This window comes from Herpailurus yagouaroundi, unplaced genomic scaffold (assembly GCF_014898765.1).
Source record: "Herpailurus yagouaroundi ecotype Mexico unplaced genomic scaffold, PumYag 77, whole genome shotgun sequence".
Taxonomy (NCBI): Eukaryota; Metazoa; Chordata; class Mammalia; order Carnivora; family Felidae; genus Herpailurus; species Herpailurus yagouaroundi.
The window spans coordinates 15,074,912-15,144,528 of record NW_024412388.1 but is presented as its reverse complement, the minus strand read 5'-3'; the positions used below and the strand labels follow the sequence as shown (position 1 = coordinate 15,144,528).

Here is a 69,617-nt window from a genome sequence, read left to right as displayed (position 1 = left end):
GGAGGCGCCTTTTCCTGACCCCCATCTCCCTCTGTTGCCGCAGCACACGCTCATTGTGGCCGACCCCGAGAACCTGCTGAAGGCCCCAACCATTGTTGGGAGATCATCTCTGAACCCCATCCTCTTTCGAGGTGTTGGGTGAGTGAGCAGGCCCAGGGCGCTAGAAACCTGGGGAGGATGGGAAACTAACCCACCCTTGATGGTTTAGGGGGTTCTATCCCTGGAGGAGAGGGGAGAGATTAATTTAGGACACTCAGAGTCAGACTTCGTTGTTGCAGCAAGAGGAAAGCTAGTGGCAGAGCAGGCGTGCGACTGCTGAGAAAGCAGGACTCGTCCCTGTGGAGAAGTGACCCTTCGGGACCCAGGTCCTTGAGCTCAGTTCTCAGGGTCCCTGTGGGGTGCTCTCCTTTCCTTCTGTAGGATGGTGGCCGATCCTGACAATCCTTTGGTGTTGGACATCCTGACGGGCTCCTCCACGTCTTACTCCTTCTTCCCGGATAAACCTATCACCCAGGTGAGGGGCCGTTGCAGCCTTGAGGCCTGCGGGCCCCGGGCCCAGCGGCGAGGCCCTTTATGTGAAGACGAGCAGGAGTAAGAGGAGAGCACACGGGGCGGAGGCTGGTGAAGGAGAGGTTGCTGGGAGCAGGAAGGGGCAGAGGCGCCGGGGCCTCTGGTGCCACCCTCAGGTTGACGTCCGGCCTGCTGTCCTCTTGCCCCAGAGGCCCAGCTGCCTGTCCTTTCCCCGGGCTCTCCTGGATGACAGCCCTCTGTTGTTCCCAGTACCCCCACGCGGTGGGGAAGAACACCCTGCTCATTGCTGGGCTCCAGGCCAGGAACAACGCCCGGGTCGTCTTCAGCGGCTCCCTGGACTTCTTCAGCGATGCCTTCTTCAACTCGGCGGTGCAGAAGGCTGCGCCCGGCTCCCAGAGGTGGGTGCTGGTGGGCTCGGGGGCGTGTGGTCTGGTGCTGGGGAGGAAGGAGCCTTCCAGCTGGAAGCGTCGGAGGCCAGGTGTCTTTGGGTTGAAGACTTCGTTGCTGTGTTGGTACCGTAGACTTTTGAGGGTGGCAGCGGCTTACCCGGAGATGTTTCAGCGAGTGTGTTTGTTGTGAAGGTGACCCCACAGCAACACCACCTGACCTCTTTTCCCCGTTCCTTGAAGCAGGATACCTAGATACGTATGGTCTCCAGGCAGAAGCTAGTTTCAGGCAGTTTGTCTCCATGGATCGTGACTGTCAGGCATCGCTGCAAAGAAGTCCGTTCTGGGCCCCTAGCCTCCTGTTTGCCCCTTCTGCAGGTATTCCCAGACGGGCAACTACGAGCTAGCTGTGGCCCTCTCCCGCTGGGTGTTCAAGGAGGAGGGTGTCCTCCGTGTGGGGCCCGTGTCCCACCATCGGGTGGGTGAGACCGCCCCACCCAACGCCTACACCGTCACCGACCTAGTGGTAAGAGCATCTTGGAGCAGGAGGGACCCCTGTGGTTTGGGCCAGGTTGCTTTAGCTCAGAAGCATTTATTGAATATTTAGTGGCCTAAATAAGGACAAATAAATTAATCTTTACTCCTAAGAAAGTGTAGGTGCAGAGGGCCCGGTGCACAAGCCAGTGTCTAAAAAGGCGTGAAGAGGTATGGGTTTGTCGTGGAGGTGTAGAAGCGGGAGGGCTCTGCTGCTCCGTTCTGCTGGTTGGGGGGAGGGGTGGAGACTGCAGCGAAGGTAGCGGCAGGGCTCCCTGACGGTGCCTGGCCCGTCCGCAAGTGGGGCAGTCTGGGTGCAGACGTTGGTGGTCCAGGGCTGAGGTGGAGAGGGGCGTTAGCGGGCTGGGGAGCAGGGGCTCGCCCTGGGGGTTCCTGCCGGGTCCACGAGGGACTCGGTGCTGCTCCAAGGGTGGTGACTCCCCCGGCCGACCAGCCTGTCGTCTCAGGAGTACAGCATCGTGATTGAGCAGCTCTCAAATGGCAGATGGGTCCCCTTTGATGGTGATGACATCCAGCTAGAGTTTGTCCGCATCGATCCTTTCGTGAGGACCTTCTTGAAGAAGAAAGGCAAGTAGTGCTCTCATGGGGGACAGCGGCAGGACGACAGTCCTGTGGTGCTCGCTCTTGTGAGGCTGACGGAGACACCCCTCTGGTGGTCTCGGCTCCCCCCACAGGTGGCAAATACAGCGTCCAGTTCAAGTTGCCCGATGTGTATGGAGTGTTCCAGTTTAAAGTGGATTACAACCGGCTAGGCTACACGCACTTGCACTCTTCCACTCAGGTGAGCCAAAGTCACGGTCCCCTTTTCGGCCGGAGTGGGCCTCGCCTGGGCTGCTGAGTGGCCGGGGCCTGTCCCCTCTGTCGTGTTGCAGGTGTCGGTGAGGCCGCTCCAACACACGCAGTATGAGCGCTTCATCCCCTCGGCCTACCCGTACTACGCCAGCGCCTTCTCCATGATGCTGGGGCTCTTTATCTTCAGCACGGTCTTCTTGCACATGAAGGAGAAGGAGAAGTCTGACTGAGGCGGCCGAGCCCTGGAACTCCTTAAAACATGCAGATGGGGGTTACATAGGGTTGGGTTGTCTTTATGGTGGTGTGTGTGTTTCACTTGTTTGTTTGTTTGTTTTTTTAAGCTGTGGGACAGTGGCAGAGTCTCACCTCAGTGGGAGACGCGGCACTGAGTACCAAGGGGGTGGGGGTTGGGGGATGATTTTTATGTTGAGTTTTTCCACCTAATGCTAAGTGGTATCTTCCATGTGTGGTCACTCTCATTTCTAAGATAAAAAGAAACCTTGCCCTCCAACTTGATGTGGCTCCCGTGTGCTTTGCTGTGGTGGGGATGCTGTTCAGCCATGAGACACAAAATAGTAAGTGGCCTCTAAGTGTCGCCAACCGTATTTTCCTTAAGTGTGAAATCACAACACTTCCTCACTTCTCGGGGGAGAAGAGAAGGTTAATAACACACTGAGGCCGGTGGGGAAATTGGGGTAACAGTGCTTGACTTAATAGAATTACAGAATTGCTTCTTTGAAAGGAACTACAATATACGTTCACCTTGCTTTAGGCAGTAGCTGTAGTCCTAAAAAGCAGGTGTAAAATCACATGAAATCCTTTCCTCATTGTTCTCTTTATTATGGTGTAAAGATCACTCTTAAAGCCACGTATTCAATTCAAAGCAAATAACGTCTTCTGCAGTTGAAAATGTGCATTTAATTCTTCACGATTTCTATAAGAAATACTGGTCAAAAGGCAGATTAGCAATAAAACACTACACGGTTAACTTCCATTTCTTCATTACTTCTAGCTCCACTAGACTCGATTTAGTAGCTGGAGGAGCTGAGTGGAAATGCTTCCGCAGACACACCCCAGAGCTTTCCAGAATGCTTGACTGAAGTGCAGAGGCTTCCTACTTCTCAGGCCTCACTGGATGTTTTCATTCTGACACCCGAATATACCGACCCGGGCAGATGTCTGCCTTAGCTCAGGAAGCACACAGGCTGATTCACGGCTGCCACTTTCAAACAAGCCGCAGTCCCTTCCTGGAGTCATGCTCTGCTACCAACAGGCAGGGCCTTGCTGGGACCTCTGGAAGGTGAGGGGGGAGGCACACGTCTGGGCCTCACTCAGCCTCACCTCCAGACCTAACAGACCAGCTCAGCCACCGGCTTCACAGAGGTCCATGAGGGCTTTTGGTCAGCAGGTAACACCTCACTCCTCATTTGCTGCAGAGAATGCATGCCTCTGGCTGTGTGCTCCGGTCTTCTCACCTTCTATTAGCATTTACACACAAGGGGCCTTGTGATTAATCAGGGTGTCTTTTTAGAATTAGGCCTTTTGAATTCATCTAGACCAGGGGTTGGCAAACTCTGACTTGTGGGCCAGTCTGGCCTGCTGCCTGTTTTTCGGGTTTTCAAATAGTTGGAAAAAATTAAAATATTAGTTACCTGCGAAATTCAAATTTCGGTGTATTTACATATTTAAGACTGCTTCTGCGCTACGAGACAGTCTGTTTGCCAGCCCCTCGACGCTGCCCGTGAGAACGTCAGACCACACAGGTTACGTGAGGCACCTAGGATGGCACGGCTAGGGTGAGTTAGTAGCTACGGACTGAACTTGGACGTGAGCTAGCTGTTCCTTCCATTTGCCAAACCCGAGGCCTTCTCCGGGGCTGACCAGCCCTCCCTACGCCATCTTGTTCTGCTCCCGCCCTCACTCCTGGGAGCTCTGCCCATTCACAGACCATCACCACACGGATGCTGCTAAGTTCTTTTAGTAATTCAGCTACAGCAGGGCCCTTATGGGGCTGCTCTCCAGGAGCAGAGGAGCAGGGCTGCCTGGCACAGCGTTTCATACTCCAGGTTGGCCAGAAATAACATCTTCATCTTTGTCTCCACGCAGCTCTTCTCCGTGAGCCTGTTGGCCAGTAAAGTGGCAGCGGACTGTTGGAGGAGCCAGCCGACCATCTTGTCTAGTTTCAGATTCTTCAGGGCCAGCGTGTGTTCCCCCCAGAGGCTTAAGTGAAGCACATTAGCAGCCACTCGGGCAGACGGTCTCTGCAACAGGCAGGGAAGCGGAAGCTTAGAACATGTGGCTGGCAAAGCATGTGGCCCCAAACCCGATCCGTTAATGAATCCTCATTTCAGGGTCTTCCCTTCTCCGGCCCCAAATTCTTGTCCACCCCTATGTCTCTCCTTCCTACAACACCCTTCGCTCTCCTGACACACGCTGGCTGCTCGCCCTCCATGCTGCAGGCTTTTCCAGGTGCACAAAGGTGCCGCAGGCCACATGTGTCGTGGAAATAGTCTCCCCGTCAAGGAAGGGCCACGAGCCACCTTAGACCTCTCCTCACTTAGTAACTGGTGGCACTGAGCACATGCTGTGCGGTGGCAGGGAGGCGGGAGGACAGGGGTTTGGACCGTGTCTGCCTTTGTGCTCTTCCCTAGGCATGCCGCCTGGCCTGGGCCTGGGCAGGTCCAGATCTGCTCTTGGGCGAGGCCTCACCTCTGTTTCATTAGATGTCGGCTGTTCCTAGAAGCTACAACTCTGTTAAACACTTCTTAAAAATGCATCTTCTTCCCTCTAAGTAACTGAAGCCACTGAAGCCAAGACAAGTTGCGTTGCTGGAACTGTAAGCTGGTGGCTACCTCCCCTACTCCTATTTATACTAAAGTTTGTTCTCCTGTACAAACTTGGTTAGGACAGAGGAGCTATCGGTGACTCTAGTCTTGCCCAAACCTGGTCTTTACTCTGGAACATGAACTTTCACACAACTCCTGCAAGACCTGGGGACAGCCTCACCTTGCTGGCCTCTCGCTGGAGCAGTGACCTCACCAACTGTCTTGCTTCTAGAGGCACCGACTTGGGCAGTGCGGGCAGCTGAGCCTCCTGGTAACTGCGGCTTTCAAGGTGGGCCCTGCCCTGGCCGTAAAAGGGATTAGAGAGCCCGAAGATTTCGTAGGCGAGTGCACCCACTGCCCAGGCATCGGCTTTGCCGTAGTCAATCACTGCTCTGGGGCCCGGGCAGGCTGTGGACACCTGTTAGGAAGCAATGAGTGAGCTTCACGCTGCTGGCACCTAGAACGCATTCACGTTCCGGCACAGCATCTGACTCCTGGGCTGATCGGAACTCTCCCAAGAACCCAGAATTTGAGCTGTGGCTAGGACCCACGAGAATCTACTCAGGTTGCAGGGGACTTGTGCCAAATTAAGGGTCAGAAAAGATGGAGGTGTTGAGTAAATAATGAGGACAAGGACTTTCACACTTGTCCTCTCAGTGGAAGCACGGTGGAGAAGTATGTTTGCTGATGGCACAAGACCTGCTTAGCGGGACTCACCTCAGGAGCCATCAGGCAGCCGTTTCCACCCCGGTCCACATACCAGCTGGTGAAAGGCAGCTGCAGGCCAATGCGCTCATCAGCCAGGCAGCAACCAAAATCTGTGATCACCAACCAGGGGCAGCCATCTGGGGAAGGGACAGGTAGAGGTAAGTGACTGGCCCCTCCGAGAGGCCTTCCTATGATCCCCACCATGGCCACCGTCAAGACATGGGTGAGAGAGGTTTACAAGGACTCCATGTTGGTCCAGGAGCGCAGGATGGCTACCCTGTCCCCAGAGAGCTCAACGGGAGGGCCAGCTAAGTGGGCACGGAAATGCCTCCAGGAAATCAAAGCCCCCAAACAAAGAACTGGATAAAAGCTTGGCTCAATCTAAGCAAGTAATCGGAGCTAGCCCAGGACTGAAGGAGCTGCTCATGGTTTACTCAGCAGATGGTGCTGGGCTCAGATGATCTCTAAGAGCTCTTACCACCCCAAGAATCTGATCTGAACTTGAAACCCCAAATCCAAACCCAAGAAACTGGTCCATTAGGATTTAGTTGTCTGTAAAAGTATTCACACAGACTTTCTTTAAAAACCTAGTTCCTCTAGCAATTTACTTGCCTCTTATTTTCAATCTAGTTCAAAACTTAGCAGACATACAAATCTCCTTTAAAACAGCCCAGGTAAGGGGCCATCTAGCCTCTACTTCAGTGCCTCCAGCGTGGGGAACTCGGGATCCCCAGGGGCACTGGGCTTATCTTTGGACAGCTCTCACTGTCTCAAAATGCTTTTTTCTACTGAGCTACAGTCTACCTCTCTTTTACTTTAAGAGAACTTCTGCCACCGAGTCTTGTGTTCTGTAAGTGGGCCACAGAAAGGAATCATTCCACAAGCCCTACAAAGAGAACAAAGGCCTCCATTTTGAGGAGAGATTGCTCCCCTCTTGTGCATGGAGTGAAATTAAGACAACATGTAACAGAACATACAAAGTCAAAAAGGACCTGAAGGGTCCTTAAATGTTTGCAGACATGAGTCTGGTGCACCCCGGATGGCTGTGAGGTAGGGCAGGGACCCACCTGCGTCCAGCTCCACGAGAATGTTGTCAGATTTCAAGTCTCTGTGCGCAACGCCCTGTTGAACCAGATGATCCACCCCCTCCAGGAGCTGCAGGATCATCACGGTGGCGAGGCGGGGGCTCGGGGTGTTCATACGAAGGTACTGGCGCAGGGTGCAGGGGTAGCTGGTGGAGAGGGTGACAGGGCCTCTGGCTATCACACATCATTGGTCCCCAGCATCTTACTTACGATTAGGATGACGATCCTTCCTCATTGTGGAGTTTCTTAATCTTTTCTCCCTCAAGTATCCTTTCTGTTCCCACCCATTACCCTGAGTTAGGAAGTGAGAGCTTGGGCCCCACGTGATGAAAGTAATGGAGCAGACACTCTTTCCTTAAAATGCCCATTACAGCAATGCCAGTAGGTACAGAGAGCAAGGAGAGAGAACTTTCTGTGTTAAACAAGACACACACAACTGGTAAGGCAAGCCGTAGAGAAGGAGCAAGAATCAAATGTACTAAAAACACTAGGTGAAAACTATGTTCTAAGTGAAGACGAAGTTCTATTTTCATGAAAAATCATCCTAAAGGGACGCTGCTCTCTAGGGCAGTCTGCCCTCACCGTGGCCTTGCCCTACAGAAGGACGAGGTGCCTCCTCCCTGCCACCCCGGGGGCTGCAGGTGCACAGGGCCAGGGGCCGCCTCCTACTTACTTCTTCATAACGAGGAAGAGCGTCCGCCCGTGGCCCAGGCCTTCAGGGTGAAGACGTGGCGGCAGCACATCAGGGTAGTCGACCAGGGCCCCTGGCAGCAGTGGTACAGAAGAGGTGAAGGCACGGAAGACCCGGATGATGTTGGGGTGAGGGGCCAGTTGCTTGGGACTTCCCTTGGACTTTCTAGTTCAGCCAAATGACACCAACGGAAAGATAATTATACCACGATAAATACTGACATTTAATCACCCATTTTAATCAAACAGTACAGATCTGCTTTGTGTCAGGTGCAGAGCCTGGTGTTAGAGTGAAAAAACAAACCCATAAAGATGACTAATCACATTTGAGGACTCCGCTGGCCCATCCATCTGTCCATCCATCCATCCCATGCTGCAGAATACAGTGGTCAAGAGACTCTGGAATCTGACTCTGGTTTGAGTTCCAGGTCGGCCACTGTAAGCCCTTGGTCAGGTTACTTCTCTGCGCTCAGTCTCAACTGCCAAAGGGAATAGGGTAGTAACACACCTTGTAAGGTTGTTAATACTTACAAAGGACCCAGAATCTCTATGATCGCAAGGTGTTTTTTTTTTTTTTTTTTTTCCCAATGTTTATTTCAGAGAGAGAAGGAGACACAGAATCCAAAGCAGGCTCAAGACTCTGAGCTGTCAGCACACAACCCGATGCAGGCCTCCAACTCGTGAACTGCGAGATCATGACCTGAGCCAAAGTCAGATGCTCAACTGACTGAGCCACCCAGACGCCCCTATGATTGCCAAGTTCTAACCCTTAACGTGGAGTATGAGCTCAATAAACCTTGGTTGAATAAATGAATCGGCACAGATGCAGGTTGTAGTACAGCCATCACTTGCCTGCCCAGACCTCCTCCTCAGGGATCCCCACACCCACAGGCCTGCTGGCGCACAGTGGCCATGTTCTGGATGGTGTGAGTCGGCCTGCTATATATCAGCCCCACCCCTCAGGCACTACTGACTGGGTGGGCACCTGACCTAAGGGCAAGGAGCCTGCAGTCACATCGGAGACCCAAACGGTTGGTGGGAAAAGGGAAGGGGGCTGGTTAGATTCTCTCTTGGAGGAACATTAATGAAAAAACATGGCAGTAATCTAGCAGTCAGCAATGGAACTGACGGTGGAAGGTGCCGGCCAAAAGTCACCCATGTGATCAAAGGCACACAGGAACAGAAGAGCTATGGGGGAAGAAAGAAGGACACAGGGTGAGAGAGTTCAGAGTGGAGGAGAAACCCAAAAACACGAAGACAACACTGAGGGAGCAAGATGGCCACCCCCATCCGAAGATCCGCCTCAGTTCCCGAGCTTTGTAGAGCCAGTCCACAGGTGGCCTCCTACTGCTCTCACTCTCCAGTCCATCTGAGTGCACCCCTGCGTGCAATCAAGGGAGTTAAAGTGTTCCTAGCCTTGGGGCACCGGAGCTAGTAATAGAATCAGGAGGATCACAGTTCAGGGTCGTCTGTGCCACAGTGGGAAAGTTCAGCTCGGTTGCCATGGGAGCCTGAGGATGAGCGTGTCCGTGTAAGGTATGTGTGTGTGGAGACCTGGAGTGGGACAGGAGGCTGTGGGGAGGGCAGCCCAAGTACAGCTAACTGCAACGTAGGAAGACAGGTAAGGAGGAGTGCGGTGCATTTGGAGGAGGGCCTTATGGATTCACTATGGTGGAGCACAGAGTGTAAGCGTCGGGGAGAGAAGTGGCAGGAGCAGATCACAAAGGTCTGAGCCTGAGGTCCCTAGATGAGCAGAGGCTAGGTAGAAACAGAAGTGCTCTCAGGGACTGAGACCGTTTCTCCTGAGTCACTGATGCCATATTCATGGAATCATCCAATGGACATTTACTGAGCTGCAAGGGTACACAGCAAACAAAACAGAAAAGCCCTGCCCTCAAGAGCTTCTAGGACAGCGGGAGAGAGAATAGACAGACATCTGTGATTTAAGGTCAAATGGGGATAAATGCCGTGAAGACAAATTAAAGCAGGGTAAGGGACTGGTGAGAGACAAGGACCACTTCAGATGGGAGGTCTGGGCGGCCCCTCCACCACAGAGGCATTGGTGCTCACATGAGCTACCCGACAGCATGTCAGCAGGCTGAGGTGCACACAGAAAGCTGCCTGAAGACAGCTGTACCCCTCAGAAAGCAGCAGACATGCAGACACCCACTTTTCCCTACGAAGGACTAAGGAGAGGAGGACGATACTAAGAACCCCCAGTCACAGGGAGCCTTCCAAACCATAGAAGGGGCTTTCCATGTGTCTTCTCAAGTCCCTGTGTCTACCTTCCTGTTTCTGACGGCACTGGGTCTAGAAACTAACCCTCCAGTAAGTTGCCAAATGCAGCCCCTGCTGGCGGTCCACAATCGTGAAGTGACCACACGTGTCTCTGTCACCCGCTCAGCGTCGATCCTCACCACCGCACACCTGGTGCTTACAAAGCACGAGGAGCATGAGCTGCCGTCCACCCCTTCTTCTCTCTGTGGAGAAGGCCTCTCTGCCTTCCCTCCTGCCCAGGTGGTGCCTCCTCATCCTTCCAAAGGCAGCACTGATGGTCGCTTCAAGAGGCCCATCCGTTTGCGCTCCCCCAGCGCCTGAGCACACACGGCCGTAGGTAGCGCTTACCTCCCCGGCCTCTGCTCCCACCTTGTCCGGCTCCTCTGTCACACACAGAACTCTTGGGGACCAAGCCCCCCACCTTTTAATCTCTTGGCATTGCCGCTGTTAGTGGAATGAGTGCTACCTCTGCTGGGGATGGAGTTCAGCGACAGGGAGGCGGCATTCCACCTGAGCATTGCTTAAGAGCAATCAGATCAACTTTCCAACATTCTGAATTGGGCGTTTTTGGATGGCCTTCTCTGGGAGATCTTCAGTTGGGGTCAGATGATCTGCAATCCTCTCCAAGTGAAATTATCCAGCAACTACAAATCCATCATTCGCCGCATCATTCAGTGAGCATTTATGATCGACATGACGCCACACGGAGGACACAGGGGAGGATTCTGCTCTCGCGGAACTCACAACCAGTCCGGTGGGCAGAGGGGTGCGTACCTGTAAGTGACTGCTCCGTACTCCCCGGCCAAGGCCACTCGACTAGCTGGGACTAGCTCCTGGCTCATTGTGTTCAAGATGGCTTCACTGGAAGAGCCTGCCTGGAACACAATCATGAATTCAGGGTTACGTGCCTAGAGCAAGTTCGAGTCTTCCTTGTAATCTGGACCAGACAGCTACTGCCTAGAATTTTTAAAAAAAAATCTTAAAGTAATCTCTATACCCAACGTGGGGCTTGAACACACAACTCCAAGATCAAGAGTCACATGCTCCACAACTGAGCCAGCCAGGTGCCTCTAGAATTGGTTTTGACATTCAAGATAGGGGCAAGCCAAGCCTAGTCTCTCCTGAGAGGGAAGAGATACTGTCCCCCACCACCTCCCAGGGGGCTGCCACACCCCACCTCAATCTCCGGGCAGCTCAGGTGCCCAGGGCAGGAAGGGATGGCAAGATGGTCACGGTCAGGGATCTTTCTCACTGCCATCAATGCCTCCGGTCCCCACCAGGCTCAAAACTGGCCACTGGAACACAAAGACTCCCCCTGGCAGGCTGCCTTCAGCAGACAGGCAGAGATGGACAAACTCGCCCTGGATAAAGTGGTGCTGAATCACAGGACAGCCCTCCCCAACCCTCCAGTAGAAAGAGCCAAACTCGAGGAAAAACACCCTATTTCCTCGTTTCATTATGAATGGCACTCACGCCCTGTGGAACCTGTTAGGAACCCTACAGGAATTAAGTCTTTTAGCTTTTGTGAGCACAGTAGGTGCCATGCCCATCAGTGGAGGTTTGATGCCAACACTGGATGTTTCCCAGGCCAAGCACTTGGCTACTTGTTAGCTATTAGCCAGCTGGGAAGGGCAATAGTCTAATAACCTTCATCCCCCAGATCAAAACAAGAAACTGCGTTCGTGGGGCACCCGGCTGGCTCAGTCAGTGGAGCGTGCAACTCTGGATCTCGGGGTTGTTGAGTTCAAGCCCCACGTTGGATGTGAAGATTACTTGAAAATAAAATCTTTAAAAAAGAAAGAAAGAAACTGCATTCTTTAATGTCCAGCATGAGCTGTGTCCCATTCTCAGGCTTGGACGGATGCTCTGGGAAGGAGAAAGAACATTAGGTCTTAATTAATTTTCTAAACCCATCTATATAGTGAAAAGGGAAAGAAATTAGACAGAAATCTGTTTTTGTGGAGGGAAAAAACTCAATTTCCCAAAGCTTTGCGTCCTTCCAGAGTTGAGGCCAGGGAGGTGACAAGCAAGCCTGTGATCTGGAGGTGAGGCTAAAGGGGGAGGCTAAAGGGAGGCGTGTGGCCTCTCCTCTCGAGTGAGGCAGGTCAGGGGAAAGAGGGAGGGTAGCGGTAAACTGCGCACCTGAATCCAGCTAATGGACCAGCACTGACAAATGAGAACCCAGGTGCTCAGGCCCTTGCCGCCCGTGTGTGGTGCACAGACCAGAAGCACGGGCATCACCAGGGACCTTGTGAGAAAGGCAGCATCTCAGCCCCGACCCCAGACCAGCTGACCAGAATCTGCCTTTTAACCCGATCCCCAGGCGATTCGCCGACTGTCACAATTTGAGGCGCCTGTACTGTGGAGACTCCGCCCATCTACTTCCCGGTAAAGGGCACTATCGGGTCCACCAAGACTGGCGTTTTGAGAAACGCCCAACCCAAAGGCGAAAGGCCCCCTCCTCACCGAGATGTTCCACATCATCTTGATGGCTAAGGGAAAGCCAGCGGCCCGGGAAGCCGGCTCCTCTTCCTGGGGAGCGGTATCTGGGCCTCTGCCAGGAAGCCCGATGCTCCTTGCCACCTCCAGGCTCTGGGGCAGCACAGGCACGGTGGCTTCGTACACAGCTGCGCTGCAACCCTTGCCAATGGGCTGTCCTATCACATACTCCTCCAGCCGGAAGCCCTGCCAGCATCGGGTGTCCAGTGGGTCCGGGAGCAGCTTGTTTTTCTGGGTGAAAATTGCCTGTGAGGAACAAAACAGGCGCGATGAGCCAAGGTGCCTAATAAAGCTCAAGTAAAGGGAAGTCGGGGGAGTGGGGGAGAGGCAGAGCCAGGCAAGGTCTTCACCGACAGGATCAAGAGCTAATAAAAGCACAACCAAACTGGGTTTTACTGCTCATCCTGGGCTCAGGCCACCTACCTTTCTCTCCCGTTATTCGGAAGAACGTTTTCTCAAACTCTGTACCTTCGCTGGAAACAGAGACGGCCCAACACAGAACACTTGTTAGTTAAGAGGCCAAAACTTCTAAATTCTGCAGCTGGCACACCTTGCCTGTTGAGCTCCCGGCACAATCTCAGAGGCTTCTGATCTCAGAGACCACTCTCTGTCGTGCAAGGACCCTGGCAGGCAGCTGCCACTGGGTGGTTCTCGGGAGCTGTGGACGGGCAGCTCTCCTTCGGTCTTCAGAAGAATCCGAGGGTGGTGTTTGGGCAAGTCTGTGTCTGCTACTAATGCCGTCGCAAAGGGTTTTGGAGGCTTTGTATGGGCTGCCAGCCCGGCGGCCAGATCTGCCCGATTGTTCCCCCTGGGCAATCAAACAGTCTGATTTCTGGTGTCCTGGGCCATGGGCACTGGCTGCCTCCTTGGGTTCCAACACGGCTCTAATAATCCTAAACTGCCTGAAGTCTACCTCAAGTGTGCAGTTTGCAGGGCTTCAGGAGAAAGGGCAGTGTTAGGGAATGGGAATAGGAGAAAATTGGAAACCTTAGTTTGGAGAATCATAACCAGACACTGGAGGAAATCAGAATTCACAATCCAGCCCAGTTTAAGAGGCAAACAACAAACATCCAAACACAGTTAATCTAACGTCCACAAAGGTCTGATTTTTTTTCCTAAAATCACCCCCACTTCCACCAAAGATAACCAAATTAAGACTCCAGCTTTAACAACGTTGGCCTAATTATTTCCATGAGCGCTGCAAGAATGACTAGCCATATAGAGTTTGCCTTTTTTTTTTTTTTTAAATCTGCTTTGCTGGAACTTCTCAAAGAATTTCAGACTGAACTTTTAATAGCCTCTCAGGGCTAAGAAGCCAAGCCAAGTACTTGCCATCAGACTCTGTCTGCAATACCTATAGATTCGGGTAAGTTCCTCTCTTCTTGAGGTCCCTAAAATATCCTGAGGTTCCTGCACCTGCCAGAAAATGACCTCCTGGGAACTCTGTAAGTAAGTACAAAGCTGATTTTTCCAAGGCACTTCATTGGCTCCAAAACGTCAGCTTTAGTTCCTTAAAGCTGTCTGCTCATATCTGAGTCAATGCACGTCTCCCTCAAATATGATAGTCCAGTCAAAGCCCTGATAATATAACCAATGTTTCCAAATGTGTCCTGTCCTAAGAACAGATTCTTACTGAACGTATACAAATACATACATTGCCATGAAAATATAAGAATACTCACTGAGAGTTTCCGAATCTGGAGGGATCAGGTGGGGAGAAAAAGATAAATGTATCATGTTTGTTTACAAAGGGATTATTCTACCAAATTTCTGCAAGTCATAATAGCTTAAGAGAAAAACACTTTCCTTAAATCTGGAAGAGCAAACATTAGAGAACCAGCAGCGTTTCAACAAGAGTAATTATCTTCCTCAATTCATTCAGTCCCATGTTACTAATTCTTGCTCTGTTTGAATGGATTTCCTGTTAGTTCCAGAAGTTCTTACTCAGTTTGGCTTTATCATCTTACTGGTATGAGAGACCCGTATTTGTCAAAAGTCCTTCCCATGAATCTCCTTAAGCTGAAACCCATCTGTAATAGCATCAGAGTAAAACAATAACTATAAATGACAGAAAACTAAAAAAATGGCCATGGTTTTTCTGTGACACACAACACTTTAATAATTGGAATTACAAATGATGACATTACCCCAGGACATATCAAAACCTTAGGAATTTTATACAGTTTCTGGAAGAGTTATAGCATCCACTCATACAATCTAAGGTTTATCCTCATTTATTTGACAGTGCTTCCCATGTAATTTGACATACCAAATAAACAAGCCTAATTAGTAAAAAAAAAAAAAAAAAAAAAAGATTTCATTTAGAAGTTGAATCTTGGGAAGTTGGTCAGAAATATCAGAAGGCTTTACTTACTATTATTTTTTTAAGTTTATTTATTTGATAGAGCGTGAGCACGAGCGGGGGAAGGACAGAGAGAGGGGGGGACAGAGAATCCCAAACAGGCTCTCAATGTGGGGCTTGAACTCTCCAACTGTGAGATCATGACTGAGCTAAAATCCAGAGTCAGACATGTAACTGTAACCACCTGAGCCACCCAGGCACCCCAGTATTTATGTTTGAGAGAGAGGGAGAGAGTGCATGAACTCTTGAGTGGGGGAGGGGCAGAGAGAGAGGGGGACCTGAGACTCTGAAGCAGGTGCTGATCTGTCAGTGCAAAGCCTGACGTGGGGCTCAAACCATGAGATCATGACCTGAGCCCACGTTGGATGCTCAACCGAGCCACCCAGACGCCCCAGAAAACTGTCGTTTGTAACAGGAAAACCAAATTCTAATCTTATATTGATGTACTTCTGATAGCAAAACTCATTCATTCCAACAAGGCGAATTTTTGAAAAATGGTATGTAGTCCCTCCTTTGTCCCTCCCTGTCACTGCCCATGTTGACATACACTTACTGAGACGGGGCCATCCAGGGTGCTGCATGGAGCTGAGTCCTTGTGCTGGGATGTGCTGACCAGAACCCCCATCAGGAATGGAGGACCCTCAGCTGGTGGGCATGCTGCTAATGGTTCTTAGCTCTCAGGGCTCACGAGCGAGGGCGTCGACTGAAGACACCTGCCTTGTCCAGGCCATGCCCTCTTCCCAGGCGGTCTCATCTAATGGCCATTCAGTACAAGTGTATGAAAGTCCAGCCCTCTGCCCCAGTTTAGGCTGGTTCTAAAGAGGAACCCAACTTTTGGAAACTCCTCAGAGAGTCAGCTGAGGCTTCTGTTGAGGTTGTGTCACTGCTCAACCTCTGCCTGATCCTGTTCTCTCAACCAGCCTTCTCTTCCCCAGGTGTCGACCACTCCCTAAAAAACTTCTTTATGCACTCATCTCCGTAATCTTAGTCCCGACCGTGCACAAAATTCCTTTCCAAAGATTTCCTTCTCACAAATCTTCTACAACTTCTTAAAATCAGGTTTTGTCCTAAGTTTTCCTTCTTTAAATAACCAGTCTCAATTCCCTTGTATACAGAGTTGTTTCCCTTAATAGAAGCCAAAAAGAAACCCATGTTAGTTCTCAGTGATTATGTTTAGATTACCAAAACACTTTATAACGTGAACCTATTGACTTGCAGTAAACACAGGCAGAACAAACAACAGTTGTACCTCCTACGTCTACTACTGGAAACTTTAAAAACACGTCCATTTTAATTAAACCAACAACCCTGAATTAGCTTTAATACTGAATATTTTCCCAACTCACATGAACTTAAAAGTGTTTTTCTCAGTTTTGGAATGCCTAATTCTTACAAGCACTTGCCTTTAAACCAACTACATTGACCTCTTTGTCAAATTAATTTTAGTAGCACCATCCACAGGTAGAGAAAAAAATCTCACATTTACAACACACATGGACACACATACAGATACACAAGCAGGATGCAAACAAAATCTGGGCCGCCTGGGTGGCTCAGTCAGTTGAGTGTCCGACTCTTGATTTTGGCTCAGGTCATGATCTCACGGTTGAGCTCTGAGCTGAGCATGGAGCCTGCTTGGGATATTTTGTCTGTCTGTCTGTCTGTCTGTCTGTCTGTCTCTTTCTCTCTCTCTCCTCCCACCCCCTTAAAATAAATAAGTAAACATTAAAAAAAAGATGCAAACAAAATCTTAAAGGCCCAGTTTCCAAATATATCATAATTTATGGATCCACTGATCGGTCATTTTTCTCCAGTCTAATGAATACTGTGGGAAAGCAGTGTTGCAAAGCAAGAACTGCCCAATTTTGGAGAATACAGACCAAAGGGCTGCATTCGGGGATCAAATTCACTTTCCATTTTCCGATCAGAATACGGCTGGTTTTGTCCAAAGATACCAAAAGCTGCAGCAACAAACAAACCAAATGAAGCACTGAGTGCCTCTGGGAGCACTGGTTCCTGCCCCAAAGCCAAGGCTTCGTTGTCTGACCCAAACAGCTTCCTAGTCAACTTTCAGACAAGGGGGCGCAGAGATCCACACCAAAGCCCCCTGTTTGGAGGCACCCAATGGGAAGAGGAAATGCGCTCACCTGCCCTTGCACGTCAAGTACTCATCAAGAGGCGTGTCCACCCGAAGCCAAAAACCATTTCCTCGCTGCAAAAGTTAAATTGGGTCCCCAAGGCTGGCAGTGCCCAGCTGGGGTTGGGCTCTGGGGACAGTCCCTAGGACAAAGAGCCTAGGCAGTCGCTTGGACTGGTCACCACACTCCCAGAACTGGCTGGGGGCTGAGGAACCACAGGCAGAGAGCTCCCGTTGGCTCACAGCAAAATCAGTCACTGAGACAGTCAATGTGCAGCAAGGAAAGGGTTTTTTCAAGAGGCCACCTGAGTCTGAGACGAGAACCCAAGCCTCAAATCCAGCTATCCAGAGGAAGAGAGTCAGGGATATTTAAAGACCAGAGGAGGGGCGCCTGGGTGGCTCAGTCGGGTGAGCATCCAACTCTTGATTTTGGCTCAGGTCATGATCTCACAGTTCGTGGGATCGAGCCCCATGTCAGGCTCTGTGGTGACAGCACAGAGCCTGCTTGGGATTCTCTCTCTCCCTCTGTCCCTCCCCTGTAAGCGTGCTCTCACTCAAAGCAAATAAACATTTAAAAATAATAAAGGCAAGTGGAAAAGTTCTGGGTAAAAGGTTGCTGTTGTGTTTATTAGTCCCATTAACCCTCTGGTTACCAGTTTCACATTCACACATCACTCTTCTGTTCAAACACCTAACAGCTTACTCAGCACCTTGGCTGGGTGCTTCCTATTTGTGAAAACTTTCACAGGACTCATCTGCCCACAGGCGCCTTTCATATGCCTCTCTCTGGACCTGATTCCATTGTGTTGTTCCACTTTGTTTATTTAGCCCGACTCATCCATCAAGTCCCAACTGGAGCTCCTCCCTCTTCGATAACCAGCCTGGACATCTAGCCTGCAGCAACCTGTCCTTCTGGAGGATTCCTACAACGCTTCGTATCTATAAGCTAATTCATGATAACTTTTAACTTAAGGAAGAAAGGAAGGAAGGAAAGAAGGGAAGAAGAAACATAGAAAAGAAAGACGATCTCACTGTGCCAACTGGTTTCTAAACTCCATAGAGCAGAACCGATGTTCTGTAATCTTTATCAACCATGGCTTTAAGAATGAGACTCACAAGAAGTTACAAAAAAACCCCCAAAAAACTACAAAGTGTCCTCTGTCCCTTCAGTTGCCTCCCATGGTGACATCTTATAAAGCAGCGATACAATATCAAAACTGGGAACGTGAATTGGTGCCGTGCTATCAACTAGACCACAGACCTTACTCAGTTTTTACCATCTTTTAAAGCCTGCGTTCATTCGTGAGTGTGCAGTTCTATGCAAGTTTTTGAACAGGTGAAGTTTAATATAAAGAATTATTGACTTGGGGCACCTGGGTGGCTCAGTCGGTTAAGCGTCTAACTTCAGCTCAGGTCATGATCGCGTAGCTGTGGGTTCGAGCCCCACATCAGGCTCTGTGCTGACAGCTCGGAGCCTGGAGCCTGCTTCCAATTCTGCGTCTCCCTGTGTCTCTCTGCCCCTTCCCCACTCACACACTCTCTCTCTCAAAATAAATAAACATTAAAAAAATTATATAAAAAAAGAATTATTGACTTTAACAGCAAATTGAAATAACAAGGGATTCACTGAGAAGGTGCCTTGGTATTTACTGGAAATCCCCTTTCTGTGGTGGAGCCTCATTCACAGGGAGGTGGCTGAGTGGAGGCACTCCTCTCCAAAACTGCCTGGGGGCTGGGGGCGCCAGGCGAAGCAGCTGAGCGCCTGACACCTCGGGAGTCACCTGCTGGGGTGGCCCCGCGCGCAATGCAGGTAACGAGAGCGAGAGCCGAGAGCCGGCAAAGCAAGCACACCCTCAGGGAACCAGCAAGCCGAAGCCTTTCCTCCCGTAATCCCTCTGGTGCCCTCTACTGACAAGTCATGTCACACACCTAGCAAAGGAAAACAAGTTCAAAGGCCCAGGTCAATTCTCGCAGAGCAACAAGCCGAACCGGAGCTGAGTCAATAAGTCGATAAGTGGGAACACCATGGAACTTGGGGCGTTACCGGCATCCAGTGAATCAGGCTGCTACAGCGTGCGGTGAGCTGAGCAGTCTCACACAGGAAAGAACCATCCCCGTAATGGTGCCAGTAGCACCCCTGTATCAGCCAGGGTCCCGGCAGGAGACAGTAGCACACTCAAACAAGGACGGATACTCTGAGAAGAGTCTCTTGACATGGTTGTGGACAGGTGTGGGGAAACCGGGGGAGAGCACAGATCCCTGGGGCTGCTTACCTCCCCCAGGTCTGGAGAGGCAGGAGGCTCGTGAGACCCAGGAGAGAAGCATGGTGGAAAGAGCTGCCTGACAGGATGACCGGGGCTGTGACCTTTCAGCACAGGGTGCAGCCGGCCAGAGGCCCTGAGATGGGGAATTAATACCCCAAACCCACGCTCTCCCCTCTGGCCTGCTGGTGCCACAACCCACTCCAGCCCCCATGTCGAGTGAGCCCAGATGGAAGCCAGGAGTTTGGAGAGCCATCGGACTCTCCACCGGGCACCGCTGAGGTCCGGCTTGATGGGGAGGGGGTCGAGGGCTGGGCGGGGATGGGGCTGGCTGTGTCCCGACGCTGCTCCTCCAGCCCCAACCTGAGCCCTGTGCCCAGTCAGCCCCCAGAACCTCATATTTGGACAGCACTTCCTCCAACAAGTTCCAACGAGGGCCGGGTTGGACACAGCAGGGAGGTCTGAGACGTCCAGGCCCTGGTAGCTGATGGCACAGCCACTGGCATGGCAGCCTCTACAGGCAACACCTGAAACTCCAAGACCTCAAGAGAGAAATGGCCACGTTCGTTTGACCATATCCACTCCTTGTCCCGAAACGTGGCAGCGCCCCCTGCGTCAGGACGAAATGGGCACCTTCCAAGTATGCTCCTTGATGCAGGTGAAGGGTCCAGTTTTCTGAGGCACCTTCAACACCTGCTGTCGGGACAGGCGTTCTCGCAGAGCCTCCACGTCACACAAGCGGTCAGCCAGGAACTGGAGCAGCGGCCTTTCCTTCTGATTGCCCTCCAGGGCCACCGCCCTGCTCAGGCCACAGATGCCCCCAGGACTCCCATGACAGACCAGGGCCGCCAGGTGCAGGGACTCTTAGAGCCCCCAAACTCTTCCTTCAGTCTCCCTCCAGTCTTCTCTTAGCCTGCTCCGATTCTGCCCTGGGCGCCGCCACCGCGCCGGGCTGAGGTCAGCTCTATGCAGTTTTATTCCACGTACAGATTCGTGTAGTCACCACCACGATCAAGACTCAGAACTGTGCCATCACTGAAGAACCTCTTTGTGCTACCTTTTTGTATCTGCACCTCCCCTCGCCACCCCCGTCCTCTGGCAACCACTGATCTGTTCCCCATCTCTATAGTTTTGTCACTTTAAGAACATTATATAAATGGGAGCGCCTGGGTGGCTCAGTCGGTTGAGTGTCCGACTTCAGCTCAGGTCATGATCTCATGGTCCGGTCCGTGAGTTCAAGCCCCACGATGGACTCTGTGCTGACAGCTTGGAGCCTGGAGCCTGCTTCGGATTCTGTGTCTCCCTCTCTCTCTGCCCCTCCCCTGCTCATGCTCTGTCTCTGTCTCAAAAATAAATAAAAACACTTAAAAAAAAAAAAAAAAGGAATGTTATATAAATGGAGTCACACAGTATATACCCCTTTGGGACCTTTTTCACTAGGCATAATATCCTTGAGGTTGTTAACCTGTATCAATAGTTGATGCCTGGTTATTGCTTAATGTTCACCGTACGGCTGTACCGAAGTTTAACAATTCACCTGCCGAAGGATGTGCGGGTTGTTTTTAATATTTTGCTACTGTGAATAATGCTGCTATGCCTATTTACTATTTAAATCATTTTTAAATGTACAGTTCCATGGCACTAAGCACATTCACCTGGTTGTGCCACCATCACCACCATCCATCACCATGACTCTCTTCATCTGGCAAAACTGAAGCTCTATATACACTCAACATTAACTTCCCATTCCCTCCTCCCTCCAGTCCCTGGTAGCCACCATTCCACTGTCTCTGTGAATTGACTAAGTATTTCATATGAGTGGAATCATACAATATCTGTCCTGTTGTTGTGTGTGTTTTTTGAAGTAGGCTTCATACCCAACCAGGGGCTTGAACTCACGACCCTGAGATCAAGACCTGACATCAAGAGTTGGATCTTGTTGGGGGGTGGGGAGGGGGGAGGGGCGCCTGGGTGCAAGTCGGTTGAGCATGTGACTCTTGATTTCCGCTTACGTCATGATCCGAGGGTCGTGGGATGGAGCCCCACGTCGGGCTCCGTGCTGAGTGTGGAGACTGCTTAAGATTCTTTTTCTTTTCTTTCTTTCCCTTTCTTTCCTTTCTCTTTTGTTTTCTTTCTTTCCTTCTTTTTCTTTCCTTCCTTCCCCTCTCTCTCTCTCTGCTCCTCTCCCCCACAAGCACTCTCTCTCTCTAAGAGAAAAACAAAGGTCGGACTCTTGGGGTATCTGGCTGGCTCCGTCGGTAAAGCATGTGACTCCTGATATCGGGGGTTGTAGGCCTGAGCCCCACATTGGGTGTAGAGATTACTTAAAAAAAAATCTGAAAACGAAGAGTCCAACACCTAAGTGACAGAGACTCCTAGGCATCCCAACACCTATCCTTTTGTAATTGGCTTATTTCACTTAGCATAATGTTCTCAAGTTTCATGCATGTTCTACCACGCGTCAGAATTTCTTTTCAAGGCTGAATAATACTCCATTGTATTTAGATACCACACTTTGTTTATCCATTCATCCATCCATGGATATGTGGGCTGCTTCCGTCTTCCGACTATTGTGAACAACGCTGCTGTGAACATGGGGGTACAAACATCTGCTCAAGTCTCTGCTTTCAGTTCTTTTGGGCACATACCCAGAAGTGGAACTGCTGAATCAAATGAGAAATCTATTTGCAATTGTTTGGGAACTGCCATACTGTTTTCCACATCTACATCTCCTGCTGACAAGGACAGCAGCTGGGGACTAGGCCAGACATCACCTGTCACCCAAACTGGCCAGAGCTCAAACATGAGACACTCTGGTGATGGATGAGTCAGGAGAACTGGAACAAGGGCTGGAAACCAGAAAACACGGCAGACATTGCCCAGTCCTTGCCCAGCTGTGTCCCTGGGCAAGTCACACTATCTTCCCTGACCTCCACCCTAAGCTGTACAATGCAGGCACTGTAGTAACGCAGTGAGTGGTTTCAAATCCCAGGAAGAAGACTGAACCCCCTGGAAGAAATGGGAATTCGGCCAGTGGATGGCCTTCAGACTTGAACCACAACAATGGCTCTTCCTGGGTCTCCCACCTACCTAACTACCCCACAGATTCTGGATTTGCCAGCCTCCGGAATTGCAGAGACAACTCCTTAAAACAAATCTCTCTGTTTATAAACACATGCTATTGGTTCTGTCTCTCTGCAGATGCCTAATACAGATTTTGGTTGAACAGAAACACAGATCTCTGAGCTATTTTAAGCATTTGAAAAGCTCAACTCCCACCCCCACCCCATATTCAGTGGCTCCTGATAAATTTACACAGGTTAACTAAAAACTGTTAGGTCCTGTTTTCTACCGCTGTTCATAGTTTTTACTTTGGCTTCAGCTATGTCACTAACTTGGCTACACTGTGGAGGCTTAGGTTAAAGGCACAGGCCTTGGAGAGTCAGACTTTGGGTACTGGCCTCTATTAGCTGTGTGCCTTTGAGCAAATTACTCCACCTCTCTGAGTACTTTTCCCCATCCATAAACTGAGGATGACAGCTACCTCAGGAACAGAAGTGCTATGATTTAACTGTCATTACATTTTAGAAAATTAAGCACAGAGCCATTAGCCCTGGTGCAGCGGGAGCTATAATTAGCAGCATAACGACGAAAAGGTGCTGTTTGAGGAAGGGAAAATGTGAGGTGCTGGCTCTATATCAGGAGATCAGTATCACCGCAAATGAACCTTCACTGGTCATTTCCAACGAATTTCCAGCTCTGACAGAGGTAGAGCTTGACCCGCCGCGGCCCCAGGCAGCAGGTGATCCCAGCCCCGCCCCTCGCCCCGCCCCCCATTAGCCCCGCCCCCCATTAGCCCCGCCCCCGGCCGGCGCCCACCTGGATCTCCTGACAGGCCGACGCCGCCCGCCGGCCCTCCGCCTGCTTCTCCTCGATGAGGCCCAGGCCCAGACCGAAGGCCAGAAACACGGCCCGGCCGCAAGGGCCCGCGCCACCCCGGGCCCGCACCGCGAACTGCCGCTGGAGCCGCGCCGCCAGCCCGACCACCGACTGGCGGAAGAAGCGGTAGCGGTCGGGCAGCCCGAGCCCGAGCCTGCGCGGCTCCGCGCCGGGTCCCGCGGTCTGACCCCGGCGTTCTCCGCGGCCCCATCCCGCCGCGGGGCCCGGCCGCTCGGGCCGTCCCCAGCCATAGGCCGGGCCAGGCTTGGCTGTGAAACGCAGCAGTAGCGCTCGACCCAGCTGTAGGCCCCGGCCCAGCGCCTGTCGCACCGCCATGGCGGCACCGCGGCCCGGTCCCCCAGCCGCAGGCCTCCGGGACGCCGCGCACCACAACAAACTTCAGGGACGGCGCCTCTACGCAGGCGCAGGCGCCGAGGGGCGGGGCGGGGCGGGGCGGGGCCGCCGCTCTAGCGGTTCCCCGGCTGGGCGCGAGAGGGCGCCGTGTGCGCACCTGCGCGACGGGTAGTTTCTCGCTCATGCACTTTGAACCCGGCGTGGAGGGATTAAGCGTTAGGGAAATTCTGAGTGTGAACATCGCTGGTCCTGGGCCAAATCGAGAAACTGATAAAGGAAACTAATATTTATTGACTATCACCCGCTGCGCCAGACTCTTTACGTCTGTTAATTTATTTAATTTTCGCACAATGATAGGAATGTCATTTTTACAGATAAGGAAACAGGCATTGAAAGGGCAGTGACTGGGACACCTGGGTGGCTCAGTCGTTGAGTGTCCGACGTCAGCTTAGGTCATGATCTCACAGTTTGTGAGGTGGAGCTGGCGTCAGGCTCTGTGCTGGGCGCCTGGAGCCTGCTTCGGATACTGTGCCTCCCTCTCTCTCTCTTCCTCCTCCACTCGTGTTCTGCCTCTCTCTCTCTCTCAAAAGTAAATAAAACATTAAAAAAAAATAAGAAGAAAGGGCAGTGACTGAGGTCCCATTCGTTGTCAGAGCTTAAAGTTCATGTTGCCCTGATTCTTGGGTCCTTGCCCACCCCACCACTCATGCCCTTAGGCTCCTCTCTACAAGCCCACAGTCCTGGTAGCTTCCTAGGACTCTCCAAGAGAATTCCCACCCAAAGGCTACATTTTTCAGATGAGTAAACTGAGGCCCCAAGACATGGAACAACTTGCCCAAAGTCACAGTGGCAGAGTCCTGTTCCCCAAACCCACTGTTAGGAATGGCTGATAAAGGGATTTGTTCTGAGTGACTTTTTTTCTTTCCTTTTCTTGGCTTTTTTTAATGGGAAATTTCAAGCATACACAAAAAATAGAATAATATGGTGAACCCCATATCACCAATTACCAACAAATAGCCATTTTTAAAATCCATTACACCTTCCTACTAACCCTCCTGCCCATTACTTGAAAGTAAATCCCAAATGTTACATTATTTCACTTATAAATACTTTAGTATCTGTCTCTAAGAGATAAGAATTCTTTTTAGGGGTGCCTAGGTGGCCCAGACGGTTGAGCGTCCGACTTCGGCTCAGGTTGTGATCTCACAGCTCGTGATTTTGAGCCCCAAGTCGGGCTCTGTGCTGACAGCTCAGAGCCTGGAGCCTGCTTTGGCTTCTGTCTCTGTCTCTCTCTGCCCCTCCCCTGCTCATGCTCTCTCTCAAAAATAAACATTAAAAAAAAAAAAAGAGGTCCTGGAAGGTATGTAAAATGTTTGGGGGACTGTGGCCATGTATCTCTGTGTGAGGGGGTGAGCTTCCAGGCAGAGACATTTGTCTAGCTTGAGATTCACCTTAACATTGCCCGAGTAAATAGGCACAGCCTAATCCATTTATTTCAGGGCTCCCTTGGGTCCTTCGGGACAGCCCTGGTTCCACGCTGTGGAGTAAGTAGGAATAGCAGGCTAGCGTGTAAAAATAAGGCAACTGCAAAATGCTTCATTTTGAAGCATTTTGAATTGGTGAATTTAAACATGTTGAAACTAATACATACATTGAATGGAGACCCAGTACTTTCACTCCTGGGTATAGACCCACAGGAATGCATATGTATTTCCCCAAGAATGTTTGTAGTGGCGCTATTCCATGACGATGGAAACAACTCAAATGGCCATCTATAGTAAGTGGGCTGGATCAGTTGTATATTCACCCAATGGACTACTAAACAGCCATAAAAGTATGTACAGCTAAATGCAAACCGCAGGGATGTATTTTATAAATATACTGATCAGTAAGGAAAGCGAACATAAAAAGGAGTAAATATTTTGTAATTCCATCTGCACAAAGTTCAAGGGCAGATGAAACTAATCTATAGTGTTAGAGGTCAGGATGGCAGTTGTCCTTGGGAGGTTGTTACCAGAAGCAGATTCAAGAAGGATTTGGGGGGCTAGTGACATCTTCTTGCTCTGGGTATGTTCATTCGATGAAAATTCATCAAGGGGCAGCTGGGTGGCTCAGCAGGTTAAGCGTCCGACTTCGGCTCAGGTCATGATCTTGCAGTTTGTGAGTTGGAGCCCCGCGTCAGGCTCTGTGCTGATAGGTCAGAGCCTGGAGCCTGCTTCAGATTCTGTGTTTCCCTCTCTCTCTGCCCCTCTTCCACTCATACTCTGTCTCTCTCTCTCTCTCAAAAATAAATAAAACATTAAAAAAATTAAAAAAAAATTCATCAAGATGTACACTTTGGTTTGTGCAATTTTCTGGGTGTAATAGTTCAATAAATGTTTTACATAATCTTCTTGACATAATGAAAACTTTTTTGAAAAGTTTGGTCTAACTCATTCATGGTCTCAAAGTTTTAAGAAAATGAACTTATTTTGAATAGTGCATTAAAGTTCACAAAGTTTACTCAACTGTCTTTGAACTTAGTGGTTTCAAACAACACTTCTATTTTAATAATGAACTTTGTTGTATCATAAACCTAGAGTTGAACTTTGCTCTGCCATAGTAGCTCATCTGAGTCAGCCTATTTCTGAAATAGAGGATAGGACTTACCATTGTTTAGGGCCAGCCAACATTAAAGAGCTGCTGTTTTGTTTTTTTTTTTCAAATGAGATTTTATTTTATTTATTTATTTACTTACCTATCTACCTATTTATTTATAATCTGTTTAAAAAATTTTATTCGGGGGTGCCTGTTTAAAAAATTTTATTCAGTCGGTTGAGCGTCTGACTTCAGCTCAGGTCATGATCTCACTGTTCATAGTTCTATACTGACAGCTCACAGCTCGGAGCCTGGAGCCTGCTTCAGATTCTTTCTCCATCTCTCTGCCCCTGCCCCGCTCACACTCTCTCTCTTGCAAATATAAACAAACATGAAAAAAATTTTTTTAAAAATAAAATGCTTATTCATTTTTGAGACAGAGAGAGAGAGAGAGAGACTGAGAGAGGGGAACAGAGGATCTAAAGCGGGCTCTGTGCTGACAGCAGAGAGCCCGATGCGGGGCTCAAACTCACAAACCATGAGATCATGACCTGAACTGAAGTCTGACACTTAATCGACTGAGCCACTCAGGTGCCCCCAAATTTTATTTTTAGGTACTCTCTATACCCAACATGGGGCTTGAACTCACAACCCTGAGATCGAAAGTCTCATGCTCTATCACCTGAGCTAGCCAGGCACCCCGGGAGCATCTTCACTTTGATTCTCCTGATGATGGTAGGGTGGGAAAGGCAGGATACCAAGAGAAAGCAAGCAAAAGATTTCACATCCCTTTGTTCCACCTTAAATATGAAGTCAAGGGATGTGTAGATGCTAGAGGGAGTCTTCAACCTGAAGAGTTCTGGCCACCAGGCTTGCTTGGCCATGGGGTGGGCCCGTGGCTAGGAACAGGTAGTCACCTGTTTCAGCAGTGTGTGTGTGTGTGTGTGTGTGTGTGTGTGTGTGCGCGCGCACGTGTGTGCGTTCTGATCTCTTTTATTGGGAGAAATTGCAGGATGCTGGCGATATCCCATCATATTTATTCGGGAGACACATACATTGATAAATAGATGAGTTTCTTGCCAATTTATTTATAGGTGCACATAGAAATCAGATAGTGTCTTAAATTTTTTTGACGGATCTCAGATAATTTTAAAGTACAATTTTTTTTATTTTTTAATTTTTTCAATGTTTGTTTATTTTTGAGAAAGAGATAGAGTACGAGTTGGGGAGGGGCAGAGAGAGAGAAGGAGACACAGAATCTGAAGCAGGCTCCAGGCTCCGAGCTGTCAGCGCAGAGCCTGTTGTGGGGCTTGAACCCACTAACCATGAGATCATGACTTGAGCCAAAGTCAGATGTTTAATTGACTAAGCTACCCAGGCACCCATAAATTATAATTTTAAATGCTCCATTGAAGTTGTCCTTTGGAGAAAGCTAAGGAAGAGAAGGTTGGAGAAATTTCACACTCCAGTAATCTCAGGCTCATCCACGGAAGCTTAGGTGGGGCAAAGGTCTCATTTAAAGTTCAAATCTAGGAGCACCTGGGTGGGTCAGTCAGTTAAGCATCAGACTTCAGCTCAGGTCATGATCTCACAGTCTGAGAGTTCAAGCCCTGCATCAGACTCTCCACTGACAGTGCAGAGCATGCTTAGGATCCTCTCTCTCCCTCTCTCTCTGCCCCTCCCCTGCTTGCTCTCTCTCAAAAATAAATAAACATTAAAAAAAAAAAAAGTTCAATTCTCAGTTGGTTAAGCATGTGACTCTTGATTTCGGCTCAGGTCATGATCTCATGGTTCAATAGTTTAAGCCCTGCACCAAGCCTGCTTGGGATTCTCTCTCTCCTGTCTCTCTCTGCCACTCCCAGCTTGTACTCTCTCTCTTTCAAAATGAATAAATAAACTTACAAAAATAAATATTAAATCTAGGAGTGCCTGGGTGGCTCAGTCATTTAAGCCTCTGACTATTGATTTTGGCTGGGGTCATGATCTGTCAGTTCATGAGATCAAGCCCCCACATTGGGCTCTGCTTGGGATTCTCTCTCCCTCTCTCTACCTCTCCCTCCCCAACCCATTTCAAAAATAAATAAACATTAACAAAATAAATTTCAAATCTAGCCATCTGCTGTGTGTCATTATCATGACAGCACTTCTCTGTAATGTTTACGGAGAAGGGATAAGAGGTTCTCTGAGAGATTTAACGTTTTAACCACAAGGGTTTTCTTTACTCTCCTAAGAATGTAACCTTTTACCATAAGGTTTGTGATGATTACACAGCTTGTAAGATGTATTCACTACGAGCCATTGTATTGATGTTTTTGAGTTAAAGAGGGCATTTGTTATCAGCCTTTGGTTTTGTTCCCCTACGCTGCAAATAACCTCACCAACCCTCATGCTTAACCCACCCACCTGCAGACACAAAATCTCCAGGATCATGTTAATTAACCCTCCACTGTAGGCTGTACAGTTTCATGTTCAACAGAAAATGGTTCACGTCTCCCGTAAAAAACAAAACAAAACACTAAGTTTCTTCTGACAGGTCTGAACCAAGCACAGCACAAAGCTTGATTCTTCAGCAGACCTCTGTATGGCAAGGGCAAGCAAGTGGATTTTTTTGAGACGCTTCTAGCAGAAATCGTAGGGGTTCTGTGTTTTCCATTCTCAGGGCAGAGATACAGCCTCAGGCGGCGGGACAGCAGCTGTCTTTCTTAGCGTGTGGCCCTGATTCCACTCGTCCCGTCTGTCTTCCTGAGAAGGAAAAGTCTTCCTACAGTGGTACGGAGTCTCAGGTCTCAGGGCATCCTCTGGATGTTCTCCCTTAACACCTTCTGTCTCTCTCTCTCTCTTAAATGTTTATTTTTGAGAGAGTGTGAGCAGAGGAGGGGCAGAGAGCGGGACAGAGGATCCAAAGCAGGCTCTGCACTGCCAGCACAGAGCCTGACGTGGGGCTCGATCCCATGAACCATGAGATCATGGCTTGAGCTGAAGTCGGATGCTCAACTGACTGAGCCACCCAGGCGCCCCAACATCTTCTGTCTCTTTAGTGCTACCCCAAGAAAGTGAAGTCAGGGGTATGGAATGTGGTTTTCTGCCAGGATATCTGTTTATACTGCAGACTTAATGTTCTACACGAGAGTTTCATTCATCCCTAGAACATTTCTTCTTTTATTTATTTTCTAAATTTTTTAACGTTTATTCATTTTTGAGAGAGAGAGACAGAGCGTGAGTAGGGGAAGGTCAGAGACAGAGGGAGACACAGAATCCGAAGCAGGCTCCAGGCTCTGAGCTATCAGCATAGAGCCGGACGTGGGGCTTGAACTCACTGACCGGCGAGATCATGACCTGAGCCGAAGTCGGACGCTTAACTGACTGAGCCAACCAGGCACCCCGCTAGAACAGTTATTAAATATCAACTATGTACCAGGCAGGTTTTGCTATGCTCAGCCATGGGAATTCAAGGAAAATGAAGGGAGTCCTTGGAGAGGTCCCAGGACTCTTCTCTGTTACATGCTCTGCTCTGAGGGCATCCCTCTGTCTTCATTGTACCCTTTTCCTCCAGGCGACAAGACTGTGTAGTTTTGGGAAAGTACATAATATTTCCAAGAAGCAGCATTTAACCTTCCCCCAAAGGACTCGGGGGAGAAAGCTGATGCTGATGGAAAAAGACGGAAAAAGACAAGACTTAAAAAAAAAAAAAAAAAGAACTGTTGAGGGATGTTTGACCTTCCCTGGTGGATGGCGTCTTTTGGCAGTATTTCAGTGCTCTTTTTTCTCCTCCTGGCAGGAGACAAATTTTCCCAGAGCAGCAACATCCTTTATCCACAGACCATGTCACAAATGCTATCTCTAAATTGCCAGCGGAGGTGGAGGAGTTTTGGCCGAAACTGTTGACAGAGCAAAGCTGCTATTAGATCAAAATCCGGCCACGTGAAATCCCTGGGCTGCAGTTTGGGGAGGTTCGAGCCAGGCAGCAGTGGGCAGAGAGAGAGAGAGAGAGAGAGAGTTTTCACTGGGAAGAAGGGTATCTGTTTCACCCGGCCGAGATGGACAAAAGCATAGTGGTGGCCGATTGGGGAGATGTTGTGTTGCTGAGAAATTCAGATCATCTGCGGCTCAGGCCGTCCCATGAATTTGCTGCCCTGCAGTGATTACTCAAAGTAAAAACATGGCCATGTCACTTTCTGTTACCGTCCTTCACGGGCTCTTTGCCCTTGCCATCTGCCCATCCGCAACCCACCCCCCTGCCCCAAAGCCCAAGCTCCTTAGTCTGGCACAAGAGGTTATTCACGACTTGGCCCTGGCATTTTTCTTGCTGTCCCCCTGCCCTGCCCTTTATGGTTACTTGCCGTTGCCCCAAGCATCATGCCGGTTCCTCTGTCTTCATTTACCTCTTTGAAAGAATCCCTATTTATAGTTGAGGTCACCTCGTCCAGGAAGACTTCTTTGACCTCTCCTAGACTGGGCTAGATGCCTCTTCTCTGTCTCCTCTTCTAAATTGTTAGCTCTCTTAGGACAGGGATTGTGATTTTGAAACAGGTCCCTAGCACCCAGCATGGGGCCTGCTGGATCTCTAGCCCTTGCCTGAGAGCCATCGGGGAACACAAGCCCTCTGTGGGCAGCCTCGTACCCAAGGGGGAGGAGAGGGGAAAGGGTTGGGCTAGCCTTTTAAATTCCCAACCACTGGACTCACTCCTGGGAAGGAGGGAGGGGGTGGAGAGGAGCCAGAAGGAAGCCATAGGAGTGACAAATAGCTCCCCCTTCCCCCAACAGGATCGACAGCTGCATCTGCTGTAGCATTTACACTACATGATTGCTGACTGAATTTCTTTCCTGTGGCTTGTTTACATTCTTTCTGTTTTTTTTTTTTTAATATTTATTTTTGAGAGAGAGAGAGAAAGAGAGAAGGAGAGTGAGATCATAAATGGGGGAGGGTCAGAGAGAGAGGGAGATAAAGAATCCCAAGCAGGCTCTGCACTGTCAGCACAGAGCCCGATGTGGGGCTCGATCCCATGAACCGTGAGATCATGACCTGAGCCGAGATCAAGAGTCAGATGCGAAACTGACTGAGCCACCCAGGTGCCCCATCTTTCTATTTTTTTTTTTTTTAAAGTAAAGATTCTTTTAAATAAAAGTAATATGAATATATGGGTTAGAAAATACTAATGGTATATGTGGATAGGCTCATCATGAAAAACAACAATCTTCTGTTCCAACTCCCTGTAAGCCCAGGGGCAATGACACTTTACTCTTTTAGTATTTCTCTTATAGTTTTCTTCAGGTCTCTAAAGTCACCTGCTTCAGAAGACTGAGCTATTTAAAGCACAAAGCTGACCATGTCACTGCCTGAAACTGACAGTTACTTTTCACAATAAGGTCAACCCCTTACCAGGGCCAGGCCTGCTCTCTCTGACCCTCAGCCATTCTTACCTGTGTCTTTCTTTTCTTTTCCTTCTCCTTGGGCAGCTTCAGTGTTTACACCTTTAGCGTGACCATGCCTTTGTGTTGTCCCCTCCTTTTGACTGTGGGCTAGACCTTAGCGGCTTGCTCTGAGGGAATAGAACTTGGCAAAAGTGATGAGATGTCCATCTTCATGGTTGGGTTACAAAAAGACTGGCTTCTGTCTTGCTTGCTCTCTGCTGCTCTCTTGCTCGCTTCTGTGGGAGGCCAGCTGCTGTGTCCTAATCTGCCCTGTGGGGAGGCCCATGTAGCAAGGAACCAAATAGCAACAGCAATGGCCCACAGGAACTGGATCCTGTCAACAACCTTGCAAGCGAGATTTGAAGTGCACCATTTCCCAGTCGAGCCTTCGAGTGAGATCGCAGCCCCGGATGACATATTAAGCACAGTCTGGTATGAGACCTTGTGAGTCAGATGATCCAGCTCTGCCCAGATTCGTGGCCTGAAGAAACTGTGAAATAATAAATTTTTGTTGTCCTAAGCTGAGAATATTTTTGGCATCATTTGTTACACAACAATAGGTAAGTGATGTAATCGTTATGCCATATTATTTTCTGTTCAGTTATTAAGCTTTTAACCCCCTCCTCTTAATTTTCCCTTATCCTACCCCTCAAAAACAATGTTAACAGACTGGATGTTCCTTCCATGCTTGTTTCTGTGCTCCTGTAATCATGCACAAAATATTAAGCGTGTGTGAGAGACTTACTAGGCCATTCCATTATTTATTCTTGAATAGCACTTTGTAGCCTCACTTCTTTAAAAACAATTTTTTTTTAACATTTATTTATTTTTGAGACAAAGAGAGACAGAGCATGAACGGGGGAGGGTCAGAGAGAGGGAGACACAGAATCTGAAACAGGATCCAGGCTCTGAGCTGTCAGCACAGAGCCCGACGCGGGGCTTGAACTCACAGACTGTGAGATCATGACCTGAGCCGAAGTCGGATGCTTAACCGACTGAGCCACCCAGGCACCCCCGTAGCCTCACTTCTTACATAGGCACCCAAAGTACCCCTGGCGCCCATCAATTATAGTCATGCTCTCCTCTACTAAAAGGAAATCCTAAAGAACCTCGTATTTTACATAAGCAATTAGCAACAGCTGGCAAGAGAAGCAGAAATATACATGCTTCTGTTTCTATTTTTTTCCCTGGGAATCTGGGACTCCGCTTCAGAATCCTAAAAAACACAGACAGCTCCGAATAACAGAGCACGTGCTGCTCTGAAATTGCAGGCGCTCAGAACAGGGGACACAAAATTAAAGCCCTTTGATTTTAAACAAACATCCCAGCTTCTCTCTAGCCAAATAAGTGCTGTTTTTCCAAACAGACATCGTTCAAATAATTCTGGAATCTTTCTTTGAGGGTTGCCTTCCCCAGTCTGTTTGCACAAAGTGTAAGGGTACTGGGCTTTAGTGCCTCAGGTGGTCCTCAGTCTTTGCCCCTCCTCAAGCTCCCTAACCGGACGACCCTTCTTGTGATCTGGGTGCAACATCCTTCCTCAGGGGTGCCTTCCCATTCTCGGGCAAGCTCCACTCAGAGCACCACTCAGGGTCTTTCCCTCGGTGATATTCATCATAAAGTACTAATAACCGAGAGCTCCGTGCGGGCAGGGATTTTTTTTTTTTTCTTATTCACTGCTGCGTCCCCAGGGTCTCACCCCAGCCCTAGAACACAGTAGGCATCTGATCAATAACTGTTAAAGGAACGGATTGGCTTGTTGGTACCAATCAAACCCATCTTCAAAGGACCAACATTTGTCACCCTTAATAAAAGTAATGGCTGATTTATTAAAAGAACTTCTTGAGGGTCCACCACTGGGCTCATGATTTCATTCCATCTGCACAGTGACTCCGTTATCCCCATTTTATAGATGAGGAAATCGAGTCTCAGAGTAATGAAATAACTTGCCCAAGGCCACACAGTTTGGAGGCTAACTCCAAAGTTGAAACCCATTGTGCTCTCTCATTTTTTTCTTGTTACATTTTTTTTTAATGCTTTGGAAATTTAAAAAATTCAGATATGTACAAAGGAAAAAAAAATCACAAATCTGGATTCCCATTGACCAGAATTTGAACTGATGTCAACATCTTGGTATATTTTCTTCCAATTTTCTTTTTTTCTTTCTCCATCCCCCTTTGTTGAGAACATTCAGAAGACCGTGCTTAAGACCCCAACAACCATTCCTAAAGAAAGGCAGGGTAGAGTTTTGTGCCGTGCAGCAATGCTGGAATTACCTTCCTGCCTCCCAAGATGGCGGCAGGTAGGTCTGGGTGTGTTGTGAAAAAGCCAGACAGCAACACCTACAGGTGCTCCAGAAATGAGTAGAAAGAACTCATGGGGAAGGGGTGACTGACCTGTCCACTTCCTGTGACCCTGGCAATTTGCTTGCCTAGGAAAGAGGAAATCAATGCTCTATTCTTACCAGCCAGTGAGGCTGGTCCCAAGGCCAACTTCCAGGAAGGATACCCAGAGCCATCAGCCCCCTTTAGAGGGCCAGCCTGGCTCCTTCCCTTATTCAGTCCTCACCTTCCTAACTGCGTGTGTTCATGAGAGAAAGAGACAAAGTTGATAACCAATAGATCCATAAGAGTCCCCTCCTGACCCTCCTCACACCCCAGAAGGCAGCATGGCACCTCCACCGTGCCCACCTTGCACTCGGTATCCGCCTGGATCACAGTTTATATTTCCGTGCCTTTGACCTGTTTACACCTCTCTTCCTGTCAGACTGGGAGTTAGCTCCTCAAGGGCAGAGACTGCTTCTTATATATCTTTCTCTCTGCAGTATTTTCCATATAAAGGGTATAAATAGAGGCAGCCAAATACCAGCCGTGGGAGAACGGAAAAAAACACTTGGAATCAGACAGACCTGATTTCAAATTCCAGCTTTGCCACAAATTAGCTGTGTGACTTTGGGCGAGTGGCTTTACCTCTCTGAGCTCCGATTTGCTCATGGATAAAGTGAGGACATAGACTTTAAGTTCGACGAGTGAGGACTAAATGGGTTCATAGATGCTACAGGACCTGGATTCGGGCCTGAGCTTTGCTACAGCCCTAGGGTAAGTCAGTCAACCTCTCTCAAGTCCAATGCCCTTGTCTATAAGAAGCCGGGGTGGGGGGTACCCACCTCACTGAGCTGCTGAGCACTTTAAATAAAAAAAAGAATCCATGTGATAGTACCAGACACACAGTAGGTCTTCAGAGATACATTTTTACCCTGTCTAGACACACTCATGCCTTTCTCTTTAGACTTTGGAATCTCTCAGCTACAACCATGCAGGTGGATGGCATCCGATGCCCGGAGAGCCCAAAACAAACTCTAGAAATGGCCACTGGCAGTTTGACCCAGCCCAGCGGGGCCTCCCATCTGGGGGAGCAAGAGCCTACAAACTCAGCTCTCCACACCAAAGAGTGCACGGTTCCACGGTGCCCATTTCCTCTCCCAGCAGAAAACATCCAGGCGTTTCTATAAAGACAAATCACACTGTCATCCTAAGAGTTGTGAACAATGGTAGAGACAGAGCAAAACGTGCACTCCCGAATCGGGATGTTCCGTGATGTCTATAATTAGAAAAGTCACTCAGAACAGGATGGGACCTTGGGAAGGCTGACAGGGAAGAGGTCCAGACTTGGCTGGAATTTTAAAGAGGGACCGGAGGAAAGGAAGGAAGGGATGGGTGGTCCTGTCCCGGAGAGGACAAGGTGGGATGGAATGAAACGCTTTATCGGTTCAGGTGAAGACCGTCATGCTTGAGTGTAATTTGGAAAAAGCCTTGTCTGCCCAGACCCCGGAAGGGCTGGGGCCCATTTGGCCGATGTCCCCAGGCCTGTGCGAACATCTTCATCAAGTTCTACGGGCGGCTGTCTCCTCAAGCACACGCGAAAACCCAGGCTCTTCCAGGTGGTGGGTGTTTTCCGACCTTCACTGGATCTTCTGCGGGCCCAAGGACCCGAAGGGGGCAGGTAGCAGCTCCAGGACTGTCCTGACAACATATGTGCCATCCGGCTTGGTCATGTAGACAGCCCAGTTGGTGCCAAACTGGAAAAGAGGCAAAGCCAGCGTGAGGGAGGCAGCGTGACCGAGGGGCTGGGACTGACCTGGATTTGAGTCTGGCTCTACCTCTAACGTTCTTCTCTGTGCCTCAGTTTTCTCATCTGTAAAATGGGGATGGCAATACTTATACCTGGCCCAGTGAGCTTGAGGAAGGAGCCACCAAGAGAATGTCTGTCGAGCAGTTAGAAGTGCTCGGCACCTTGTTGAAGGGCAACGAGTGATCTGTTCTATGATGAGAGACCCACCCAGGGCTTCAGAGGAACAACATCTAACCCCCAGGGCCAGACCTGCACCTGCTGTGACAAACAACAGCTAAGATCTGCTTCCTTAAAGCACCTTCTCTTCACAAGCACGAGCAGATGTCTGCCTGCCTCACCACACACCAGATATTGCCCACGTGTGATTTCGCTCTCTGCCCTTGGAGGTAGGTGTTATTATTTTTTTCCTTGAAGTTTATTTATTTATTTTTGAGAGGGAGAGAAAGTGCAAGTAGGGGAGGGGCAGAGAGAGAGAGAGAGAGGGAAAGACGCGGGGCTCGAATCCACGAACTGTGAGATCATGACCTGAGCAGAAGTCAGAAGCTTAAATGACCGGGTTACCCAGGCGTCCCTGGGTAGGTGCTATTACGATTCCCATTTTAGGCTTAGCAGGGCAAAACCAGTAAAGCAAAGATTTTAACCCAAATCTGTCCCCCCACCCCTGGTCTCTCCCACTCCCAGGAGCTACCACCTGCTTGCTGTTTGATCTTGGGCAAATGATTAAACTCCCCGGGGCTCTGTGTCTTGATCTGTGAAATGACTTTGAGAACCGAGGAACGTATCAGGCAGGAAGACGGCTGTGTGTGATGCAGAGCCCCGAAGTTGGCCTCAACAAACTGGGGCTCAGCCTGGCTGTCGTGTTACCATGGGTGGAAGGCACCTGTACACGGTGCCCGGCACACAGTAGGTGCTCAGTTAATGGAAGCCGTTCTTACTGGTTACTTGGCTGTTCGTGACCACTCAGCTCTGCAGCTCTACTGTGCTTCTGTCCAAACCACTACATCATTTCCAGGCACATCAGTCTTCGGCGTTTTGTTTTTGTATGTTCGTTTATTCATTTTGACAGAGCGAGCGAGCAGGGGAGGGGTGGAGAGAGAGGGAGACAGAGAATCCCAAGCAGGCTCCGCACTGTCAGCACACAGCCTGACGCAGGGCCCAAACCTACAAAATCGCGGCATCACGGGCTGAGTCGAAACCCAGAGTCGGACACTTAACTGACTGAGCCACCCAGGAACCCCTGGATTTTTTTTTTTTTTTTTTAATTAATGCTTTAAAGAAGGCGATTTTTCTGCTTGGCAGGTTCTGCCTGAGGATACAGATGAAAGCCGAGCAGTGCGACTCTAAGCGCCAGGTCCCCGGCCCCCGAGCTTCCTCTCTTGTTACTTGCAATTTGGTTTCAGTTTTGCCTCTCCCTCCTTTCGGCTTTTTCATCCGCCTTCTCTCGTTTGCCAACGTCTACTCTGTCTGGAGAAAACAGCAATGAGCAATTGGACCAAGCTGGGGCCTCGGGAGCCAGGGGGCTGGCATCCTGATGTGGTTTCCTTCCATGGCCTTGGACATGACAAGGTGCTGGGCAGCCATTTCTGCCCCTCTATCCGCCCCCCCCCCCGCCCCCAATATGGCAATGACGTCTATATTGTGAACTCCGTGCCTTTATGGTGGCATTTTCAGCTGAATTTGGGAAGGGAGTTCTGCTAACCGTGTCTGGTTGGCAGGCCTGGCAAGAAGCAGAAAGAAAATGGAGATGTTTGCATTGTTCGACACATGCTCTGAAAGCCCAAGGCACAAAGGCAAATGAAAGGGGTTGTTACCCCTCTCTCCCCACCCCCACCCCCCCGGAATTAAACAACTCCAAAGCAGAAGCCCCCGTGAAACAAGCACCATGACATCTCCTCTGTGGCTGAAAAGAATTTGTCTCGTCATAGAACCATAAAGGCAGGGAGGCGGCTGTGAGGAGCATGGACCTTGCGGTCAGCCAGAACTGGCCGTGTGTCCTTCAGCAGGTCATTCTACTCCTCTCAGAAGTGGGGGTAACCACCCACACTTCTCCCATAGGCTGGGGTGGAGATTAAGTGAGATGCTGTATTTAGAAGGACCGATGATGTCACATGGAAGCTCACAAGCCTGTGGGATTCTCCAAGACGGTGGCTTTAACCTTTTGGGACTCTGGGGGACACAGACCTCTTTGAGAGTGTGTGAAAGCTGACAACCCACCCCTCCCCAAAATGTACACACATAAAAAACTTCCACTGAGTCAAGAATAAGAACTCATTGAATCCATTTTGTTTTGTTCTGTTTTGTTTTGTTTTGAGAGGGAAGGAGGGCATGCAGGGGAGGGTCAGAGGGAGAGAGAGACAGAGGATCTTAAAGCAGCCTCCATGCCCAGCTCGGGGCCAGACGTGGGGCTTGATCTCATGAACTGTGAGATCATGACCTGAGCCCAAATCAAGAGTCAGACGCTTAACCAACTGAGCCAGCCTGGCTCTCATTGAATCTACTTTTCAATGAATCTCATTGAATCTACTTTTAACCATTTTTAAGGGTACAATTCAGTTCCATTTGTTCTTGGAATACAATATCCCCTCTGTCCCGTGGCTTATAAGGCCCTGCCCTGTCACCCCTACCCTTTACTTGCCGCGTTCTAGCCTCTTTAGCCCTCTTCCAACTTAATCAAACTCACCAAATGTATGAGCATTAAACTTGCTGGTTCCTTTGCCTGGAAATCTCCTCCTGTGGACCTTTGTCTGCCTCGTTCTTTATTATTTATATCTCTGCTCAAATGTCATGATCTCATGGTTTGTGAGTTCAAGCCCTGCAGTGGGCTCTCTTCTGTCATTGCAGAGCCTACTTTGGATCCTCTGCCTCCCTCTCTCTCTGCCCCTCCCCTGCTCTCACACACACACACACACACACACACACACACACACACACTCTCTCTCTCTCTCTCTCTCTCAAAAATTAATTAAAAACATTAAAAAAAAATAAAGTACTTGTTGGCAAACTATTTTTTCCGTGAAGGGTCAGACAGGAAACATTTTAGGTTCGGCAGCCCACAGGGTTTTGTCAGAACTGTTGAGCTCTGCTGTTGCAGGGCCAAAGCAGCTATAGACAAAATATGAAGAAATGGGCGTGGCTGTGTGCCAATAAAACTTTATTTACAAAAGTAAGGGGTGGGGGGCTGGATTTGTCCTGGGCCAATGTTTGTTGATCTCTGACTCCTTTTTCTGCATTCTCTTCTCCACAGCCCTCATCATTCTCAGAAACTCTGTTTATTTTGCTCCTTCTTTGTTGTCTGTCTGCCTCCTGCACTAGACTGTGAACTATGACGGCAAGGCCTGGCTTGTATTTTCACTGCTGTCTCCCCAGAGCTCGGTCAGGCCTAGCACACAGTAGATACTGACTCAAGTAGCTCCTGGATGAAAGAATAATTTCCAGTGATTCACGCAGGCTTGGGACAGCTTAGATGTCAGCCAACAGGGCAAACAGGACAGCAGCTGTGTGACCTGGCTGGCAGCCTGGCTTTGCTCCCACGGCCTAGAAAGGCAGGGAGGCACCTAGTTAATATTTCCCAGAAAAGAAAGGTGTTTACCTCTCTCATGACTTGCCTACAGGCTCCACATGGTGAGATAAAATCATCCTGGAGGTCACTGCGGGAAAAAGAGAATCAAACATGGGTCAATCTCTCCTGAGGCATGAGGACAATTACTGAAATGCAGACCCTGAGTTCTGGCCTGATGAAGTCAAACCCCGCCAAGCAGTTTCTGATTCACAGATGCATGGTGTCGCAGAGGCTCAGAAGAAACACCAGGTGGTAAGGGTGCCTGGGTGGCGTAGTCGGTTAAGCGTCCGACTTCAGCCAGGTCACGATCTCACGGTCCGTGAGTTCAAGCCCCGCGTCAGGCTCTGGGCTGATGGCTCAGAGCCTGGAGCCTGTTTCCGATTCTGTGTCTCCCTCTCTCTCTGCCCCTCCCCCGTTCATGCTCTGTCTCTCTCTGTCCCAAAAATAAATAAAAAATGTTGAAAAAAAAGCTTTAAAAAAAAGAAACACCAGGTGGCTTTCCACACCTCCAAGGGGGCAAGGCCACGGGCAGGCCCATTGTTTTCATTAGCGCGTTTGGAAAATGTTTAGTGAGCACTTGCTGTCGCCCACACTCCAGAAACACAAGGGTGAAGAAGAATTGGTCTCTGGCCTTCAGGAGATCGCTCAGCCCAGTGGACAAATAGAAAACTAAATGAGTTACCATTTTAAACAAAATGCAATAAGAATGCACAGTGAGAGGAGACAATCCCTGCCTGAGGAACAACAGAGAATATTGTGGAGGAGATGGCGTTCGGTGCGGTCCTTGGAGGAAATGCAGAGTTCATAAATCACCGTTAGTGAGCACCTACTGTGTGCCAAGATCTGTGCCAGGCACTCGATATCCATTTCTTTGAATTCCCAGGACAACCTGAGTGTCAGAAGGACCATTTTACCTGCAAGAAAACAGGTTCAGTGAAACTAAGTAACTAACTGAGGTGGTACTCTGAAGGCCCGCGTTTTTCTGTACTGCAGGCAAAGGAAATAGTATATGCAAAGGCCCTGTGGCATGAAAAAAACGGTGAGTCAAAAGAGAAAAACGGGTTCCTTCGCCTCTCAGAATCGAGGCACCTACAGGCAGTCCTCCAGCTCTGAGCAGGACGAAGGGTGAACTGAACACTAGGAACCACCAAGCCTGCTGGAGGACCAGAGGTTACGCCAGCAGCCACCATCGTCCCTGCTCTTCTAGACGCACAGCTCTGTGAGATCTCTGCAAGAACACTGGGCTTAAATTTTAGTTTTTGGTCAGCTCCTCCTTTCGCTAACCGTGTGTGACTTGAACCAAGTCGTTTTTACCCATCTAACGTGCATTTCTTGGCTTGTAAAACAAGGGAAATCATGTCACCTACTTCCCAGGAATGCTAGAAGGTAAAATGAAATAAAGGGCAGAAAGCACTCTGTAAACTTTAGAGTGTTCTACACATATTGTTATTTCTTGTACTACTAGGCGCTTATTCCTTTACACATATAAGCTCTGTCTGAATTTCAGTGCCTTATGATATACAGATTTATTATATATAACTTATATACCATAACTTAAAATTACATATATTAACAATGATTATCCTTTTACTTGATATGTGCCTAGAATGTCCCAGGCATCCAGCGAAACACTGAAATGCATGATCTCATTTTATTTTTTTTAAGTTATTATTATTACTTTGTAACTTATTTTGGGAGAAACCAAGACAGCATGAGTGGGGGAGGGTCAGAGAGGGAGAAGAGAGAGAAGACAGAGAATCCCAAGCAGGCTCCGCATCACCAGGGCAGCACCCGATGTGGGGCTTGAACTCATGAAACCACGAGATCGTGACCTGAGCCCAAACCAAGAGTCGGGCACTTAACCCCCTGACCCGCCCAGACGCCCCTATTACCTCGTTTTTGTTTTTTTTTTTTAAATTTTTTTTTCAACGTTTATTTATTTTTGGGACAGAGAGAGACAGAGCATGAACGGGGAGGGGCAGAGAGAGAGGGAGACACAGAATCGGAAACAGGCTCCAGGCTCCGAGCCATCAGCCCAGAGCCTGACGCGGGGCTCGAACTCCCGGACCGCGAGATCGTGACCTGGCTGAAGTCGGACGCTCAACCGACTGCGCCACCCAGGCGCCCCTCTATTACCTCGTTTTAATCGACAAATATTTATTGGCACTTCGTACCAGGCACTATCAGGGCTGGGGATACAGCAATGAACAAAATAGACGAAACTCGTTGCACTCAGGAGATTTTCACTAGTGAGAGGAGCCAGACCACAAACCAACCAACCATGTGTCAAGTGGATATGGCCATAGCTGGCATGAACTGCATAAAGCAGCTGAGGGAGGAGAGAGTGATGGGTTGTTATTTTATCCTCATGATAACTCGCTGTCGTATGTGGGATTCCAGTCAAAGAAAGGTTCTGCTCCATGGAAAGGTGGGTCCTCTCTGAGCATGCTCCCAGCTTCAGAACAAAAGCCCATGGGGACGTGAGAGGGTGGGGACCCCTGCCCAGGATGCACACGCAGCCAAAGTAACCCTTGTGATTACCAGGCTCCGGCTCGGGTTTCCATAGGATCTTTGGAGGCTAGATTCTGTGTTATTTTGTTTTACTTCTTTCCACACAGACTGACCATGCCAGACAGGCACGGGAAAGGAAACAAAGACCAATTGGAGAATCTCTGCCTTCAGGGGTCTAGTACTGTCTGGGAAGGGAGATAAAGTCTGCATGTTAGTACTATGACACAGGCAGGCTGTGGTTACGACCGTGGGAGAGGTGCTCTGAGTGAAATTCAACCTCCCTTCCGTGGCCGCTAAGGCCCTATATAATCTGGCCCCTGCCAAGCTCACCACTTCCTTTCTCAATCTTGTGACATGCGTGGCCAGCTTCCCAAAGAACATTTCCCTGGAAAAAGTGACCTGTATTAGGGTCTTCAAGGGGGTGGGGTGAACATGCATTCCAGTGGGAAGCTGGATTTGGCTTAGGCTTAGGAACCAAGATATGGCTTCCAGGCAGCGTAGCTCTGAGAGCTGAGAGAGAGCCTGACCACGACACTGGCTTACCCTTACCTCACACTGCACTTGTCTGTGCCGGGCACTGTGCTGAGGACCTTAGGTCCATCGACTCATTTAATCCCCTAACAACCCCATAAGGTAGGGACTGTGTAGATACTTTTATTGTCCTCACATTATAGATGGTGAAAGACGACATGACCTGCCCAAGGTCACAGAGCTACTAAGTGGCAGAACCAGGATTTGAACCCAGGATCTGTGGACCCTGCCTTTGGTAGTCTTCAGCTTGCAAAAGTAGTTAAGGATAAGGTTAAAACAATAGTTTTATTTTTATTTATTTATTTTTTGAGAGAGAGAGAGAGAGAGAGAGAGAGAGCGCGCGCGCGCCAGAGCATGAGCGGGGGAGGGGCAGAGAGAGGGAGGCACAGAATCGGAAGCAGGCTCCAGGCTCTGAGCTGTCAGCACAGAGCCGGATGCAGGGCTCGAACCCACAAATGGTGAGATCATGACCTGAGCCGAAGTCAGGCGCTTAACCACCTGAGCCGCCTAGGCGTCCCTAAAACAATAGTTTTAATCTGTTGCCTACTCTGGGCCAAGACCTTTACAGAAATCACTTCCCGCATCCTCACAATAGCCCAGTGGGTCAGCATTCCTCTCCTCCTTTCTACAGATGAAAAGCTGAGCTCAGATCCTCAGCGGAGGATGTGAAACCAGGTCTTACTAACCTTGGAGCCAGGGTTTTTAATCATTACTCAACATTCCCTCCTACAGTAAGAATCAAAAGGCTGAAGGAAGACGCATCCCAGAACGTACTGGGTGCAGCAGGACGCCTACCACCTCTCCTGCCCTGTGCTGTGCTGGGCTTGACAGTTTCCCTGCTTTGTGCTGATTCTGGTCACGCGCTGAGGCCATCCTTATCAGACGCGATGGGCTGGAAACCTCTCGGCTTTGATGGCTATGCTGGGGCCCCCATGGGACAAGCTTAACTCCCCATTAGCAGAAGCCCAGCCTGGGCCCCACACTCTGCATTCTGGAGATCTCGAAGGGGCTCTCTGAAACCGTTCACACCCGTCAGTGTTAACGAGGGAGCTGGCACTTTCCACTCATCTTGTAAACCCCACGCTCTCAATTTAACAAGTCATTAGTTCAATAATGACTACATTTCTGGCTCAGGGATGCTGGTGCAGGCTGAATCCCTGGAGCAGAGCAGCTGGGTGGCTAGAAAAATGCAGGTTGTATGTAAATAAGGAGATTTGCTAATCATCGCGATACCCAGTCCTTTTTAAAAGTAGATAATCACCAGGAGAAGGAGCGTTTCATTTAGAACATTCTAAACAGAGCAAGGCCACCGTGCCATTATCCTTTTGTTGACTTTGGCCTCTTTTTCACCCAGAATATCATTATTTTCTTGGATCAGGTTTGGAATTGAGTTACTCTCCCCTCCCCCCTTTTAAATAAAGCGCAATCCACATCCTGAGCTCTGCTCATCTGCACAAAATGTTCCCAGCATGGCCTCATTTATTCCTCCCAAAGCCGAAGGGAAGCCAGGACAGACCTTGGTGACAGGGAGGGCTCTGGGAAGCCGGGACCGACCTTCTCCCTAAGTGCACCTTGCCTTCAGTTACTCAGGAAAATCACCTTCAATAACCTGGTCCGCCTCGGGACCAGACTGAGACAAAGCTATAAAGAAACGGGAGCTTGTTTCTGTCACACGGCCCCTGCTGGCCTTGCGCTGGGTCCCTGCATTTCTGGAGGCTTGCATTTCTGCCAGCAAGGCCCTCTAGTGCCACCACAATGAAGAGGTGCTTCACTCCTAATTCGTAACCCATGCACCTGGATGTCCTGAAAACCAATACTTGGTCAGTCATGCACCCACTTTCTGGGTGGATGAAACATTTCCCGTGGCATTTTCCCTGCATCGTTAATTTGCTAAGAAAACTCTCTCACAGTGCAAAGGTACACGCAAGAGCACCTCACTATTAAATCGGGAGCGTAACAGGCTCCAAATTAGTAAAAGAGCCCACTCACATGCTCAAATCCTGAAGCCACTGAGTGTGGGTCCAGGGCCAACAAGAACTCAATGAGCATCCTGTGAGGGTCTGCACATGGGAACTTGGATATTTATGTTTGGGGCATGTAGAGAGAGTAGGTTAATGCTATTATTGTTCAGCTAGGACCTGGGTTGGACTCTGATTAGTGTGTGAACTGTAACCCGGGTTTACCTGGCTGTCACCCCACCAGCTTGCGTTGGTAGCCTGGTTCTTGGCACTTAGAGGTGGGCAATGCCAAGGGCAGTAGTCAGCTCTCACAGCGAAGGATCCCGGGGCAGCTCAAAGAGAGCAGGGAAGAGTGTTTGATTTCCTGGCACAGCATGGTGCCGTGGAATGAGCCCAGTGAGACTCCAGAGATGTAGTTTGGTCTCAGCTTTGCCACGAATTCCCAGGAAAGTTGCTCAACCTCTCTGGGCCTCAGTTTCTTCATCTGTAAAATGGGGGTAGTGGCCAGGGGGTCTATACCAGGTGATTTTCAGGTCCCTCTGGCTTTAGGCTTCTATGCTGCCTTTCTGTTGTATCTTGTCGGCGTTCTGTTGTCTGTACTGTCACTAGAGCAAAAACCCCACCTGCCCTTGAGTTAGAGGTGCCTCGGTTGTTTACCTGCTCTGTAGGCTCACTGAGGGCAGAGTCCATTTTTGACTTAACTCTTTATCCTCGGCACTGTGTCAAGCCCAACAGTGCCCGGCACGCAGGAAGTACAGAATAAATGCGTTGGATGAATGAACGGATGAATGACACACGCGTGGTGAGTGATGGCCGAATAGATGGATGAATACAGCAGCAGCCTGCCTTTCCCACCACTTACCTAGAGATAGCAATTGCCCTGAACTCCCTGTGCCCTTCTGAGATAGCCTTCTGGATGGCGGTTCGCTCCGCACAGACGCCCATTGGGTAGCAGACGTTTTCAATGTTGCACCCTGAGAAGAGAGGAGGGAACCAATGACACTTCCAGCAGAACCACTTCCCATGGCAGGGGTTGAGTAAGAGGCTTACCCCATTCCAACGCAGGGAGGGACCTGTTACTCAGAGTGGGCGGTTTGACAGGAAGTGCTGGGACACTGGTGCCATGGCCCTTCCCAGAACACCCACCCTTGTCACTCACCCAATGCCTCCGTCTTGAAGCACAGCCCAGGAGCAGGGGCAGAAGAGCAAAGCAGATGAACCTAGCCCCATCACTCCAGCAAACGTCAAGGCCAAGGGAGATACTGAGCCTTAAGATGAGCAGAGCCCCCAGCCCCAGATCTAAGAGACAGAAGGTTCAACGATTGGGCCTGTGCAAAATTTTCGGTGCTGTTGACCAGCTATCAGAGTTCAACCGAGTTCCCTGTGAATTGTGTTGCAAAACGAACTGTCAAAACCAACAAACTAACAAACAAGGAACTCCCAAGCTTTGCAAAAGGTGTCTGTGATTGCACAAGCCTTAGGGCAATCCCAGCCCTCCAATGGGAGGCATGCTGCTAAGGTAGCAGAGTTCACAGCAAGGGATTTCTCCCCAGTGTCCCTTTCAGGAGCATTCCTGGGGGACAAGGGGCAAAGCCTATTCCCAATGACATAAAACATTGGCATACTCAGATTGGCTGACTAACAAACTCCCCATTTTCAGGGAAGTAAGGCCGTGAACAAATGCCCACAGAAGCTGGGCTTCCCCCTGACTATTGAGATGTGCTCTTTATAGCTTGTCTTTCTCTCTGAGGCAGAGATATTGTTCCCCAGGATGTATTTTCTTCTTCCTTTAAGTAGTACGAGTGACCCCCTATTCCAATATGGCTGCTTCACATGGCCACTCAGCTACAGACCGTATTTCCTAGACTCCTCTGCAGCATGGTATCGCTACGTGACTAAGTTTTGGTCAATGGCATGTGGCCCGCAGTGAGGTGGGAAACTTCTGGATCACATTTTTTGTAAAGAGGTTGATTGATTGCCCTTTACTTCCTTTCTTTTACCCTCTACAGGCTGGGATGAGGTGGGACAGCTCTGACCATGTGGTTTATGATCATAGGGATGGAGAAGCCACAAGAGAGAAGGCACTAGGGACCCTGGTCCAACTCATGGATAGAGCAGAGTTGAGATGCCTATTTGCCCTGGCACAACTGCCTACTCTGAGTTGTTATGTGAGAGAAGAGAATTCTGCCATATTGGACTCACTGTATTTGGGGATTTTTGTTATAGCAGCTTTACCTACATCTAACTGATAGACAAATTTGGACTCAGAGTGAGATGCGGCTTCAATAAAAAAACATCTAAAACACATGGACTTGGGCAATACAGATGTGGCAAGGTGGAGAGCTGTTGGCTTTGTTACTCTGTGGCAGACGATTTGGTAAAGCCCCACCCTGCAATAACCTGGAGGGCAGATTATGTTACTCATTGCCTACCAATGGGATCTTTCTACCTGACAATGGGAACAGCCCTGTGGCAAAGAGCTGATGAAGGGTGTCACCTTCTCAGTCTATTGTTTCAAGGCTTAAGGCAGTCACCATCAAAAGGACCCAGGGATGGGCCAGGCAGGGAAGCCAGTCAGTAAAAAAAAGGGGAGTTGGCAGGTTTAAGAACTATGCCGAGAAAGGATCTTTGGGTGTGGTACTCCAGTTCAGAAATGACTGGAAGCAAACAGACCAGAAGGTTTCTAAGTTTTAGATAGAATTGGCTAGCCAGAGAAGCCAAAAGTCTGCCCTGTTAAACCCTGTGATCGTTCAGTCCCTAAAGAAACTCCTGGGTCCCCCAAACCCTACCATCAGAAGTGAGCTGACAGCTGTGTGCCCCCAAGGAGGTCACTCTCTCCAAAACCCACTTCAGATGTGTGGCCAATGACAGGATAATCAGGGAAGAAGCTCCCAGAGGGCAGAGCCTGGGTCCCCAGTGGACAGGGACAAGGGGTTGCCGCCAGGGCAGAAAGGGAAGGCAGAGTGCATGCCAGGGTGGGGAGTCTTCTCACAAGAACTGCCTGGCAAGTTTGATAACTGCACAGACTGGTGGCTACCGTGTGTGCCCTGTTCTTCTTCTTTTCCCTTTGGGAAAGTTGGTGACTATTACTCTGTCCTACTCTTTCCTGTTCCCACTCCACACTGAATATTGTGGGAATGTGAAGTGAGGTGTGGGTGATTACCTTTTAGTTTTGGGGCCAGTAGGCCAGGGGGGCCACATCTACACCTGAGGAAGGAGACCGCTCCGCCTCGAGATCCTGCTCTTAGTGCTGAATGCAGTGACTGAGTGGGACTTTGGGCTGCCTCCCTTAGGAAGGTGGTAAGTGGGTCCTACGTGTGAAAGGATGTACACAGATACTTACAGGCCACAGCCAGTTCTGTGGCAAAGACTAACTGTTCCCAAGGTTCACTCTCCCACTAGAAGCCACTGGAGTTGACTGGGGCACATGACTACCCAGCCGGCGACCACATTTCCCGGCCTCCCTGGAAACTTCGTGTAGCCTTGTAGTTTTAGCCAACAAGATATGAATGGCAGTAACGGGTACAACTTCCAGATGATATTTTTGTGGGGACAGTGCTTGCTCCCCCGCTTCATCTTTCCCTTTCCCAGGCTCTGGAACATGGATGTGCCAGTTTTGAACATGTGGATGTGGACACCACTCTAACGATGGCAGGACATCAAGACAGAAGGAATTTGATCTCCTGAACAACTGTGTGGAACACAGCAGAGCAGAACAGTCCGTTTGCCCAGCACTGCAGCCCACCCCCTGGTCTGTTAGATGAAAGAAGTAGGCAGCCATCGTGTTCCAGTCACTGTGTATATTTTGTTTCATCACCTGCGACTGTTCCTTACCTATGGCACTCCCTTTTTCTAAGTGATTATGCAGGATTTTGTTTCTCCTGAATTCACCAAATTTGGAAATTGTTTGATCCTTATCTCCTCATATATTTTGCCCACAGAATTTTCTGTCCTTGCATTATTTACATGGATGTTCTTTGGAGGGGTTCGATTAATCATTTGATCCATTAAACATCATCATGGTTCTCAGGATCGCAGGTGTTCATGTCCAACTGATGGCGAAGAATGGATGTCACTAGAGGGCCTGCCCCACCCTGCCATCCCCTGGGCTGGGTACCTCTGCTGCAAGTGTCTTGCTAGGACAGGATAAATGTGTTCACTAACAGTGGCACATGGACTGGCTGTGGGGTGTTAGGTGGGAACAGGTTTGGAATTCCACTTTTGGGAAGAAGGACGGGTGTCCCTACTGGGCACCAGAGGGTAGATGACAGCGAGCATCTATTGTTTCCTCAATGTAGCACCTTTCTCCTTCCCCGCCCCAGGGGAACGACCCTCACCTATGTTCTCAACGCGTCTTACATACGGGAGCCGCCATCTTATTCTCGTGTGACTCTTTCTTATTGGTCTAAGGTGCGTGCCTGACCCGCGCTGGGCCAATCAGAGTTGAGCACCAAACTCACTGGGCCAATCAGAGCCGGGCACCTTACCCACACTGAACCAGTCAGAATTCTCTGTGCCGGAACTTCCGTTTCTCTCGCAGACTGAGAGAGTGGGCTTGAGACCTGCTGGTGGCCTGGTTTCCATTCATTACGGAGGAGACCATTAGGAGACAATGAAATGGACACACTAAAGAATGGATGAAAGATGAGATGAGAGAGACTGGAAAAGGGTCTGGCTTGGCGCAGTTGCCCCCGAAGGCCCGGCTACGCGCCAGCTCTTCCCCAACTTTTAGGAGCCAATACTCCCTCCTTTTGTCTAAACTAGTTAGCGGGCGGGACTGTTGTTTACAACCACACAGATGTCAGTTAATACAGTTGGGAGACGGGACCAAGAGCTATCAGGGAGTTGCAACCCTGAAAGTAATGATTGAGACATTTATTGAACGCCACATGTTTTTGACTTCCACCAAGCTCTGTTCACATTCCTATATGAGTCACTATAGCCGGGATAACCGGCCCTCTCTCAGGGTCAACGGAAGTTAAATGAATAAATGAATACGCCTCTTTTGCTCCCCACCGAGTCTCCCCGGCCAGGTTCCTTGATGCCTGCCTGAAATGACTTCCTTTAAACATGCCCTTGCCTGCCCTGGCCCACTGTTGCTGACTTTGGCCTGGCTGCATTTGACTTCTGCCTCTCCCAGGGTAAGATCCTTGCTAACTTTGTCCCGACACTTCATTACCTGTCTTGGCAACCATCCCAGCCCTGCCTTGTCCCTCAGGGACACTTTCCCTGTTAAGCGGGATTCACATAAATCTTGGGTTTCACAGAAGGCTAGTCCCTCAGGACAATTGTCTGTGGCTGCATTTGAAATTCAGAATGGCCTCATCGAGAGAAATTTCCCTTAACTGTGTCTAAAAATGTCAAAGGGCCAGAGCCCACTCACCCACCCCACTGCCCAAACAGAGTTTTGCAGAAAGAGCCCCTGGGTTCTCTTCCGCCCCTGGGACCCTTTGCCCCACTGGCCCTGAGAATTTGGGCAAGAGACTAAAGCCTCCTCAAGACTCAGTATCCTCATTTGTAAAATGAAAGCGATGGCGCCTTCCTCGGAGAACTCGCGCGAGGAGGAGTTGAGACCACCCACGTAAAGCAATTAGCACAAAGCGTGGCGCAGACTAAGTGCTCGGCAGTGGCCCAGCTGCTGCTACTAACGGCACAAAAGTCCAGCTTTTTGGACTTTCTAGGCCTGTGTGGCTGAGCTTCTACTCCTGCTGGATAAGGTGTGACAGCGGCCCTGCCTCTGTCCTTCAGGCACTTTGAAATCCTTTCCACAACGACAAGGTCCTACCTAATCTGGTGCCAACCTGCCTACCTCCTAGACTTCATCTCCTTTTGCCCTTGAGGCCTGCCGGCCTTCCAACTGTTCTCCAAGGATGCCAAGCGCCCTCCTGGCACATGGCATTTGCTCCGGCTGTTCCCACTGCCTGGAACTCTTTTCCCCTACATGCCTATGGTTCACCCTACTCCTGTCTCTGCTCAAATGTCCCCTCTTCAGAGAGGCCTGCCATGGTCGTCCTGTCTCAGAGTGCCTCCTCCCTTCATGGCCTCCTACCCTCTCGGTCCATTTCTCCCGCTTTAATTTCATCACAGCCCTTGACACTTTCCTGAAATAAACGTCTTTATTGTCTAATTCTGAGGTCACAGTGTAAACCTCCTGACGGCGGGGGCTCCTGGGTGCAGAATGCCCAGGGCCTGGAACAATGAGGCCCGTGAGACTCTCTCCGCACTTCAGTGACTGTGATTTCCCACTGGGGCGCTAGACCTCTAAGGTGCACAGTTATAATTTCACGTGGGTCCTCCAGCAAGTTCAAGTGGAGTTTCCTCCTCTTGTTCAAAAAGAGAACAAGAAAAAATGGGAAGAAAGGCCTCGGCCGTGTACTCTGATCAAGAAAGGCCAGACAGGTTCGTTTTGCTTCCCTCGCGCAGAAAACAGGCTGTCGTCTAGCCAGGCAAAGCAACGCCATTGCCAGCGTGGCCTTCACTTACTCTGAAACACACGTGCGAGACGGGCTGGTATGATGCCAAGTTAGGAATCCACAATTGTAAGATTGGACCAAATAACACCAGGATCTTTTCTTTTCTTTCATTGTTTTTCTTTTATCTGCCTGGCACTCCGTGGAACACTTCAATCTGTATCGTGTCGTTGACCCTTTTAACAACCCTGTAGGGCAGAGGCTGTTATAACCCCATTTTAGAGAAGGTAAAGGCTGAGGCTGCTGGCAGGGAGCCTGGACTCACATCCTGACCTGTCAGATACAAAGGGCTGTCCTTTTTCTCTATGGCAGTTCAGCGAGGACATGTTTTAGAGTGGGTTTGGCGCTTAAGGCAGGGCGAGGGTCAGATGTGATCAAGCCGTTAGCAAGGAAAGAAGTTCCAAAGAGGGGATTTGGGCCTGGCCACCCAGAGAAAAGAGCAGTGCTTTTGAGCACCGTCTCTCTTGAGGGACCTAAATACAGTTAAAACGGTCCTTGTCACACACAGCGGGCATCAGCGTCTTCTGGACAGCTTCTTAAAAGAGGTTTCTCAGAGGCACATGGGTGGCTCAATTGGTTAGGCATCTGACTCGGTTTCTGTTCATGGGATTGAGCCCTGCATCGGGCTCTGAGCTGACAGTGTGGATCCTGCTTGGGATTCTCTCTCTCTCTCTCTCTCTCTCTCTCTCTCTCTCTCTCAAAAGAAAAAATTTTTTTTCAACCTTCCTCTTTCCTCCTGGAGTTTCTGCTTCAGTAGGTCTGGGTCAGATCCCAAGAATTCACGTTTCCAGCAAGGTCCCAGGAGGTGCTGAGGCTACAGGTCTGGGACCGTATTTGAGAATCACCAAACCAGAAAAATGTCACGTCCACGGGCTTGAAGCAATACTACACTCTTTCCACATTCCCACCTCCCAGCCCACTGCACAGGCAACACACAGTGTCACATATGAATTACATTCGAGCTCAACTACAGAGCCCAGGGGTTTTGGTGAAGCTCCTCTTCCTAATGAGCTGTTTTTGAGTGACAGTGGAGAGGACCAATGGATGAGCTGGGAAGACAGGTGTGGTGGGTGTGAGGAGGGCTGTACGGACAGGAAGCCAGTTAGAGACACCTGCTTTGACTTACCAGGAAGTGCTATGAGGGGTCAGGGGTGGGGAGGGTGCTTGGAGAGCAGTCCTGGAGGAGAAGGGAGGCCAGGGGCTGGCCTAAGGGAAGGCGCTGAAGACCAGATTTAAAGGTTAAAGCCCAGACAAGCTGGATTCAGCGATTGACCAGGACAAAGGGGCGTATAGAGTGTGAAGCTCCTCCAGGGAGGAGTGAGGGAGATAGACCAGTGTCCCAAGGACAAACTCACCCATCCCTTGGGGGGTGCCAGGAAAGAGTGGTCTCCATGACTCTCCTCTGCCACCTCCTATCTGGCGTCGTGCAGACACTGGCTGCCCCTGCCAACCCCCTCCTGCCCCATCTCTTCTGTGTCCCCACCCCCCTCTCCCTCTGTAGCTCTGCCTCCCCCCCGTGGGCTCCTCCTCTCCCCACAGCTCTCCCACAGCAATCACAGAAGGTAACTGTTGGGATCCATCACCCTCCCGGTGGCCCAACCCCGGGAGGGCACAAGGCCCTGGTCAGTCAGCATCGAGGGGAAAGGACCATTATTACAAGATCATGACAACAAGGCTGTCGGATTTGTTTTTGAATTGAATGAGACACCGGTGGCCTCTGAGGAGGGAAACTCCACACGGGCTGGGCTTTGGTGCAGCTGGAGAAAGTCACGAGCTGGGCAGACCCGTCCCACGATCAACTACAAACTCACAGCATCTAAATCCAGCTGTACCTTCTCTGCCTCCCAATTGTCTAATCCCCCCCCCCCCCCACCCCATGTGCCCTGTCAGGTTTCCTCTGACTGTTCTAGGTCCCCTCCTCTCCAGGCCCTGCCTTACTACCATCTGCCCTCCCTTTCCATCTACAGAAGGAGATCCAGGGATTCTGGCTAAATGCCCTCCATTTGTCCCCCTCTCTCAGCACACTTTCTCTGTCCCTGTCTGCACGTGCACCCGGTGGCAATGGGGTGGCAGAAAGAGCACGACCTCAGTTGTCTCATTCGTAGAGGGTGCCTTGGGCTTTTGCCCTGGCAGTTCCACAGTCCTTGTGGTAACAGACCCACCCAGCCCCCACTGGGAAGGGATGTGCTGCTGGGCCAATCACACTACTCTATCATGACAACAGTGATTGGCCCAGGGATGTGCATGTGGTTGGAGATGGACCCATCAGAGCTCTTCCCTGGAGTTTTTCCATCTCCAGCTAGTGAAGGAGAGTTCTTTCTTTTTCTTTCTTTCTTTCTTTCCTTTCTTTCTTTCTTTCTTTCTTTCTTTCTTTCTTTCTTTCTTTCTTTTCTTTCTTTCTTTCTTTTCTTTCTTTTCTTTCTTTCTTTCTTTTTTTAAATAGGGAATTTGATTTTTTAAAAAAAATTTAATGTTTGGGCCGCCTGGGTGGCTTGGTCGGTTCGGTTAAGCGTCCAACTTCAGCTCAGGTCATGATCTCACAGTCTGTGAGTTCGAGCCCCGCGTCGGGCTCTGTGCTGACAGCTCAGAGCCTGGAGCCTGTTTCAGATTCTGTGTCTCCCTCTGTCTCTGCCTCTCCCCTGTTCATGCTCTGTCCCTCTCTGTCTCAAAAATAAATAAATGTTAAAAAAATAAATAAATAAAAATTTAATTTTTATTTTTGAGAGAGAGAGAGAGAGAGAGAGAGACAGACAGACAAAGTGGGGGAGGGGCAGAGAGAGAGCCACACACACAGAATCCAAAGAAGGCTCCAGGCTCCGAGCTGTCAGCACAGAGCCCAATGTAGGGCTCGAACTCACGAACTGTGAGATCATGACCTGAGCCAAAGTTGGATGCTTAACTGACTGAGCCACCCAGGCACCCTGAGGAGAGTTCTTTCCTCTCTGCTTTTGAGGCTGTAAAAGAATATGGACCAGAGGCTGCCTGCACTCATGTCCCCTGATGCCTGGAGAAAGCCCACCTACAGGATAAGAGAAAGAAGCAAGCACCCAGGAGGATAAAGAAGGACATGGTGACATCGGAGTTCCTGGATCCAACTGTCCTGGAGATACCATCTACTCTTGCCCATAATGGTTCCGCTTGGTTTCTGTCACTTACAACACGTGACACTCATCGTCTCCCTTCATGTGGTGGCTGTGAGATTACAAGAGATCTTCCATACCAAGTGCTTAGTGAATGATCAGTGCGTTGTAGGTATTACTAGTGCCGTCGGTCCCTGCCCGTGATGTCCTCAGCACCACCCAGCTCTGCCTCCAGCTCCCACCTTGGTCAGTGCCTCCTCATGCCCCTGGTCTACCTGGCTGAAACTCTAGAACCATATTCCTTTCCTTCATTCTACACTGCTCATCCCAAGCCCAGTCCATTTGTCCCAGACGGTTTTCCTCAGGTCTTTCCTTCCTCCTTGTTCCAATGGCCACTGCCCCAGTCTGAGCCATTCATTCGCACACTCAACAAACCTCAACGGAGGACATATTACAGGCTGGGCAATGCGCTGGTCCTGTGGACGATCAGCAAATAAGACAGACATCCTCCCCCTGACACTCTCTCCTCTGTCTTGGCCCTCCTTGAGTACCTGTCAGACAACTGTCCTTGAATTCTACTTTCATGTTACTCTTCTTCTTCTTAACATCCCCGGTTCCCTACTTCCTACCTCATCAAATCTCAGTGGCAATGCTTGGCCTTCACAAGTCATCCAGAAGCTGCCTCCAAATAGTAATGATAGAACAATACCTTTAACAGAAGGAGAAGCAGCCACTGTGGCAGAAACTGGGCTAGTCACTTTACAGGCATCGACTTGCTTAAAGCCTCACAACCTGAGGTTCCAGGGCTGATGATAACAGGCACCAGCCATCAGGGAGGACCCTGGTGCCGTGCTGGGCTAGGCAAAGTAGCTCTGTTCAGAGCCATCCAGAAAGGTGGGCACACCGTCTTCGGCTCAACAAATGCGTAAGGCAGATTTGGGTGAAGGGTGTTGCCCGGCATCCCACAGCTGATAAAGAGCAGCACCAGGATTCAAACCCAGCAGCCCCTAATCCAGGGCCTTCGCCCCATCCCAGGGGGCATCCCTAAATCCCCACTGCACAACCAGGTTCCTTCCCGCAACTTAAATAGGCCACACTCCTGCTCACCTCATTCAACCACTCCTGCAGTCATCGTCGAGGCCTCCCTTTTGAACCATGACCTGTGTAAGAGGAGGGACCTCCATAGGGGGAGAGACGATGTCATTTCTGCTCATGGCGCTATCCCCGGGGCTTGGCCCACACATTACCTAGCACGTCACGGTACACAGCAAATATTTGCTGAATGAATGAATCCATGCAAAGAGGCACTGGAAAGAACCAACGGCTGATTCGACGTTTAAGACCCTGGAGCCACGGGGCAGTGTGGGCTGCAGTGTTGTTTGTGGTGGTGGTTAATGTTTAATACTCATCTGAGCCACTGGGCCAGGCCTGAATTCGCACTAGACACATGGAGAGTCTGGATTCCCTACAGAGTAGCCACCTTGGCGTCAGGGGAACTCCGGATTAGAATCCCAGCTCTGTGATCTCGGGCGTTTAGCTTCTGTGAGCCTCAGTTCCGTTCTCTGCGATTGCCGGGTTGTGTCAACGGAGACCATTCCTCACCACCCTTTCACGTAGGGACTCAAGGTTACTTCTCCTGCTCAAAGATGTTTGAGATTCAGGTAACTCGTGAAACCGGAAAGGACCTCAAAGGTGAGAGATAACTGGAACAACAAGGGAGCCCAGAGGGGGGGACTGTACAAGGGGAGGCGGGGGCTCGCAGCTAGGCTCGCAGCTGAGTGGCGGTGGGGGTGAGTGGCCCACAACTGGCCTCAGGCTGCTGGAGGTTACCCATCAGAGGCACACATGTGAGCTTCTTTTCCTTTAAATAGCCGCCGCTGCCAGGCAGAGGCAGATTCTGGGCAGCAGGGCTGGGTGTCCCTATCTGCCCACTGTGCCAATTCCCATCTGCCCCCAGAGTGGTGGGGAGGGGCATGGCTTCCCTGCCACTTCCTCACCACGGTGCCCCACTCTTTTGAATGAAAATGCCTCCCAGCTTAGCGAAAACAAGTCTGAACTTTTGTTCGAGTGAGCTTTCTCTATAAAACCAACAAACCAAAGAAAAGGAGCTTAGGAACAGATTAGTGCTGACTCCAATTCCCACCCTCCCCAGGCCAGCATTCATTGCTGGTCACCCTTGCTTCCTCCAAGGCCCTCTGCAAGCCCTGAAGTCCACTAACAAGTCACCGGCTGTTGGCCTCGGTTCCTCATTTTCCTTCCTAGCACAGCAGGTGACGTGAAGAAAGCAGGGTCTGGGGGATCTCAGCCCTGGGTTCCACCCCCAGTGCCCCGTGCGACCTTGACCAAGTCGTGTCACCTTTCTGGTCCTCAGTTTCTTTTTTTTCTTTCTTTTTTTTTTTTTTTTTTTAGAGATTGAGTTTCTTTTTTTTTTTTTTTATTTTTTTTTTCAACGTTTATTTACTTTTGGGACAGAGAGAGACAGAGCACGAACGGGGGAGGGTCAGAGAGAGAGGGAGACACAGAATAGGAAACAGGCTCCAGGCTCTGAGCCATCAGCCCAGAGCCTGACGCGGGGCTCGAACTCACGGAGCGCGAGATCGTGACCTGGCTGAAGTCGGACACTTAACCGACTGCGCCACCCAGGCGCCCCTGGTCCTCAGTTTCTTCACTGAAAAGTGGGCATAACACGGAGGTCAGTGGGTGCGAGGGGAGGCCTTGCTGATAAAACCTGTGGAAGCCTTAGGAGGGCGCCACAAAGGCGGCGGGGGGGGGTGGTGTCAGAAAGTATCAACTCTCTCCCCCCTCCCCCCAGCACTGAGTTATGGCCTCCCCTTCCAACTTCCCTCCCCGTCCCACCTCTGGCTTCCCAGTCCTCTCGCTGCATCCGAGCAGCACCTGCGTTCCCCACGGTCCGGGACAGCAGGCAGGGCAGGGGCGAGTGGCAGCGTCACTGGGAGCGGCCAGTGCTGCCCTCTGCTCTGCGGGCTCCCGCCCGTCCTCTTGCGACCACCTGCCCGGGCTGCGGCCGAGGGGGGACCGGGGCGCCGTCCTTACCGGAGAAGATCCTCCCGTCCCGAGTGAGGAGCGCGGCGCCCACGGGGAAGTGACTGTAGGGACAGTAAGCGGACTTCTTGGCCTCCCGGCAGGAGAGCAGCAGCCGCTGGACGAGCTCGGGCTCCAGGGCGCAGGCGGGACGCTCCTGGGCCATGTCTGTGCCCCAGGGCAGCGGAGGCGCAGAAGTCAGTCCCCTGCCAGCCGCCGGGCCCGCGCGACGCTGGCTCCTCCCCCCGCGGCGCGCGTCCCTGCGGGGCGCTGGGCGGGGCCTGGAGAGGGACCTCCCCCCCCCCCCCCCCCCCCCCCCCCCCCCCCCTCCCCCCCCGCAGGTCGGGGTCCCACAGTGTGGTGGGCGGCCCAGCGTGAAGAATGCGACCGTGCCCCCGCGGGCTCCCCCTCTCCCCCTGGGGACCACTCTCACTGCTGACACACTGAGAGGCCAGTGGGACGGGACATGGGTGCCCCTGTGGAGGGGACGACTGTGGACACACGCTCCTCAGGAAAGAGGCTGCTGGGGGTCAAGGTCAGGGTGAGTCCTGGGGAGTCCAAGCTCCAAAGGTTGAAATGCCCCTGTTTGTTGAATGACCCTCTCCTTCACTGGGGGATGTGATGAGGTTGAAAGGGCAGAGCTGGAGCAGCCACTCTGGCTTCCTGAGGCAGAGCGTGAGCTAAAGCAGTAAGACCAAGTCGCTTCTTCATTTTCACCCATTTTCCTTCCAACTCCGGTCTTAACCCAGAAGTTGAAAGTATCCCCGCCGGAGGGAACCTCTGAGGTCATCGACTCACGCCTCCTCATTTGTTTTGCTGGCAAGACGAACATTGGGTTGGTGGCCAAAGAAATGGGTTTTGCATGCTGACACCACCACTTTCCACGTGTGCAACCACCGGCCGGTTCTTTGACCTCTCTGAGCCAGTTTCGTCATTGCTACAGCGAGGATAGTGATCATCTCTGTTCTACCTCCTCGGATTATAGAAGAGAGAGCTTGAGCTTTGGAGTTTAGTGGACCTAAATTTGAAGTCCAGTTCTTCCATTTATTAGCCATACAACCTTAGGAAATTAATAACCACCTCTCTCTGCGGTTTCAGTTTCTTCATCTGTGCAGTGGGTGCACTCACAGTGTCTTGCAGAGTTGTCGTGAGGATCAAATGAGATAATGTGCGAACGGCGAGCGTGGTTAGAGGGTCCTGGGATATCATGACAGTAGCATGCTTTGCGACTCCATGCAGATGGGGTGATTGACATTAAGTGGCTTGGCCAAGATCACATAGGAAAGGCAGAGAACACCAGATAGAGTGTCCAGAGGCGTCCAAATGTCCACAGACCCCCAGCAAGCAGGAGTGAGTCAGCAGCTTCTCTGAGGGCTTGGCTAGAGGGTGGGGAAGCGGAAGGGGGGAAGGTAGAAGGTGGAGAGGAAATGAGGCCGGGTGTCCTTGTCCTGCATGCTGACATCTCTGGGCTGTGCCGCCCAGCATCTTCGTGTCCTATAGCCTGGAGCTCTCACCATGTAGAGATACAGGCAAACTGGGCAAAGTTGGCCTCATCTCTCCTCTTCCCGCCAGGTTTCCCCCACCCCCTTTCTACACATCCAGCCTTTAGAGAAGCAGCTGGTTCCTTCCTGCCTGCTGTTGGAATTGTCTTCTGGTTCTACATGTTTGGCATCTAGTGCAGTTTCTTGGATCTGAAGCCGGGCTGGCAGAGAAACCAACCGTGTCCCCCTGGCTTCTCTATCCCTGCACTACCCAGCTACCCCAAGGGGCCCTCTCCTAGGGTTCCAGGAAAGAAAGCAAAGGGTGTCTGGGGACCATGTGTACCCATTCCGCATGGAAATAATTCTGAGGCTTTTGGGGGCCGAGTATAATTGCAACAGGACAAGGGATAGAGGCCCTGCCGGCCTGCCAGGCCTGTCGGAAACCCCCGTGGGTGGTGCTGTTCCTGTCCCCTGCCCTGTCTTGACTCACACCAGCTAAGCCCAGACCTACCCAGGACTGGGGCTGGACTCCTTGGTTCCATAGCATCAAGAGAACTTGGATGGCCTCCAGGCAAGTTATGGCCTTGGCCTCTTCAAAGCTCTTTACCTGCACTTGGTCACAAGTAGGGACAGCACCCATTGCAAACCCAGCTGTATGGGTTTTGGGAGAGCCAGCAGTAGTTCTAGAATTCCTTACAGAAGGGGCTTGGAGTGGCCATCTGAAAGGGGAGAGTGGGCCTGGAAACAGGTATAGAGCTAAGTTTTAGGTCAATCATATTAACATTTTCTAACCATGCTTTAATTTCCACTCCACATAAAATTAGGAGAAGTTAATTGCCCAGCACAAAGAATAGGAGTATCTAAGAAGGGTGGTTTTTTTTTTTTTTAACATTTTATTTATTATTGAGAGAGACAAAGCAGGAGAGGGCAGGAGGAGAGGGAGACACAGAATCGGAAGCAGGCTCCAGGTTCTGAGCTGTCAGCACAGAGCCCAACGCAGGGCTCGAACTCACAAACCGTGAGATCATGACCTGAGCCGAAGTCGGAGGCTTAACTGACTGAGCCACCCAGGCGCCCCTCTGAGAGAGGTGTTTTGAGTGGTGGTGGAGATTGTCAAGGGCCAAAGCCCTCCCCCCACCCCAAGCCTTTCCTCTGTGAGGGGAGCCACCCAGTCCCTCCATTAGAGCTCAGATGCCATCAACTCACTTCTTCACTCAACGAATAGTTACTCGTAGTAACAGCTAACTCTTATTAAGCTCTTTGCACGTGCCAGACCCTGTGCTAAATGCATGGTTTGAATTATTTCATGCAATCCTCACCACAAGGTAGGTTTTTGCTGCCCATATTTTACTGATGAGGGCACCTGAGCTCACGGAGATCAGAAGGGGATCTCAAACCTGAGTCTGTTTGCCTCCATCTGAATGAATCGTGCGCTCTGGTCTGTGCCAGAACTCACGGAGAACTGGCATAATGGACCAGTGTTGGGGTGGGGGGAAGTTCTTGGCATCAGACCAGACAGTTTGAATCCTTCTTCTGCCTCTTATTACCAGTTGTGCATCTAGGCAGGATGGCTCATCACTCGGGGCCCCTCTAGCCTCCTTATACAAGGGGTGGGAGTGGTACCCATTATGGTGGATCATGGTGCCGGGAATCCCATTCTGCTCAAGAAGGTTTCCCGTTTCTTTCACTGTGGCTCCTGTGGGGGAGACCATCTGGTGGGCTGCTAGTCACCGTGTTCCACTGCCTGTTAGGTGTAGGCAGTTGGCACAGGGTAGCCAGTCAGACCTCGCTTTCCAGCTGAGCAGTGGGAGCTGATGGTTTCTCCCGCCATGGTTCCTCAACTAGGAGGATCTGATTCTTGCTGACAGCTAGACTGCCCCCTGGGTAGAGAAAGCTTACTTGTAAAGTGAAGCCATGTGGAAAAAAGCAGAGCTGAGAGATGGAGGGGGGAACACCCTGATTTTTCTCTGGGTGTCTGGATTTGGCCATGAACACACTTCCAGACTTCCTTTCAACTGAACCAATAAATTCGCTTCTTGCGTAAGCTTGGTTGAGTTTTGTTTCTGGCAATCCCATGGCCTCTAGACTAACATACTACTTCCTAGGGTTGTTGTAAAAAGTCAATGTAAATCAATGGTAATCAATGTAAAGCAAGGTAATCAAGGTAAAACTCCTAGTACATTGACTGGCACATAGTAAGTGCTCAACTAGTGTTAGTTCATATTATCACGAGGACTGTGTGCCGGGCCCTGTGCAGGGCGCTAGGGAATGGGAGGTGAGCGAGACTTGGAAACTGTCTTGGAGGACTTCGCGGTCCAGGGAGGGAGACAGACAAGTCAGTGGACAGGTGTAAAACACCCTAATACACGAGTAGATACTGGGGCCTGTGGCCATACTGAATACCTGTTGTCTGGAGGGAGTGGTGGGTAGGTGGGTTGGAGAAAGCTTCCCAAATGACAGGAGACGAAGAGGAATACTTTTTTTTTTTTTTTTTTTTTTTTACACACAAGTGGATCAGTCTATTAAGTAGGAAGTGGAGAAAGTGAACAGAAGTATGCAACACCCAAACTGAACCGAATCTGAGATTCCTGAAAAAACATGTGTCAGTTACACAGTTGGCCACCTCTTCCCGGACTGACGCAGGGACTTACTTGTCAGGGAAGATGAGGGAATAAGTCAGGTGGCAGGACTGGTGGTTGCTCCTGGGGCTGGGAATGATCTCTGGGGAACTTTCAAGGAGGCCAGGTCTCGGGCTCAGGATCCAGACCTCATAGCAGATGGTTGCGACCATGGGCCATGATCTGGGTGTGCGTCATGAGCTGAGAGCTGAGAGCTGAGAGCTGACAGCCGGGACTCTGGCCCCATAGGTTAGGGCAGCCACCGCGCCCAGGCAGCCTATGGGTACCATTGGGTTCTCGTGTCTCGTGAAGGAACTTTTCCTCGAAGCTCTCTGGAGTGCTGCAGACAGTGGGGTTTAAGCCCTCAATGACTGGGGGCTGTGATGGTTCAAAGGGCACCTCGGGAGTCACAGGGCCGGGAGCCGTAATGTCCCTGGCAACAGCTTTAGGAGAAAAAAACAAATCGAGACTCAGAGGAGTATTAAGTGATGGGTGATGTTCACAGTGGACAAAGTAGGTGTGATGGTTTGAATTGTGTTGCCCCAAATGGAGGTGTTAAAATCCTAACCTCCAGTATCTCAGAATGTGACTGTCCTTGGAAATAACGTCACTGGAGATGTAGTTAGTTAAGATAAGGCCACAGGGAAGTAGGGTGGGCCCCTAATCCCAGATGACTGGTTTCCTTATAAGAAGATGATCATGTGAACACATAGAGGCTTGGGAGAACACCCTGTACAGATGGAGGGAGAGTTGGAATGGTGCAGTGACAGGCCAAGGACTGCCAAGGACCGCTGGTCATCACCAGAAAGCAGGGGAACAGAGTCTCTCTCACAGGTCTGCAAAGGAACCAAACCTCTCAACCCCTTGATTTTGTACCCTTAGCCTCTAGAGCTGTGAGAGAATAAAGTTTTGTTGTTCAAGCAGCCCCATTTGTGGTCCTTTGTTGGGGCGGCCCTAGGAAACCTAATATAGTGAGCATAGCAGGTGCTGTCAGTGCTAAACCCCCTTTGCCACCTCAGCTGTTGCCTCCAGCTTTAGTGGGCGGTTCCTGGACATGCCCATGGCTTCCTGCCTTAAGCGTACCCTGGGCACAGGAGTGGGCTCAGTCCATGCATAGACCAGAAATGTAGGGCAACTAACACCCTCCCCCAGAAGCATTAGGTATCCATAATACATCACGATTTCCTAAAATCAGTAGAAAAATGGCAAGCATCCTGTAATATTTTCATTTATAATAAGAAATATGGGGGCACCTGGGTGACTCAGTCGTTTCAGTGTCCGACTTCGGCTCAGGTCATGATCTCGCAGTTCACGAGTTCGAACCCCACATCGGACTCTGTGCTGAAAGCTCGGAGCCTGGACCCTGCCTCAGATTCTGTGTGCGTGTCTCTCTCTGCCTCTCCCCTACTAGTACTCTGTCTCTCTCTCTCTCTTAAAAAAAGTAAGAAATATTAATTTGATGTTTTGGGCACAAGGCACAGAGCTCCAGAAACCCTTGGAATTTCCTAAGTGATGAGAGGTGTCTTTGGTTACATTAATGAGGTGACTTTTGGACCCTACCCAAGGATGAGGGCTGCATGCCAGGGGACCAGCCTCACAACTGGACAGTTGAAACTTTCAGTCCTACCCCTTGACTTCCAGGGAAAGGAGAGGGGCTGGAGGCTGAATCAGTCACTAATGTCCAATTATTTAATCAAGCTATATAATGAAGTGTCCATAAACACCCAAAAGAAAGGAGTTTGGAGAGCTTCTGAGATGGTGAACACGTGGAGACTCACCTGGAGAGGACATGGAAGTCCCACGTCCCTTCCTCATACCTTGTCCTGGGTATCTCTTCCATCTGGCTGTATCCTTTCACAATAAATTGGTGATCTGGCAAGTTAAATATTTCTCTGAGTTCTGTGAGCTGCTCTAGCAAATCAATGGAACCTACAGAGGGGTCATTGGAACCTTCCATCTGTAGCTGGTTGGTCAGAAGTACAGGTGACAATCTGGACTTGCAACTGTTGCCCGAAATTGGGAGGGCAGGGTGCTGTCCTGTAGTACTGGACCCTTAACCTGTAATCTGTAACCTGTAACCTGGAATCTGATGCGATCTCCAGGCAGAGAGTGCCAGAATTGAGCTGAATTGCAGGACGCCCAACTGGAGTCTGAGAATTGCTTGTTGTTGGATGTGTGGGGAACACCCCATCCTCAATGTTGGAACTGGGTGCACACATCCACATATATCCTAATAGTATGGTAGGCAAAAGACTTGATCAGGTATTTTACAGAAGAAATAGGGATAGAAAGAACTTCTGTCCAAATCTTCACGTCTTCAAAGTTAGCCGCACACAAAAAAATTAAAGAGTTTTGTTCAGTTAAAGACTTCATAGACAAAGCTGGCAGAAGGTTGAAAAATGGGAGGGAAAATATTTTCAAAGGCTAGAACGACAGCAAACAAACAGTATAGTGATTATGTAAGGAACTCATGGCAAATCAACAAGGACAGGAAAGTCTATAGAGAGATGGGCAAAGGATATCAATAGGCAATTTGCAGAAAGGAAAATACAAATGACCAAGGAGGTATTTGCTCAACCTCCTTAGAGTCACAGAAATGAAATTAAGACAACGAGATGTTACTTTATACCTATCAGAATGGCAAAGAGAGAGAGAAAAAAAAAGCAGGATGGTGATAGGCATTGGTAAAGATAAGGGGAGACTGGAACTCTTATGTGCCGCTGCTGGGATTGCAAATTAGTACAGCCTTTCAGAGAGAAATGTAGCAGGACTTAGTGAAATCAGATACATGGATCCTTAAAAGGATTTGTATAAGAATGTTTTCTAAAAAGTGTCAGAGTTTCACTTTTCACTTTTAAGTCTTTCATTCATCTGGAATTAATTTTTATTAATTCTTGTGTAAGGTAGGGGTCCAATTTAATTTTTTGCATAGGGATATCCAATGATCCCAGCACCACTAATTGAATGTTCCTTCCTCTCCCAAAGGATCCACAATGCCAGGTATGTCAAATTGCAAATTTATATGAGTGGAAATCGTTTTGTCTCTAATGCTTTCTATTGGTGAACATTTCATTCTTACACCCATATCATACCTGTCTTTATTATTATAATGTTATAATAGGTATTGATTTTTAGAGGCCAAATATTCCTACCTTTTCCTTTTCCTGCATGCCTTTGTATTTCTGTATAACTTTAAGAATCAGTTTTTCAATTATTGTCTGAAAACTCTCTTCTCTAGCCTCTGCATGAATTTGTATAAGGTTGGAATAGTCTATTCCTTGATGTTTTGGAAGAATTTTCCTGTCAAACCATCCTGAGTCTCATGTTTTCTTTTAAAAAATTAAACTATTAATTTAATTTATTAAAAAAATTTTTTTAAATGTTTATTTATTTTTGAGAGAGAGAGAGACTGAGCACGAACGGGGGAGAGGCAGAGAAAGAGCGGGAGACACAGAATCCGAAGCAGGCTCCAGACTCTGAGCTGTCAGCACAGAGTCCGATGTGGGGCTCAAACTCATGAACTGTGAGATCATGACCTGAGCTGCAGTTGGACACTTAACCAACTGAGCCACCCAGGCGCCCCAAATTTCTTTAAATGTTGTACAGCTATTTGCGTTTTCTATTGCTTCTTGCTCTATTGTGTCAGTTTTAGTAAACCAGTTGTGTGTGTGTGTGTGTGTGTGTGTGTTTAGAAATTTTTATTTATTTATTTTTTAAGTTTATTTATTTACTTGGAGAGAGAGAGCATGCAGGAGGGGCAGAAAGAGAGGAAGAGAGAATCCCAAGCAGGGTCTGCACTGTCAGTGTGCTTGAACCCACGAACTGTGAGGTCATGACCTGAGCTGAAACCAAGAGTCAGGTCCTTGGCTGACTGAGCCACTCAGGTGACCTGCGTGTGTGTTTTATTAAAGAATTTCATCTAAATTTTCAAAATCGTTGGCCTAAAGTTATATATAGTATTCTATTATTTTTTAGAAATGTCTATTTATTATTTCTGAGAGAGAGAGAGAGAGAGAGAGAGAGAGAGAGAGAGAGAGAATGTGAGCAGGGGAGGGGCAGAGAGAAAGGGAGAGAGAGAATCCCAAGTAGACTCCGTGCTGTCAGCACAGAGCCTGACATGGGGCACCAACTCATGAACTGTGAGATCATGACCTGAGCTGAAATCAAGAGTCAGATGCTTAATCAACTGAGCCACCCAGGCGTCCCTATGGTAGTCTATTATTTTCTTTGAAATTTCTGATATGTTATCAATCTTTGTGACTTAGCAAATGGTTGATCTTTGTGTATGTTCCATAGGTACAGAAAAATTTGTGCATTTTCGACATATGTTGGACATAAAGTTCTGTATGATATTTTGAACTTATTAATCAGGGTATTCAAAACACTTTACCTTTTTGTTTGTATCTAATTGATTTGTTAAAATCTCTATTTATTGTATATACATTATACATACATGTATATACATGTTATTTTATATATGCATATTTTCTCATGTATTCCTATTAGTTTTTGCTTTATATTTTTTATTACTTTTAAAATTTTAATTCCAGTATAGTTAACATACAGTGTTATATTAGTTTCAGGTGCACAATACAGTGATTCAACAATTCTATACATTTCTCAGTGCTCATCATGATAAATGTACTCTTTTTTTTAATTCTTTTTTTTTTAAGTTTATTTATTTATTTTGACAGACAGAGAGACCACGAGTGAGGGAGCAGAAGAGAGAGAGAGGGAGAGAGAGAATCCCAAGCAGGCTCCGTACTGTGAGTGCAGAGCCCGACGCGGGGCTCGATATCATGAGTTGTGAGATCAGGACCTGAGCTGAAATCAAGAATCAGATGCCTAACTGACTGAGCCACCCAAGAGCCTAAAAAGATCTTATTTTTTTTAAGTAATCTCTACTCAGTTTCTATTTTTTGAATACATATTGTTAGGTGCATGTATGTTTGTGATCATTATATCATTTTGATTTATCAATTAGTTTAGTATATAGAATGTTCCTTTTGTTTCTCACAATTAAAAAAATTTCTTTTTCTGAAATTAATGCTAATAACCTGGAATCCCTTTATTTTAGGAGTTCTTAACCTTTGTTTGCCATAGATCTCTTTGGCAGCCTAGTGAGACCTATGAACCTTTTTCAAAATAATGGTTTTTTTTAATGCGTGGAATTATAATGCAAACCAATTGTATTGAAATAGTTATCAGAATAGTTAAAATATTTGTGACAAGGTATGTATTTTTTTAATTTATTTTTTTTTTTTTATAAATTTACATCCAAATTAGTTAGCATATAGTGCAACAATGATTTCAGGAGTAGATTCCTTAATGCCCCTTACCCATTTAGCCCATCCCCCCTCCCACAACCCCTCCAGCAACCGTCTGTTTGTTCTCCATATTCAAGAGTCTCTTATGTTTTGTCCCCCTCCCTGTTTTTATATTCTTTTTGCTTCCCTTCCCTTGTGTTCATCTGTTTTGTATCTTAAAGTCCTCATATGAGTGAAGTCATATGATATTTGTCTTTCTCTGACTAATTTCGCTTAGCATGATACCCTCTAGTTCCATCCATGTAGTTGCAAATGGCAAGATTTCATTCTTTTTGATTGCTGGGTGGTAATACTCCATTGTACATATATTCCACATCTTCTTTATCCATTCATCCATCGATGGACATTTAGGCTCTTTCCACACTTTGGCTATTGTTGATAGTGTTGCTAGAAACATGGAGTGCACGTGTCCCTTCGAAACATCACACCTGTATCCCTTGGATAAATACCTAGTAGTGCAATTGCTGGGTCGTAGGGTAGTTCTATTTTTAGTTTTTTGAGGAACCTCCATACTGTTTTCCAGAGTGGCTGCACCAGCTTGAATTCTCAGACAAGGTATGTATTTTTAAAAATTATTTTAGAGACAGAGCGCACATGAGTGGGGGAGAGGGACAGAAGGAGAAAGAATCCCAGACAGGCTCCACACTCAATGCAGGACTGATACGGGGATCCTACGACCCTGAGATCACAACCTGAGCCAAAATCAAGAGTCAGACACTCAACTGACTGAGCTACCCAAGGGCCCCTATCTAGTTTTTTATCAATGTATTAAATAGCAAAATCTAAAAGTTGGCTATCAACAATAGCCAAAGTATGGAAAGAGCCCAAATGTCCATCGATGGATGAGTGGATAAAGAAGATGTGGAATATATGTTAAGTTGGCTTAACAAATACTGTGATTTTGTAAATAAGAGACATTTATTTATTTATTTATTTATTTATTTTAAATTTTTTTTTTCAACGTTTATTTATTTTTGCGACAGAGAGAGACAGAGCATGAACGGGGGAGGGGCAGAGAGAGAGGGAGACACAGAATCGGAAACAGGCTCCAGGCTCCGAGCCATCAGCCCAGAGTCCGACGCGGGGCTCGAACTCACGGACCGCGAGATCGTGACCTGGCTGAAGTCGGACGCTTAACCGACTGCGCCACCCAGGCGCCCCACAAATACTGTGATTTTGAAGTAGTGATAGGAGTAAAAGATATTTTAGGATACTATGATAAAGTGATATGAAAATATTTATGATTTACATTGGTGACAAAGTCACAGATGCACTAATATTTCTGTGATTTGTTGTCTGCATTTATAAATAATAGGAATGCTAAGTTTTAGTTAGAGGTTAGTGAAAATAAAGGCATATTTTTTCCTTCCAAGTTCATAGTCTCCTTGGATTTTATTCAGTGACTCACTTAGAGTGGCTCTAAGACAACAACCCCTGCCTTATTCTTAATCTTTTGGTCCTTTGTTGTAAGTGAATCCATTATGAATGACATATTAATGGTCACTTAAAAAATTCTTCTGAAAGTCTCTGTCTTTTGATCAGATACTTCAGTCCATTTATACTTATTGTAATTATTGCTATGTTTTAGATTTTCCTCTGACATCTTATTCATTATCTATATTTATTCATATATATTCATTATATATATATAATAAGATCTCTCTCTCTCTCTCTCTCTATATATATATATATATATTAGAGCTAGGTTTAACTTATATTTTAAAAAAACACCAAATAATGGTTTAAATAACATACAATTTTATCATTCTTTTAGTCTAGAACCCCACAGTCATCAGGGACCCAGTTTCCACCTTCTTAGCTTGTAGTTTCCATCTTCAAGTTCATCTCATGACCCAAGATGGCTAACTGGAGTGTTAGCATTTATAAACTCATTCTGAGCAGCAGGAAGAACGGTAGAAGAGTAAAAAGGGTGCATCTCTACTTACATTTCATTAGCCAGAGCTTAGTGATGTGGTCTCACCTAATAGAAAGGGAAGCTGGGAAACGCTCTCTTTCAGATGCATACGTGGATGGCATGAACAAAACCAGGGTTATTTTACTAAGGAAGAAGAGGACAGTGGATATTGAGTGAATAATAGCAATCTCGGCTTAAGTCTCACCACAGTTGAGGGTCCAACTGTCAGCAGCAGCTCTAAGCCTTCAATATGGTACCTGATCAGGAGAAGACCAGCCTGCCATCTGGTGGCAGGTTGGTTACATTGGAATCCTTTCATTATGGAGGCGGGATTAATTTGCCCTTCCTAAAAAGGGCCTTTATTCTGGTTATGGGTTTGCATTCTCTGCCAGCAACATCATTTGTAGATTTACTGAATGTCTTACACAATCATGGTAGTCCAGATAACATTGGTTCTGACCAGAGACCTCATTTTCCAGCAAAAGTAGTAAAGAAAGTGATATGTCAGCATGAGATTCACTGGTCTTATTCACTGGTCTTATGCTCTTATTACCAGAATCATTTTGCTTTACGGGTTGGTGAATTGACTAGTATCCGCCAGAAGACTCTGAAGTGCCGGCCTAAAGTTGGCTTATGTTGTGAGTCAGTAACCAACGCAAGATGATATTTCTCTCTCTTCCAGAATTCATGGATCAGGGAATCTTGAGCTGGATAACTTCGAAAATCTTTGCTCTCCTAGACCTTGGGCTCTGCTAATTTAGAGGTCTTCATATGCTCAGGAAGAATGTTTCCACCAGAGCAAATTGCAGAGATCCCACTTATTTGGAAACTGAGACCAATTTCAGACTGGCCATTTCAGACTCCACATGCCCTGGATGAACAGGGGAAAAAAAGCAAGGGGTCAGGGGGTTGTTCTGTGTTGGCTGGAGTGATTGATTCTGGTTGTCAAGGGGGAAATATAGTTGCTGCTGCATAGTGGGGACAGGGAGACGTGTGTCTCTGGATCCCCTGAAATCCTCTGGGGTGCTTTCTAATTCCAAGGCTGGTGGTAAAAGTCAATGGAAGAGGACAGCAAACCAGAATGAGCAGGACAACTGTGGGCTCAGATTCCTCCTGAATGAAGCTCAGATCGTCCTATGAGGTAAAAACCCTGACTACACGAGGTGTTGCTGAAGGCAAAGGGAACGTGGAATAAATAGTACAGGAAAGATGCTATAAATGCCTCATCACCTGTGACAGAAATGAGAATTATAGCATTTATTTATACGTTCTTTCCTTAGTCATGTGTATGTTTACTGATGGTGCCATTTGTCCCTCCTTCCTCTGCCATTTTGGATAGTGTGTTTGTTTGGGGGTTCACTTTACAATTACGTGCATAGATTACAGGATATCAAGATGGGGTTAAGACTAGAGAAGAGAGGGGAGAGGGGCCTGAGTGTCTCAGTTCGTTGAGCGTCTGACTTTGGCTCGGGTCATGATCACATCGGGCTCAGTGCTGTCAGTGCAGAGCCAGCTTCAGATCCTCTGTCCCCCCACCCCCACTGCCCTTCCCCACTTGTGCTCTTTCTCTCTCAAGAAAAAATAAATATAACACTAAATATAAAAAT

The 69,617-nt window shown here is 49.0% G+C and overlaps 3 protein-coding genes, 1 long non-coding RNA gene and 1 other non-coding gene across 7 annotated transcripts in view; 1 reads left to right on the top strand and 4 right to left on the bottom strand.

Moving 5' to 3' along the window:
* The window catches only part of DDOST (dolichyl-diphosphooligosaccharide--protein glycosyltransferase non-catalytic subunit), a 7,716-nt gene extending 4,936 nt beyond the window's left edge, over positions 1 to 2,780 (top strand). The window contains exons 5-11 of the mRNA XM_040463459.1: positions 44 to 138; positions 421 to 514; positions 781 to 929; positions 1,296 to 1,443; positions 1,919 to 2,039; positions 2,147 to 2,253; positions 2,345 to 2,780. Of these exons, the coding sequence (XP_040319393.1) occupies positions 44 to 138; positions 421 to 514; positions 781 to 929; positions 1,296 to 1,443; positions 1,919 to 2,039; positions 2,147 to 2,253; positions 2,345 to 2,494 (864 nt within the window). The 3' untranslated portion in view covers positions 2,495 to 2,780. The remainder of the gene's footprint in view (positions 1 to 43; positions 139 to 420; positions 515 to 780; positions 930 to 1,295; positions 1,444 to 1,918; positions 2,040 to 2,146; positions 2,254 to 2,344) is intronic.
* Positions 1 to 23,458, bottom strand: part of PINK1 (PTEN induced kinase 1) — a 26,699-nt gene extending 3,241 nt beyond the window's left edge. The window contains exons 1-8 of one of the 2 annotated variants that reach the window (XM_040463438.1): positions 22,988 to 23,458; positions 12,316 to 12,594; positions 10,624 to 10,724; positions 7,556 to 7,738; positions 6,865 to 7,028; positions 5,807 to 5,934; positions 5,271 to 5,507; positions 3,137 to 4,525 (exon numbers count right to left, since the gene is read on the bottom strand). In XM_040463438.1, the coding sequence (XP_040319372.1) occupies positions 4,268 to 4,525; positions 5,271 to 5,507; positions 5,807 to 5,934; positions 6,865 to 7,028; positions 7,556 to 7,738; positions 10,624 to 10,724; positions 12,316 to 12,594; positions 22,988 to 23,383 (1,746 nt within the window). In that variant the 5' untranslated portion in view covers positions 23,384 to 23,458 and the 3' untranslated portion in view covers positions 3,137 to 4,267. Of the gene's footprint in view, positions 1 to 3,136; positions 4,526 to 5,270; positions 5,508 to 5,806; positions 5,935 to 6,864; positions 7,029 to 7,555; positions 7,739 to 10,623; positions 10,725 to 12,315; positions 12,595 to 22,987 lie in introns of those variants that run through there. The other variant, XM_040463447.1, reaches the window with a different exon arrangement.
* Positions 13,595 to 21,017, bottom strand: LOC121022389 (uncharacterized). The gene is made up of 2 exons (XR_005786919.1): positions 20,574 to 21,017; positions 13,595 to 14,378 (listed from the first exon to the last, which is right to left on the bottom strand). It is a non-coding gene; the product is annotated as an uncharacterized LOC121022389 (long non-coding RNA).
* Positions 23,459 to 26,602: 3,144 nt separating the features above from the next.
* Positions 26,603 to 26,675, bottom strand: TRNAE-UUC (transfer RNA glutamic acid (anticodon UUC)). The gene has a single exon. It is a non-coding gene; the product is annotated as a tRNA-Glu (tRNA).
* Positions 26,676 to 34,951: 8,276 nt separating this feature from the next.
* On the bottom strand, positions 34,952 to 56,893 carry CDA (cytidine deaminase). Of its 2 annotated transcripts, none has more exons than XM_040463424.1 (4): positions 56,682 to 56,893; positions 44,940 to 45,051; positions 39,108 to 39,165; positions 34,952 to 35,465 (listed from the first exon to the last, which is right to left on the bottom strand). In XM_040463424.1, exons 1-4 carry the CDS (start codon positions 56,833 to 56,835, stop codon positions 35,349 to 35,351), a joined length of 441 nt encoding a protein of 146 aa, XP_040319358.1. In that variant the 5' UTR covers positions 56,836 to 56,893; the 3' UTR covers positions 34,952 to 35,348. The 2 variants fall into 2 exon arrangements, with proteins under 2 accessions (XP_040319358.1, XP_040319349.1); XM_040463415.1 differs by lacking the exon at positions 34,952 to 35,465 and adding an exon at positions 36,994 to 37,235.
* Between the last annotated feature and the right edge of the window lie 12,724 nt (positions 56,894 to 69,617).

Bases quoted from the DNA above. Each gene is read 5' to 3' on its own strand.
- CDA (XM_040463415.1), bottom strand. From the start codon at position 56,835: ATGGCCCAGGAGCGTCCCGCCTGCGCCCTGGAGCCCGAGCTCGTCCAG. The intron at 39,166-44,939 runs GTAAGTGGTGGG...TTTTTCCCGCAG, and splicing joins AGGGCAATTGCTATCTCTAG to TGACCTCCAGGATGATTTTA. The intron at 37,236-39,107 runs GTAAACACCTTT...GCTTCTTGCCAG, and splicing joins GTAGGCAAGTCATGAGAGAG to GCCTGCCAACCAGACACGGT.